Source organism: Tursiops truncatus, chromosome 12 (genome assembly GCF_011762595.2).
Source record: "Tursiops truncatus isolate mTurTru1 chromosome 12, mTurTru1.mat.Y, whole genome shotgun sequence".
NCBI lineage: Eukaryota > Metazoa > Chordata > Mammalia > Artiodactyla > Delphinidae > Tursiops > Tursiops truncatus.
Window position 1 is genome coordinate 88,412,531 of NC_047045.1, and position 71,254 is coordinate 88,483,784.

The 71,254-nt window shown below is 49.9% G+C and overlaps 1 protein-coding gene across 3 annotated transcripts; it reads right to left on the reverse strand.

The window, feature by feature from the left end:
* Nucleotides 1–14,707: 14,707 nt before the first annotated feature.
* Nucleotides 14,708–42,812, reverse strand: THBS2 (thrombospondin 2). 3 transcript variants are annotated; one of them, XM_033836604.2, is made up of 23 exons: nucleotides 42,625–42,812; nucleotides 41,094–41,117; nucleotides 39,875–39,949; nucleotides 37,938–38,494; nucleotides 36,712–36,796; nucleotides 33,950–34,146; nucleotides 32,269–32,409; nucleotides 31,600–31,696; nucleotides 30,119–30,286; nucleotides 29,696–29,872; nucleotides 28,784–28,957; nucleotides 28,173–28,300; nucleotides 27,938–28,090; nucleotides 27,301–27,519; nucleotides 24,827–24,934; nucleotides 23,895–24,054; nucleotides 22,335–22,453; nucleotides 21,502–21,736; nucleotides 19,971–20,198; nucleotides 19,224–19,495; nucleotides 18,584–18,681; nucleotides 17,324–17,463; nucleotides 14,708–16,459 (listed from the first exon to the last, which is right to left on the reverse strand). In XM_033836604.2, exons 3-23 carry the CDS (start codon nucleotides 39,924–39,926, stop codon nucleotides 16,452–16,454), a joined length of 3,516 nt encoding a protein of 1,171 aa, XP_033692495.1. In that variant the 5' UTR covers nucleotides 39,927–39,949; nucleotides 41,094–41,117; nucleotides 42,625–42,812; the 3' UTR covers nucleotides 14,708–16,451. The 3 variants fall into 3 exon arrangements, with proteins under 3 accessions (XP_033692495.1, XP_004323657.3, XP_033692494.1); XM_004323609.4 differs by lacking the exon at nucleotides 41,094–41,117 and having other exon boundaries at nucleotides 30,119–30,283; XM_033836603.2 differs by lacking the exon at nucleotides 41,094–41,117.
* Between the last annotated feature and the right edge of the window lie 28,442 nt (nucleotides 42,813–71,254).

The window sequence follows — 71,254 nt, forward strand, 5'->3', positions numbered from 1 at the left end:
GGGCGGTGAGATGAATTAGGAGATTGGGACTGACGTATATACATATATGCACTAATACGTATAAAACAGATAACTAACGAGAAAAAAATTAAAAGATACGCTTCAAAAAAACACATTAGGAACAAAAGAAGTTGTTAGGCTTATGGGTTCTCACTTTCTACAGTTAGAATATATAAATCCCTTTCCACATATTAGCTAACAATTCTGCCCCTCTCAGAAATGCAAGATTTATTTCTCATTTCTCATGTGGTTTGTGCCTTTTAAAATGTGAAGTCACCTCACTCTGTTTTGAGATGGTCACCTGTCTGAAAGGGGCACACTGTAACTTCAGTGATGATTCTGTGAGTTCCATGTTGGGAGGGCGTCTCCCAAGGTGCCTGTGAAGGTGCGTGTGTGTGCGTGTGTGTGTGTATGTGTGTTTGCAGGGGTGAGGAGATGATTCACATGGGTAAACGTTACTCTCATATCCATAAGGTATGTTACCTACAGATATTTCATAAAGACACTGTCCTTTATTCCAAAGTATATATTCAAAAGAAAAACAAAATGTAATTGTCTCAAATGACTTGTAAAAACGTCTCTATATGTTATTAAACCTATAGTTCTCTGAAAGAAAACACGGCATGTTTAGAATTAAAGTAGACAAAACTTTTGCTTCTGTAAGTTTAGTTTATTTTCAGGAAAACAGTGATGATTACAGTTTAATATAATATAAAGAGAATATGAGCATATTTAGGCAATGTAATGTTTATAAAAAATATACAGTATGTTTGAGGAGAAGTCTTGATAGTTAAAACATGAAGAAATAAGGACTCGAGGTTTTGGGGTTTTGTTTAATACTTGGCTTGTTTTATGTCATGTACTCAGGTTTGTCTATTTTTCACGGAAAGGCTTTACTCTGGTATTTCTGCTGTGCCAGGAGGATTGTCAGGCTTGGGGCTCTGGTGCAGCAGGAAAGTCACCCGGTCCTTCTTCAGCCCATCTTCCCTCAGCTGTAAGAGGAGGGGAATCACCCCACCACCACCACCCCCCATCACCCAGTGCACAACTTACACACAAAGCCCCGATGCAGCTGGGGTCCTGGCAGGGGTCTCCAGGTGCCATGCACAGCCCTGGGCTCCTGGGGGGTTGTGGAAGAGAAGGGTCCCCAGGCCAGGGAGCACAGAGGCCACCCTAAATCACAGGCCAGGTCTTCAGACAATGGAAGGCCATTCAGGGCAGGGCTCAGGTCTCTGCCAGAAACTGCAAGGGAGATAGTAACCTATGAGTTTGCCACTAGGGAAACCCTGTGGTTACCTCGACTGGACACAGGGCTGGGCTCAGTGGGAGACCCTGCCTCCCCAGGACCGGGGTACTGACTAGACACAGGCTGTGGAAGTAACACCCAGTGAGCCAGTTTGGGGAGCTCAGGCCCTGCGTCTGGGTAGGACGGACCTGCAGGCTTGTTGTGGGGATGGAGTCATCTACTGTGAAATGCTCGGTGATCTACAAAGCTTGTCTATTTCTCCTTTACCTTCTGTGCATGAGTGTCCAAATTATTACCGAAGAGGATGGAAATGTGCTCTGGTTCACACAGACCCATGCAGGTGCCCGACGTGACTGCCGTTAACAACAACACCTGCGAGACGGGCCCGTGTGCCCAAGCCCTCCCCGGCGACGGCTCCTGCCCTGTCCTTACAGCTGTCAGTCACGAGTCCTGAAGTTACCTCTGCTCTGCCTGTGCCCTCCTCACTCCCCTGGTCCTAAGAGTGTGAGATCCGTGAGGGCCGTGTCTCTGCCAGCATCATCACAACCACATCCCACACACCTAAGTGTGTCTGAAACATATGATTCCAGGAAACATTGCTGAACGGTGAGTGAATGAATCTTTCCAAGACCACAACTGATCATTCCTCCTCCCGGATTCCTCAATTCCTAACACTGGAACCACTCCCCACCCCCGTGCTCCCACACAGAGAGCATCCCCTCCGACAAGCTGAGCATCTCACAGCCCTGGAGTGCAGAGGGCACATCTCTGGGGGGTCCAGCAGTCCTCGGCCCGCCGGGTCTCATCACGCCCCGGATGTGCCGCAGCCCTGGCCACAGGCATGAGTGTCTCCCCGGTCCGTTCTGACGGGCCAGCGTTCCCTGCCACATCATTAGCCTCACAAAAGGCCCCTGACTGGGGTGCTTGTGGGGACTGCGGCGGTGGAGGCCATCAGCCCCAGGAATCCGGGTTCTTCTTACTTGAATCGTCATAATTGCACTTTTCTGGGAAGCTTGGAATCTTGATGTCTGACAAAATTCATATTATTTATTGAAGGTGAATGTTGCAACTCGCCATTTCATAATAAAGTAAAAGCTGGATATATTCTCCCTAGCCATTAAGAGAACCACAAATTATTTGCTGATTTGTTTTCATAGAAATATTTTTTAAGTCATGTTTTGGCAAGCAGTGTAGTAGCTCTTTCTGGGTTTTGAGCTTTTCTTGAACAAGAATTCTGGACTTAAAATGTTGAAGACCACTTCCATTTAAAAGCTAAGATAACTTACAAAACACTGTGAGAAGATGAACACTGTATAACTTAGTGTCATTAAAAGATGCAGATTCTCAGTTTATTAAGGTGCAAGGGAAACACAAACAAAATAAGCTCAAAATAATGGTTGCAAGAACGGAAGTGGGTCTTGAAAACAAAAGACAGACAAGACTGAAAACAGTCCAATCCCGGCAGCAGGTGGGGTCCTGGGAACCCTGATGTGGCCCCGACAACGGTCTCTGAGTGTGGAGTTTGGGGCTCAGGGAAGGGAGACAGGAAGCAACGGACCACCAGCATGGCTCGGGGCCCATCAGACACCCAGAGGGTCCCTGCAAGCCCGCAGGGGTCTTCCCGTTTCTCAGACGGGAAACTGGATGGTTTAGTCAGAGACACACGGCTCGGAGATGACAACACACCTAGAATTTGTGCCCGAAACCTCTGCTTCCTATTACAACACAATGTCTGCCTTCTACAAACGTTAACTTCTGTTCACGCATGCAAGTTATTTTCTAAGTAAAAGATTATAAAATAATAGCCCAAGAGTCACAGGGTCAAAATCAGAGACCCTGGGTCCCTCACGTGTTTGCTGTATGATCTTACACAGCTCCTTATCACCCTCTTTTAGGGTTTTCGTTTGCAGAAAAGGGCAATTCCACCCTCCTGGACCAGCTCATTCGTTATCAGAACTAAGTGAGAAAATAAGGTATCAAAATGTCTAGTTTATCCTTTTACAAATGAATCGTGTTTCAGATGTTATTTTTCTCCATCGGGAATGTATTTTGACGGCAATTTCTCTTTCATCGTTTTACTGCTGAGCGGGGTGAGCAACGTGGAGCGGGGCTGGCGGACAAGAAGCACAGAAGCTACAGAGACCCCCCAACCACTTGACCCCTGACCTGATGACCCTGACCCACACCCGATGATCCCTGGGGCCGGACTCCTTAGCCATTTGAAAACACACTGGAACCTCCCTCCGCCCTCTGATTAAACTCAGGGTTAGATTCACCCTCCATCCCTCTTACTTGATGCAAAGATCAGATCATGAAGACGCTTCCGGCTGGAAGATGTCACAGGCTGGCCCGCGCCCATCTGCTTGGCGATGCCAGAGTCTGGGAAGGTCCTTGCATCTCCTCCCGCAGTTCTAACAAGTTTTCGTGGCCCCAGGCTCTCTCACCCTCCCTCTCAGAAGAGCAGCCCCACTTCCCCATCGTAACGGATGGCTGAGCCCTCAGTCACACCTCCTGATCAGAGGACAGCACCTCTGCTCTTCCGGTTTCCTGCTGCATTGGACCCTCCTGTACCCAGGCCCTTCACAGGGCCCATCTTCATTTGTTCCGTGGATGCCTTGCTTCTTGCGAACAGGTGGCCTACGCTGACACCCCACTTCTCTCCTCTCCCCTCGGCTCCAGGTCGTGAGTTCCCCTCGGGCTTTTTCCCACGGAGCCCGCGTGCCCATCTCCAGATGTGAGGGCTGCTCTGCTAACTTCTCTCCCTGGGCCTCCCTGCAGGGGAGCCTGGGCCAGCTGCCCTTCTCTGCTCCTCCCCTTGCGGGCCCACCTGACGGGTCCCCAGATGCTGCAGAGGAGGAAACGGGCTACTGGGGGTGGGAGGGGATGGTGGGGGCCACGGGAGCTGATTTCAAATTGTGCCCAGTTTCACTCCGTTTTGCCAAAGGTCTTGAACTCTTTTAAACAAAATCCCTGGTATCCTTATGCTGCAAAGACAGGCATGCCCCGTCAGAGGTTGGCATGAGGAAAGAAGAGAGAAAAATAACACGCCTCTGATGTGGACACGTGGACATTTGTGGCGTCTGTTTTGCGCCTGAAGTCAACTCCTATTCTCTCCATCTGGCCGTCAAACTTCTTCAACAAATGATGCAGGGTCTCTTCCAGGAATTGGGGAATCCTTTCCAGAAGCAGATTCTGTGTGCTCCAGGAAATCCCAGTGCATCACATGAAATGCTGTTTCAAACTCAAAATGGTGAGCCTCTCAGAAGACTCTTCTAAGCTGGGAAGGTTAGACTCCAGCCCTTTGAGGACAGTGGCAGAAACACAGCTTGGACAACCAGAGAACACCGTCAGCCCTGGTCACATCACTGTGGTTCTGTGTCCACTCCATCTCTTTGGTGGCGAATCAGCTGCTTTTGGAGAAGAACAGTGTAAATGCATGGCTTTGCACTGTCCTGCAGGCGGGACGGGGCATCCTGGGCGGTGCTGTCTGCCTTTGCAGGAACATCTACACACTGCCCCAAGGTAGATGTCCCATGTTCCTGAGCTATGCCCATCCCCTCAGACCAGCCCCAGCCTGAGCTGCAGCCAGGTGGACATGGCCGACCCTCTCTGACCCTCCCCACCTCAAGCACTGATGGTCTCCCATTTTCATCCTCACGGCCTCCTTCTTCCTGCTTAGCCCACAGGTGGGTGCAGCCCCAGTCGTGGGATGATTAAAAGCACTAGGGGGTTGGGGTTGGGGGGCAAATGGCCTGGACTCCTTCCTTTCAGAGGGACCTTCTGGTTCCTTAAATGGGCCCGAGGACTACTGAGCTTGAATTGCCCATAGCAGTGACCCCTTGGTGACGGACACGTTAATCCCCTCTGTCACTTTCCGGATCCCACTCCAGCGCCAGGAATCACCTCCAAGATAAGTGAGCTGATCCCAAGCCCATGGCCACGCTCCCCTTTGGGGCAACCGACCTGAGACAAAGCCCAGCGGCAAAGTCTCCTTGGTTACTGGAGAATCGACAGAGAAACGAATCGTATCATCATAAAAGCCATGACCTTCACACTCTGTTAGCATCACATCATGACCGTCCGGCACTCCGGGAATGAAGCCGTCTGGCTGTCCACACGCTTCGCAGGAAGTCCTCGTCCTGCACAGGCTCCCGGGTCTCCCTCTCTGCTGCCCCTTTGTCTGTGCCCCGGGGCTGACTGTCCTTGCTTGGATAGCACAGTCTGCTTTTAGCAAATCAAACTGCAGGGAACACATTCAAGCTTTTAAAAGTGCATTCCTTTGGAAGGTTACACCCAGGATTTGGGTGTTTCTCCTTCAAGGTTAAGGCTTGGGGAGGTTCCCCTCCGTGAGGACGACCTCGCCTGAACCAGGCCGGCTCATCAGGACCGAATTTTCCAAGGGTCCCACCTTCTATTCAGGCTCAGAGGCTCCTCGCAGCGGGACTGCATTTCTCACGCCTCCCCCATGTCTGGCAAGAAGCAGGGCGGCCGTGGGAAAGTGACTTGAGGCCTGCTGAATCTTCTCCAGGCCTCCTTGGCCTGGTTTGTTCCTGCTGAAGGTTTAAGGGAAGTTCCCCCTGTAAGAGTTCACATGAGCAAAGGCTGTTTGCCAAGTCACTTTGTCAGCACGCTGTCCCCCGGGAGGACCTGCCCACACATCCACACAACGGTACACATCGTAGGTGTCGTAGTCTGAGCACGGGCTGGAAGAAGAGCTTCCAGACACCAAGTATTTTAGAAAAGAGTGAGTTTATTGAGCACGAAGAGCAGAGTTAGTGAGGGGCCCTGCGATCACAGCCAGCAGACTTCCTGATAGACCAGGGAGAGCAGGCCCCCTGTGTGGGCTGGTAGCCGACTTTTATAGCCTCAAGACAAAGAAAACTCCTGCTGGCAGGAGCGCTAGGTGATTGGTCAAGACGCTGCAAGGTGACCACATGGTGATGCTTTCGCCTAATATGGAGTCGGGGGCTGTCCGGTTTAGGTCAGGAGAGCCCACGGCAACAGTTGCTATGGGGGCTCGGTTAATTCTGGAATTTTTGTCCTGTGTCCTTGACGTAGTGTGTCCTTGACGTAGGGCTCCACAGTAGGGACACCGGATCTCGAGAGCTTTTTTTCAGACACTCCGAGCTTGTTTTCAGTTCTTTTAGGAGTTTTATCCCAAGATGTTCTGAATTTGAGTCAATAATTTTCCTCCCACGGCGAATAACGGTCCGTGATGGAGACAAAGGTGATGGCTTGCCCTCTGCTACCGAGTTGATTTGGGACAGGACTGACGCGCCTTTCCCCAGCTGTGGCTCCTGAGCAGAGTGCCTTCTGTCCAGAGCCCTCCAGCCGCCTGTGTGCCTTTCTCCTAGAACACGACGCAGGGTTCCTCGACACGCCCTGGGCAGGATCACAGCGGGGTGTCCGGTCACCGCGCACGGGCAGCGATGACCCTCTTCTCCTCCAGCTGAGGGAGCAGGTGTGGGAAACGGCATTCTTGGTTGAGACGGTCTTTGCCTCTCTGACCTCACGGTTGGACCTCGTCCAGCTCTCAGCCGGGCTTTGGCAGGGTGGCCGGGGCCTGGGCTCTGAGCCTGAAGGGCCCGCCTGTGGTTGTGACCACCGGCCTTTATGTCTCTGTCCCTCCAGCCACCGTGAGCACAGGCCTCGTGACCCTGCTCGCCGAGCGCACGGGGCAGGGGGAGGGCAAGGGAGCTGCACCGGGGGTCCGGCCCCCCTGCCTTGTCACGCGGGGGCCTCGGGTCCCCTCCCCCCGGGCCCAGTTCCGAGCCCCACTGTGCTCAGGCCCCGTCTTCTCCACCACCACGCCTGCTGCCTTCCAGCGGCCCCTCCTCTGCTGCCAGCAGCGTCTCTCCTGCCCCGAAGCCCCTTCTGCTGGACTTCCTGATCCTTCAGGCCACTGTCTCCTTTCTGTCTCCTAGCCGCTCCCAAACAGCTCTGATGAGCAGTTTCATTTATTACTGTTACTATTAATTTCATTTCATTCATGCACTGGCCCCTTAAGGACTTTGTCGTTCCTGCCCTACAGCAGACAAGGAAACTGAAGCTCAGAACGGCTAAGTCACTTCCCCAGAGACATACAGTCAGTGCGGGGCTGAGCCCCGCGGGGAGCGCAGAGTCCTCTGCTGCTGGCCTCTCACGATACCCGCCTCCAAAACGTTCCCGTTGCTTCGAGGGCAAACAGAAACTCATAGTGCCTTTCAGTGACTGCTGACTTCCTGTGAGTTCTCCGCTAAGAGCGTCACGTGGACCTGGTGTTTACACATCACAGCGCTCGGGGAGGGTGTTGAAGCGGGTGTCCTCCTGGCACACGTGATAAAACTCAAGTCCCTGGGGTTTAATAACTCAGCCACGCCAAGCGGCCATGCCCTGGAATTTGGGCATTTTCTTCGCTCTTGTAGCACAGCCTCCCAGACGCAGAGCAGTGCGGAACAGCACACACAACATTATTCGCTGATTTTAACCCTTCTCTCGGTCACACGGTGGTTGGATTCAGCTAAGGCCTTGGATACTATGAGATCCTCTGACATTTAGACCAGCTGGGAATCCAGGCGTGGAAGGCCCGTCCCTCCCACAGGCCTGATGCCCTGGCCTTCCCCCTGCCTCTAAAAGCCATTCAGCAGTGGAGGTAAACCCGAGGGTCCGTCTTCCTGTCCTGGGGCCGCCACCCCTTCCTCACGCCCAGCCTGTTCACAGGCCACGTAGGGGTGAGGGCACTCGCCAGCTCTGGACATCGGCCCGTCTCATCTCCTGGGAGCTCGGGAAGGAGCCGATGCTGTTCCCCCACCTTGCAGAGCGCGAGTGAGACTCTGAGCACGTACCACCTGCACGGCCGGCAGCATCAGAGCTAAAGTCAGAACGTGGGTGCCCTGGCTCCAGAGTGTTTCCAGCTCCGAAGTCACCAGGGGTTAGCAGGAAGGGGACACAGGCGGGCCTGGGAGGAAGAGGGACCAGAGGTAAAGTGCAAGACCCCCAGAGAGGGCGGAGGGCGGAGGGCGGCTCGGAGACATCGTGCCAGCTTCGCCCTGTCCTGGTCTATGTGCATCCACCTAAGTTCTCACCCGACCGTTCATTTACCACGTGCTACAGCTATGGCCGTATTCTCACCCGACCAGTTCTCACCTGACCGTTCATTTACTACGTGCTACAGCTATGATCGTGTTCTCACCCGACCGTTCATTTACTATGTGCTACAGCTATGATCGTGTTCTCACCCGACCGTTCATTTACTACGTGCTACAGCTATGATCGTGTTCTCACTTGACCGTTCATTTACGACGTGCTACAGCTATGATCGTGTTCTCACCCGACCGTTCATTTACTACGTGCTACAGCTATGATCGTGTTCTCACCTGACCGCTCATTTATTACGTGCTACAGCTATGATCGTGTTCTCACCCGACCGTTCATTTACTACGTGCTACAGCTATGGCCGTGTTCTCACCTGACCGTTCATTTACCATGTGCTACAGTTATGATCGTGTAGTTCCCATTTTTACATTAAGGTGAGATTCGTGTCACATAAAACTAACCAGGTTCAAGTGTACAATTCAGGGGCATTTAGCGCACCCACAATGTTGTAAGACTATCACCTCTGTTTAGTTCTGGAACGTTTTTATCTCCATGAAAGAAACTCTTGTACCCATTAAACAGTCACCCCCATTCCCTCCTGCCCCAGGCTCCCGTCACCACGAATCTGCTTCATGTCTCTACAGAGTTACCTATTCTGAATATTTCAAATAAATGGAATCATACAATATGTACCCTTTTGCACCTGGCTTCCTCGATATTCAGCATAATATTACTTAGGTCGAACCGTGTCATAGCAGGAGTCAGAGCTTCAAACCTTTAAGGCTGAATAATATTCCTTTGTCTGGAATCCATTCATCTGTGATGGGCATTTGGGCGGCTTCCAGGTTTTGGCTGTTATGAGTAGTGATGCCAAGAGTATGCATGACATGTCCTTGTGTGCGTTCTTGTTTTCAGTCGTCTCGGGTTTATACCCAGGAGAGGACGTGCTGGGTCACCTGACGTCCCTGTGCTTCACTTCTGGAGGAGCCTCCAGCTGTCTCCCACAGCGGCCGACCCGCTTTACAGCCACGGCAGCGACACGCTGGGGCTCCAGCTTCTCCGCATGTCCTCGCCGGCACCTGTCCTTTGCATTATTATAGTGGGTGCGAGGTGGTACCGCGTGGTGGTTCCTCTGGTGACTGATGTTGAGCAACGTTTCGCGTACCTGATGGCCATTTCTGTGTCTTTAGAGAAACATCTCTTCAAAGTCACTGCCCACTTTTTATTGTTTCCTTTTTTTTTTTTTTTTTTTTTTGCCTTTTGTTTTGGGGTTAGAAGAATTCTTTATATATTCTAGACACCAGACCCTTAGCAGATCTATGATTTCTAAATATTTTCTCCCCTTCAGTAGATTGTCTTTTTACTTTCCTCGCAAGGTTCTTTGATACAGAAATGTTTTTAATTTGATGGTCTCCAGTTTATCTGCGACTTTTTTTTTTTCTTGTGGCTCACGCTTTTGGTGTCTTATTTAAGAATCTGTTCCCAAATCCAAGGTCATGATGATTTATACATGTTTTTGTCTGAGACTTTGGTAGTTTTACCTCTTATATTTAGGTTGTTGACCCATTTTAAGTTAAGTTTTGTACATGGAGTGAACTAGGAGTCAACTTTATTCTTTTGCACGTGGAGATCCATTTGTTGAAGAGACTGTTCCTTCCTCACTGACAATCTCAGGACCCTTGTTGAAAACCAACTGGCCGTGAATGTCTGGGTTTATTTCCAGACTCTGTTCCAGTCTATTGGTCTATGTGTCCGGCCCAGTGCAACACCACACTGTTTTGAACACTGTACCTTTGTAGTATGACTGGAAATCAGGAAGTGTGAGTCCTCCAACTTTGTTTTTATTTTTCAATTTTGTGTTGGCAATTCAGAGCCCTTGCAAACCCATAATGAATTTGAGGATCATCTTTTCCACTTCTGCAAATAAAAAATTGTTGGAATTTTGATAGGGATTGAACTGAACCTGTAGTTTGCATTGCATAGTATCACTGTCCTAACAGTGTTAAATCTTGCAGTCTATAAACGTGAGATGTCTTGACATTAATTTAGGTTTTTGTTAATTTTTTCACAATGTTTTGCACTTTTTATTATACAAGTCTTTCACCTTTTGGTTGAATTTAGTTCTAGGTACTTTATTGTTTCAAATGCTATTGCAAATGAAATAGTTTTCTTAATTTTATTTTCATATTACTTCTTGCTGGTGTATAGAAACACAACTGATTTTGTGTGTTGATCTTGTACTCTTCAACTTTGCTGAATTCCCCTTTTTTCCTCCAACTTTATTGAGATATAACTGATACCTTTAAACATTGTTTTAAGTTTAAGTTGTACCCCCATATCCATTAGGGTTTTGTACACCCATATCCATTTTTTAAATCCCCCAACCCATTAAGAAAGAAAGAGCTTGGGAATTAAAAATAGAAATTACCTATGAATGAGATATGATGGCATTCCAGTAACGGATTTTAGAGTAGTCTGATATTGTATTCTTTATCAAACAACATGCAACAGCCCCAAAGGATAATCAGCTACATGAATATGTTTAAGAAACTGCCAGGATGGACCATGTGAACAAGTCTCCTTGCCCAATTATTTAGGACCCGAGATTTGATCAATCTGGGGTTGCATGTCCTATTCCGGAACTGGCTCGGCTCACCACAGCATGGTGAAGGTCACTCCTCCCCAACATAGCAAGAAACTCCAGAGTCTGGTAGAATCCTCCTGACGCTAGTCTCCTAATTCATCCTTCCACAGCAGCTGAAACCTTTAGCTGAAGTGCCAATGATTCTTGTGTGCAAGATGGTAATTTCTAAAGAAACGGCTCCTTACGGAGAGGCTGTATCTTCATGAGGCGTGTGTGTGTGTGTGTGTGTGTGTGTGTGTGTGTGTGTGTGTGTACAATATTAAATATATGTCATTAAATATTTTTAATATATTCATGCATGCTATATTAAGTGTATATGAATATGTTTTGTATATACAGATATATATCTTGTTTAATAAGTGTAATTTATTCCTGAAACCATATTAAAGAAAAATAATTCAAATTTTTTTAATTGAACTATAGTTGATTTACAATGTTGTGTTAGTTTCAGGTGTATAGCAAAGTGATTCAGACCTTTTCAGATTCTTTTCCATTATAAGTTATTATAAGATATTGAATATAACTCCCTGTGTTAACCCTTGTGCTTTATCTGTCTTATATATAGTGGTGTGTGTCTGTTAATCCCATACTCCTAATTTGTCCTCCCACCCCCTTTCCCTTTTGGTAACCATAGTTTTATGTTCTATGTCTGTGAGTCTGTTTCAGTTTTGTAAATAAGTTCATTTGTATTAGTTTTTAGGTTCCACATATAACGGATATCATATGATATTTGTCTTTCTCTGTGTGACTTACTTCACTTTTAGTGTGATTATCTCTAGGTCCATCCATGTTGCTCATCATTTGAAAGTTTAAATGGGAAGAATTACATGCATTCTATCCCAACCCAGGATAACTAAACAATGTTCACAGGTAGAAAAATAAATCCACTGAAAACAAAACACATTTATATAAATAATAAACAACAATTTGAAAGTAAATTACTAGTACACAAAACGAAGTGCGGTCAGGTATTAAGGACTACCCTTTTTTCCTCTCCCTACACTACGTTTTTCAAAAATCAGCCCTCTGGGTGCAGACAGCTGTCTTGCAGTCAGACTATCTTCTTACCATGAGGCTGTAGCCCAGAAGAGGCCCCTCTGGGCAAAAAAGGCTGACCTCCCAAGAGCCTGGGGTCTGGGAACAGAGCCGGTGGCCAGGGTCTGAGATGCTGTGGGTGGGTGTTCCCCACCATCGGGTCCCGTCCGCACTCAGGCGCTTACATAAGCGTGTTCGCTGGGATGGCCTCTGACCGAAGCTGTTGTGTCAATGGTGTGGAGAATGTGTCTTTCCTGGAAATGTCAGAATCCCACTTCTCACGTGTAGTTGGTGTGTTTCGTGTGTTTCGTAGCCACTCTACGAAGAAGTGACGACTGAACGTGGTCCAAGTTTCCAGGCCTCCTTACGGCTGAGGGACCTAAGCTGGAAGGCAGTCGGGGAGGCCAGCCTATAATCTCAGGCCCCCTGCCCTGGTGACCGGGGCCCCGCATGGCCTCCACGGGGCTCAGGGCCTCCTCCATGTCCACCACTCAGGCGGCCACACACAGGGGACCCTGGACGGCAAGGACCCGCGTGGGGCGAGCTCAGCCAGGGTCAGACATGGAGGCGAGGCCCGGATGTCTTGGCAGGAATTCTGCGGCTTCCCCGAAGCTGAGGCCCCTACTGCCCAGCCAGGAGTCTCTGTCACCTCTGCACTCCTGCCCTCTTCCAAGTCACTCCCCTGGGAGCGGGGGCCTGGGCTTGGCCAGGCCCAGACGGCCCCGCTGTTCCCTCCTCTTGCCCCGGGATTCCAGGCCGTGGTCTGTGGGGTCCAGATGAGGATCCTTTAGTCCTTAGCAGAGCCTTGCAGGCATCCGTGATTGCATGACCGGGGCTATGGAGCTGTCGGGTGGCAGCTCCTACAAGTCCCCTAAGCCCACGGACCACTCCGCTCCCGTGGCCAAAACGCCGCTTTGTGAAGCTCAGACTAAGTGAGCAAAACCTGCCTGAGACGTTTCGACCCACAGCGACCCCCGGGCAGTGCGAGAGGCTGGCAGCCGGGGGTGGCGGAGGGGCACTGCCTCCACTCTGGACCCTCAGCCGCTGCAGACTCCACGCTCCCTGGCTGCGGTGCCGTGGGAGGGCGAGCTGGCCTCTGGACCCCTCGGACGCCTGCACCTCGGGCTGGATCCCCCCGTTCAGATCACCCCCAGCTCCCCTAGATAATGGCTCATGGAGCGCGGCCTGAAGGTGCACAGCTGGGGCAGGGCGGGGCTTTTTGTCTCTTCTTTCAGGAACAGTGACTGTGCACAGTTTTACGGCGTGTGTTAGAACCTCACACAGAAGGAAAAGACACTCCACAGAGCTGCCCCACGCGTGGGCCACCTAGTCCCCCGTTAGGCCACAGACACTAAAAATTAGTTCTGGGACTACCAGGACGCTGACAGGGAGTCTGTCAGAAACTTGTATTTTCAATAAACTTCCCCCAAAATCTGAATGTGTGAAAACTGTATCGCGTTTTAATGTCCTGACTTCTCAGCATCGTTGCTAACATATGATACACTTGCTGTTTCACCAGCGAAGTGCACGTTAGGGTCTCCCAGTGGCTCCGTGACCCACAGTCCAACCCTCACCCTTCTCCTTATATCTCCTTGTTTCTAAACTTCTCAAAGGCCTCTTGGGTCACTTCTGCAGGTCTAGTCTCTTACTCTATCTCCATGTCCCCAAGTCCCTCCGTTCTCAACCCCAATCAAGGCCAGGTCCTTCAGCTCCATCCCGCCCCCTCAGGAGGCCTTCCCTAGATCTTGTCGCTTCCCTGGCAGACTCCTTCCAGCCTATTTCAGCCAAACACGCTTGTTTTCCCCTCTGTCTCTCCGCTCCCCCTGCATCTCTCGCTCTCACGTTTCCCCTATAATTGACGCCACCGTAACGCTCAGAAGTCCCGAGAGCAGTGGGGCAGCCAGAGACACCGCGGGCCGCCCTGTGGCTCTCCTCCCATCACTGGGCAGCTGGTTTGTTGTCCACGTGATGTCATGATCTGACACGTGTCCCACCGAGTCCTCTGCTGCTTCTCGCTCCGGCTTGGAACGAGACTGGATCATGGGAAGCACCGCTTGTATTGATGAGGGGCCCCTTGTGTTGCCCCCGTTTTCTGAGTCATCTCAGTGGTGCTGACGCTCTCTGCACTGCTCTGTCCCCTGTCGGACAGCAAGAAGCAGCCGGAGGATGGATTTCCTAAGGTCGTGTCATAGCGCGTGACCCGGGCGGCTCCACAAACCGTGATGAGACCTGCCTTAAACAGCTTCTTTCCGTGAAGACCCCAAACGGCATCTCAGCCTGAAAAGCGCACGAGGAAGAACTGTCACGGAGGAGGCTGTCCCTGGCCCAGGAGGCAAGGCATCAGCCGGGGCCCCTCTCCTCCCCCCCGGCAGGAGCCCTGCTAGCTCTTTAAAAAAGGGAGAGAGATTCATTTATAGAAAACCTTTTTACAGTTTATTTCCTGTGATGAATCTTTAAAGTATAAAAATGAGTCTCTAGCTAAATGCAGGGTTTCAGTGGTGAAATTCTGACCATGTGAACAAATAAATAAATAGTTACAGTCTTTGTCAAAACAGAAGAGTTTCATCCATCTGTACGAGAAGTTTGTTTTTAAAAAAAAAACATAAATAATTTACAAAAAAATATGGTACATTCTAAGTATTCACATCATCATCGTCCCAACGCCACCGTGCTGTTCAGGCAAACACCACCGACACAGGAAGCCTACACGCTCTTCACAATCGTTACATTTAATGAAGTTCCCAACACGTCCTTGTCTTGGGAATACAGTTCCACCAAAAAAAGTAAAAAGTGCAGCAAAATGAAAAGTAAAATCAACCTCAAAGGAAGCAACAAATGCAACTTTATCAGACACACGAGCAAATGAAAACAAAGTCATGGAGCCGCTCCCTACTTGACAGAGGAGTGAAGTCGCTGTTAACAGGAAGAGAACAGTTTGTCCGCATCAGACCAACAAGACAAAGTCTTCTTCCTAAACCCCTATGTGGAGTGAGATTAACGAATAGTTTTTGCAGAAACGTCATGCAACTTAAAGCAAAAAATAAATCAGACCTGTGTGTATTACTATATGACTGATTCAGGGGTATGTCTGCCGAGACAACGCTGGTTTACCCTCGGCATTCCAAGTCTTTAAAATCCTATGTACAGCAGATAACACTAAAAAATACTGAATTAAAGTCACCGGCAACAGTATATATTAAGGTTCCATTATAAACTCTTCATTATTATTTATTTATTCTATTACATTTTGCAGCATGTTTTATGATGACAACATAGTATTATAAAGTCTTGTATTTTGAAGATATTTTGCTGTAACTGTATCTTTATATTATATGCTAGTTATATGTTTACTTTTAGATATTATACTTACATAAGTGCTACTTGTCATATTTAAAATAAGTTATTGGTGAACGGAACTGCATTCTATATTCACTTAATAAATATTAGCACAACATTTATAACTGGAACCTTAATGGAATGTGTTACCAAGTTAGGTAAAAGCAATCGTCCATAGTTTCAAAGCCTAGAATAGGGATTAGATGCCAAAATGCATTTGCTGATTTTTTCGCCTGCTGACTCTTCCCCAGCAGCTTGGAAAGGAGCTCCAGCAGGGATTCTAGGGATCAGACTTCGGAACCAAGTGACCACTGGCCACGAGTTCTCTCAGGTCCACAATGGCTGGAGGGGCGAACCACGGTGACAGCACTTCCCTAGGTTAAACCCTCACATAGACGAGGCTTTGCCAGGCCCACGTCTGCACCCACATTAGAGCCATTTTGCAAGGATATTCCTTCTTTGATGAGACAGCATCAATGAGGGCTTCCATTGTAGGACAAGAGAGTGGGGGAGGGGTATTCATTCATTCCCATAATTATTTTTGATGTTCCAATTAGTTACTTGACATCCCACATATGTGACTGGTATCTCCTGACCTCTTTCCGAAAATGGCATTATTCAGACTTGAGTTGACTCTTCTTTATAATTGACCTAACAGGATTTGGGTGCTCTTGCACCAAACTTAAGGCACTGGAAGTAGTGTAGCAATATTAAGCATAAATGCTTAATTTATGATAATTGCTTATACACAATATTCCCTTCAGCTCCATATACACATAAATAAAATAAGTACTTACATTTCATATGTAAACGTCATTCTTTTTAAACACACAAGAGAAAACAATGTAATACCATGCTCGATTTTCACTCCACATAAAGTCTCATGGATCATCAAACTGTCTTTCCTGTAGTGGGTTGATGTTCATCTTTTGTTTCCATTAATATTCATCCTCTGAAGGCACGTGGGCTTGGGTTGATGACAGGAGGTGAAGAACCACTCAAGGTTGGGGTCAAGGACAGGAGGTCTGCTAGAGAGAAGCTGGGAACACTGGGATGGACTGAGGTGTCTGGGTAACGGCGTCTACAGTACTTTGCTGGAAATACAGCAAATCTTGTTCAGACATCTGCAAAACACAGTGAACAGAATTTGGGAGATTGGACCATGCATTTTGTTTTGCTTTATTTTGTTTAACTATAACATAAAAATCACTATTTCTATTTTTAAAAAAAAGGTTTCCACAATATGGATGGATGTGTGAATGGTTGAATGAATGGATGGATGGTGGATGGATGGATGGATAAATGGAAGGATGGATAGATGGATGGATAGGTGGATAAATGGATGGAAGGATGGATGGATGGATGGATGGGTGGATGGATGGAACGAAGGATAGGGAAAAGAACACTTTACCAGAATCAAGAAGACAAATCAACATTCTTGTGTGATTTTTGAGAAGTATCTCTGAACCTTACTTACCTTATCTGTAGAATAGGGATATTTTCATATCTACATGAAGACACAGGCTTAGACCACATAGAAGCCAAGTTCCCTTCCAGATCTATAATATTTTGATTCAAATATGCTCCTAGAGTGATAACTAAAGAGAACCTTTCCCCCCATCCTTCCTTCCTTCTTTCCTTCCTTCCTTTCTTTCTTTTATTCTAGCAAAGATAGCAATCTAAAATGCCATTAAGAGCCCAGAAGGTGTAGAAAATATAAAAAGCTATGGGATAGAGTAGAGTGGGACACGTAGAGCCTGTGAATAACTTAAAAGTGTTTGTCTTACCAACGACATTCACATTGAATTTAAAACAAACAAACTGACAGACAAAACCAACTCAAGCTGACCAAAACAAGACATCTGCCTGGCAGGCCGCCAGCTTATTTCCCTGATGTGTAGCTTTTGTAAGAAGAAAAGTAAAGTATGTGTTCCTTCCCCATCCCCTGTGCCACTCACGGCCGCAGTGAATAATGTTCTCACACCCACCTCTGCATTCATATTTCAGGTCCGAGAAGTAGACCATTTCTTGAGAGAAGACAAACAGACCCAGCCGCCCACCAGCGTAGGTTTGGTCATAGATGGGTCCTGAGTCCGCCATGACCTGTTTTCCTTCATGCACTAAGACTCTGAAAACAGGAAAAAAGGAGAAAGAAAGAGAATGTCAGCTCTTTGAAGCACATTCACCAGAGGGCAGGAGGTCAGCCTTCTCCTCACGAGGCTGGCCAAGAGTAACACAGCACCACCCCAGAGCCCTCCTTCTTCCCTATGACTCACTGACCATCACCCACCCCAGCATCCAAGTTGTCTCCACCTTCAGGAGCCAGGAAGAGTTTAGTGGAGTCAGGAGGCCCCTCCCTCTGCCTAACCCTAGCTCTAAGCCTCCCCCGTGTCAGCAAGCTCCTGGCCTTCACACTGCACTGAAGCCACGAGCTCACCTGCTTCCGCCCCACAAACTGTGAGCTGTGCGATAGCAAGGACCAGGCTCCACCCTACACGTACAGATGCACTAAAGCTTCCCTGGTAGGAGAGGAGTGAACAAACAAGGACACTCCACAGAAACAGCACACCCCTGGCACCAGCCTGAGCCTCCCCTTCTAAGATGTGCTTATTGGCACTGAGGACGCGCACACACTCCTGGTGAAGAATCGGACTGGCTCATGCTCTTAGTGACTAAGTTTAACTTTGCAAAAACTTTAAATTTAAATCATCCGTGTTTCGTTTTATAAAATTAGAAATTGTCTCAGCTTAAAAAAAAAAAAGTTGATGACAAATGCTGTCATGCCAGGAGAACAAAATGCTGTTGGACTGATTTGTCAAAGTTTTGTTTAAGATGTGTTTTAAATTCAGCCATTCACAATATCAGAAATAAATAGGAACCTGTGCACCAAAGAAATCACATGCTAATTCACAAAGATGCAGTTATTTTAACTGCACCTTCCCTCCCATGCCCATAATGTTCATTAGGAGGAGAGATGCTTATCACTTTCTGGGTTATTTTAACAAGTTTGATTTTTCTTCTCTTCAACAGTTTTGTTTTTGCTTTTTTAAAAAACGTGAAGAAGATGCTGGACAGAAAAGAGAAGGCACTTAAAGTGGAAGAATCCAGGGAACAGCATACAAGTTAGAATCCACTTTGGCTTATTCATCTGTTAATGTTCTAACTTGCCATCCAGTGGAAGGATGTTCTTGGAATGTGAAAATTACTTGGTAGAAATACAGCCGCTACTGAGCTACCCTCTCACCTACCTTATGTAACCTGTCTTAGGTCTGTGGGTCAGATGCCACCTGTAGGCAGTGTAGTCCTTCCAGCCAATATTTTTGGGGTCATGCCATAACGTGCGAACCTGAGGAAAAACATCACTTGTGAGTATAATTGGCACCCTGAGTCTTAACCACAGTTTTATGGCACAAGGGGGGGAGATAAAAACAGTACTCTGCTAAGTAATCCCGATGGCCCCTGCTGCCACATCTACCTCCGATATATTTCATATTATAAATCTCTAGCATGAGCAAAACCCACTGACAGGGAACAACGTAGTTCAGCGCAAAGAGCACAGGCACTTGGGCCGAGTCACAGATTCTCTACTTCCTCAACGTGGGACCTTGGGCAAAACACTTAAACTCTTGAAACCCTGTGTTCCCTTTTTCTATAAGGGAGTACGCCTATGTTTCATGTGCAAGAGGATTACCAATTGTGTTTATAAAACCACCAGGCATGGCATCTTTAATAAGCGAGGTATCCGATAAAAGATTATTCACAGCACCGTGACTTGAGGTAAAATGAACAAAAACCGAGGTGGGGGTACTTTTGCAATGGGGCAGGTACTGCTCTCCTGAAAGCTCACAGCAGCTGCCGGCCTCGGTCAGAAGAGACCGTCCTCCTCACCTGTCCCTCTGTGTTCCCCGTGTGCCACAGGGCATTCCTCAGGTGCTCGCCTGTCCCCGTGGTGGAGTTCACCACCTTGAGGGACACCCCTGAGTAGCCGTACGCCCGGGTGGGCTGGTCTTCCCAGTACGTCTGAGTGACCTGCTTCCACATCACCACGTAGAAGCGGCTGCTGGACTGGTAGCCAAAGACGAAGCCAGCATAGTCGTCATCCCGGTCCGTGTTGACGTAGAATGTGCCGCTGAAGTCGACTGACCCAAATTCATCGAAACCTGGGGGCCAAAGGGAACATTTGGTCACAAAACCAGGTCAGAAACAGCCTTTTAGGAAATTACTGGATGAGCCCTGGGACCACTGGACGCAGGTGGAAAGAGGCTCTCCTCTTCCATCTACCTCAAGGTCTGCTCCTGTGGGATTAAACACTTGTGGAATTTACTCTTTTTCGATCCCACTTACAGAGTCATGGCAGGGCTTCACCACCCTAGGCAATAATTTACAGACCCAGTCCATAAAGTGAAATGGCTTGCTGAATATTAAATCGCGGAGAATCTGGAGAGGCAAATAAGTGCTTCCCCAAGTTCTCCCGTCAAAAATATGTAGGCAGATGGCTTTACAAACCAAGGGAGGATGGGGGCTACCAGAAAGATCCACTGCTGCCGTCCACTCGGTTTTAAAGGGTAGCGCATGTGCTCCGTGGGCACCTTGCAGGCAGGAACCGCCAGGGGTGGTGCGTATTCTAAGGCTCACCAACAGCGATGCCAGGGTCGGAGTTGGCCGTCTGCACCAGCTCTTTGCCTTGATGGCGAATGACCCAGTTGGGATCGATCTGAGTGGTACCCTTGGGGTCCAGGTGGACCATCTGGAAGTTCCGGAAGTCCGTCTCACTGATGGCGTGGTTCTCAGGACACACGTCGTCAATATCGGGGATGTTGTCGTTGTCAAAGTCGTCTTTGCAGGCATCACCACGCCCATCACCTGTCACCAAGGACAAGCAGAGAAACACGCAAAGTAAGGGGTTGCTGTCCGCCTCTCCGTGTCTGAGAAAACTTAGCACATGATTCTCTGAAAATTCAAGGTTAGGTGCTTGGCAAGACCTGGACCTGCCTTCCTGGACCAGTGCCTGTAATCTCTGACATTTCACCCCAGTGCTGTGAGGAGTCTGGTGCTCTTTTCAAAACGTTGCTGTGATAAGCCCTGCAGCAAAGCACGCCCTAATCCAGTTCCTGGAGAGTCACTTCTCACTTCCTTCTGAACTTGAAACTGGGGGTACCAAACCTGAACGCTGCCAAGTGAAGTCAAGCTGAATTTCCAGCTTTTTCTCTGATAGTCTCCAGAACCTCTACTATTACCTAAATCACCCCTGCCTGCAATCTGTTTGGCACTGAAAGCAGAACCCCTTCATGAAAAATGATTTCCCTAGGGAGATGTGGACTTCTGTTTTTTGGAAGCATCTTGTCAAATTTTCTAATGAGGTGGGGATGTGGCCATGGGGCTGCGGACCAGCCTGGCACAGAGAGATGCCTGCTGAGACCTTCACAGCCATGCAGTTCATGGTAATAGTGATGAACCAGATGACCACTTAGCACTGCAATTAGGCCATTGCAGTGCCTACTGCTTGAGAAGGAGGAAAAGATACCAAGTTCAACCGAATTTCCATCACATCCTTCAAACCATCCTTCAGTTCTGTTCAGTAACACACATCCACGCACTGGGTGACAGGCACACAATCACGCAAAAAGGAGCTTCCAAAACCCCTAAGACACCCCTGAGCACGCCAGCCTTGCCTCCGTCCCAACCTCCCTCCTGGTAAAAGGCTGCTCGGTAGCCAGCAGGCGCCCCCTGCCCCACTGTGGGGACTGAAGCCGTCTGTCCTCTTGTCAAGAATGAGCTCTGTGCTGCTCTTGGGATGGGGGTGGGGGTGGTCCTTGGAGCTACCCTTCAGTCAGTGAGTCTCCATGTGCCTCTGGGTCGTGTGGGCTCAAACACCCCACACCCCATCTCATCCACAGTGGATGTGTACCCCCCAGGCAGCACCCGGGTCAGCCGGGATTGCACCCACAGGCTCCAGCAGATGCCAGAGGACAGCCAAGCCACCACCGAGCCCAGCGGTGCACCTGCCACATTACCTGCCACGCTACCCGAGACTCCTGCCCCCTCCGGATCCTGTGCTCATGGACCACTTACTCACGTCAGCAGTCGGGCTACGTACTTCTTTCTCCCGGCATTTCGCGCTCCCGCAACCTCTCTGCCCCTGCGGGGCGGCTGTCACAGGACCTACCGTCTGAGTCCTCCTGGTTGGAGTTGGCCACAAGCCGGCAGTTGTCCCTGTCGTCGGGGATGCCGTCGTTGTCGTCGTCCGAGTCACAGGCGTCCCCCTTGCCGTCGTGGTCATGGTCGGCCTGGTTGGCGTTGGAGATGTAGGGGCAGTTGTCCTGGTTGTTTTGGTGTCCGTCCTCGTCGATGTCCTCATTGTTGTCACACTGGTCACCCACGAGGTCGTTGTCTACGTCGGTCTGGAAGACAGAGTTCGGGGACAGCAGCAGTGAGCATCCAACCGGTGAAGCAGATGCCAGGCTGAAAGTCTCCGAGGGCGCGTGGCCGGTACCACCTTACCCCCGACGTGAGCCGTGACCGCAGAGAGGAAATGGTCTCTCTCCATCCTAACCCACCTCCCTACGGGGATTCACTTTCTTTAAGGAAGACTGGAAAGAATGAGCTGCAACAGAATCAAGTCCTTTCTGACAACCTCTGCTGCAACACGTTCTAGGGACTACATCCGTATGTTACGTTCTCACCGTGTCTTCCAAAGGCACAACTGGAAAAGCAGCCAATTCCTATGTTTGCATCAGGGAAATACGGAGATAATTAGATGAAGACTCTCTCCTTTCAGACAGTGGGACAAAGGCACCCACTCATCTGGCCAGTGGCCACGGAGATACGAGTCATGCTCAGACCTGAGTTCAATGTTTTCAATCACAGTGATTGAAAAGCCTGTGCTGTCGCGTCCTGACAGGTGGATGAAAAGCTGCAAAGCCGCGCCCGTTCTGTGACGGAGAAGCCCCTCCGCCCCCGCTGCTCTTAGCCACACCTGGTCAGTCGCCGGCCAGTTACCTGGTCTGGGTTGTGCACCAGGGGGCAGTTGTCGCAGTGATCGCCCACGCCGTCCCCGTCGGTGTCCCTCTGGTCAGTGTTGTAGACGTAGGGACAGTTGTCTCGCTCATTGAAGACATCTGTAGGATTCAGGGGGAAAACAGAAGCAAACGGAGTTTAGAAAAGGCACGTTGCTTTTCCTATCTCAGTAAGCAACGTACGGCCAAACTTTTGTTTAATAAAAAAATGATAAAATGTAAAGATTACTAGATTCATGGCAGATTTCCCATTAAACTGAAAATTCCCTTAGTTTGAAGCAGAACCAACTCTCGGAGGTTTCTGGATGACAATACACACGGAGGGCTGACGAGTGAGTCATCACAGCGTAAACATCGGAGTCCTCACGCGGACTGTTTGCCCTAACGTCCATTCAGAAAATTGGCATCGCGCTCCTAGGACCTGATCAGCTTCCGGGGCCCCACAGCCTCATCTGTTCCCTACGTTAGCAGGAAAATAACAATGGCAGAGACTGACAGGGGGGTTAGCTATAGTGCCTTACACCCAGAAATCTGAAAATAGATAATGAATTTCATCAACTTTGGGGTTACGAAAACTGAGTTAACAGTAATCAGGCTCGAAGGGCAAAGCAAAACCTCACAAATCAGTGAGTCAGCAGGAAAGCTTGAGCCAGGCTAGGCGGCTGTCTTATCCTGGCAGATGGTGGGAGGCAGGGGGCGAGGCAGTGAGAAAGGACCCCTGAGATATGCAGGGGGTCAGACCTCACAGACGGAGGACCGGAGGAGACGCCCGGCTGCTGGAAAGCCGTAGAAAGCAGCACGGCCGGACGCTGTCTTGGTGCCGGTGGAAGCTGGTCAGTGTGATGTCAAGTTACACCAAGAAAGTAGCCAGGAGACAAACGCAGGTTGGGGTGGGAGGGCGGAGTCAGAGGGAGTGGGTGTGAGTCTGTCCCAGCTGCTCCCTGAGCGTCAGACGCCCAGGGCGAGGCTGTGCTGTGAGGTGTGGAGCTCGTGCCCGCGGCACTGGCATCCAGGGTTAAATAGCCGGGCGGTGTCGCATGTTTCTGAAGTCCGAGGGTACCGGCAACCCCTCGGGGAGGCTTTGCAGTGAATGATTCAATGAATGGCCAGAAATACAGCGTGGAGGGAACAAAGCTGTCCTCAGGCCTTTCTCAGAAGCACGGTTGGGTCAGGACAGGGTACTGGGTTCCTGGGGCTGTGAACGGACGTGGACCTGGGAGAAGACACCAGGACTGGCCACAAGGACATGGGACAAGAGCTCAGGGCCAGGAAAGGAAGATGCCAAACGTGTAGTTTTCCAAAGGGGGAAACTAGGCCGGCGACCTGAGACCAGCGTCCTGAGGCCGGCAACCCCTTCCAGGACCCCACGGGGACAGGGGCCGAAAGAGGCCGGGACCCTATGAGCAAAGCGCCGTGGATCGTGTCGTCTCATGTCAGTGCACAGGGGAAGCTGGGCTTATGCAGTAACAGAATAAAGCACGGAGCCCGGGACCACCGCCGACCGTGAGCCCTGAAGCCCGTCGGGAGGACGCGCGGGACTGACCGTCCCCATCGATGTCCACGGAGCAGGCGTCGCCCTCCCCGTTGCTGTCCGTGTCGATCTGCGCCGGGTTGTGCACGTAGGGGCAGTTGTCACAGCGGTCCCCAACCTCGTCTTTGTCGTAGTCGAACTGACGTGGGTTGAAGACAAGCTGGCAGTTGTCCTAGAGAGAAAGTGAGGGAAGAATTTGAGAAATAGGGGCATTTGTTGAATTGCTTATAGAATGGCTTAGCACTTACAGGCTATGTATTCAGAGTAGATCAAGATGATCAAGGTAGCGATAAAGTACCTTGGCCAAGGTAGCCATTGCTGACACTTTTTTGATATCAAATCATTTGATAATTATTTATGCATCTGCCCCTATGAAAAATTTTGATATTTTCTATAGTAAAGGTGACCTAGCACATATTTCATGGTGAGGATAGAAACATAAACGTCAAGGGAATGAACGAATGAATGAGTTAACGGATCGATCGGTGGAAGCCAGACGCAGTAAGCCTGTGAATAAGAAGTTAGCCTCTGTCTCTGCTAGCGCTGAATTACGGACTAACGTGTCAGAGCACTTACGTCTGCAACACTTCTCTCGGGAAATGGTAACATCTAAATTCTGCCCTAAAGGCAGGGAGTGGCAATATCGCTCATCCCAGGCAGCCCCCATCGCTGCCACCCGCCCCAGAAGCAGGGGGGATAAGTCCCTTTTACGCAACTAAAGGTAAACTAAACCACTGGAAGCGCTTCTGACAGAGCACCCCAGGCGGCTCCATGTTCGGGCTGCCTCGTGTGCTTGTGCGAAGGACAGACGTTCCCTGTCGGTGACTTTCTGTGACTAGCCCAGGAGCGCTAAACCCGGCAGTTCACGGGGACCCCTGGGTGCAGAGCACTGCGCTCCCCCACTCCTCAACCCGAGGGCAGGTGCCCAGGTGGTGCAGACCCACCTTCTCATCGCTGACACCGTCGTTGTCATCGTCATCGTCACAGGCGTCCCCGATGCCGTCCTTGTCAAAGTCTTCTTGCCCAGAGTTAGGCAGGAGGGGGCAGTTGTCCTGCAAGCAGAGAAAGCAGGCTAGTTACAAAAACATTCCCAAGAGCCCGCTTCTTTCAGATGAGATGGTGAGGGCGGAGCCAGCGACATCACGCCAGGCACCTGTCCTCGCGGGAGCAGGACGGAGACGCCGCGGCCCCGCGTTTCCCCTCAGGTGCTGCTCTAGGACCGACATCACCACCGCCAGTGAGCTGAGGCAAAAGGAGCCTGTGTCCTGAGCTCGGGATTCCTGTATGCAGCTGAATGACTGCGGGAACCAGGAGAGAATGAAAATACAGGACAGGGCAGAGCCTCCCGTCCCACTGCTTCCCACAAACTCCAAGCGTCCATCCAAAAGCCAAGGTCATAAACCTTCAACCCTCACTAGCCCACAGGTGGCCTAGAGTCTCTGTTCAGGAACCGCGGCCCAGCTCCCCAAACCATCTCCCTGATTCAGCTCTGCCCAAGAAGTGGAGGATTCCCATAACGGTGGAAAAAAAGTCATTTTGTTTCAGTCCAATGATATAAGGACTCAAACCCGAGCTGTACAGACACTGCAGCCTGAGGGAGCTGGAAACACCAGGAGAGGGTCCACGTGAAGGTGTTTCGATGCCATTAACACAGGTGTCCCAGAAGCCCCAGGGGTTCAAGGGGGTCAGGGGTCTCATCAGAAGCACAGCCCAGGGCCATGTCTGGAGCCAAGCTTCAACTCCAGCCCGTGAAGGAGGAGAGCATATTCCTGTGGTGTGGACACAGGTCCTGACGGAGGGACTCAGCACCTTTGCAGGGATGAGTAAGGGAACCTCTCAGACGGGGTGAGGGGGCTTCCCATGAACTGTCTTACTTTTGCATCTGTTTGTTCCCATAAGTTATATTTAATGCAAATATAATGTGCAACTTTGACGTGCCACCTTTTTAGTTATTAAATTCCTGTCTGAAGTTCCACAAAAATGAAAAACAAAGAGGGTGTCCTTCGCCTCGTGGACACCTTCCATTGTTCCTGCTACGGTACCAGGGCACCCTGGGTCCCTAGTGGAACTCTTCATCAGTAATCGCATCCAATAGGCACCCACTTCCTGCAGGGATTTCCAAGCTTGACACCTGACCTTGTTAGGTCAGGGAATGTGGTCAGGGAGATACAGTGAAGGTTGCAAACTTTGTCTCTGTTATTTCAAAGCAGATTCACTTTTTGTTTCAGTCAACACCTGCCATCTTTAATCAAGAGGGCGAAAGATAAAATGTAAAACTCTCTTTACTCAAAATTCACAAGAACAAATCAATATTAAATAGATTTATATATGTATATTTGCAAGTAATGTCTTTTGTGAGTTTGTAGTATTTATATTTCTGAAGCTTCTAAGGTATAAAACTTCACTGAAACGTTTTGGTACACCTTGTTTAGTGGTGTGAATGGTGTCCCCTAAATATATGCCATGTCTTAACCTCTAGAACCTGTAAATGTTACCTTATATAGCAAGAGTGGCTATCACCTTACATGGTAAAGCTAATATCACCTTATATGCAAAAGATGCGCTTGATATGAGGGTCTTGAAAGGACGAGTTTACCCTGGAGTATCCAGATGGGCCCTAAATACAACCACGCGTGTCCTTATAAGGGCATCAGGGGGAGTTTGAGACAGATGCACAGAGGAGCAGGCAGAAGCAGAGGCTGGGGTGGTGTGTCCACAAGCCACGGACACCTGGAGGGCCCAGAAGCTGGGAGAGGCTGGAAGGACCCTCCCCTGGGGGCTCCAGGCAGCCCAGCCCTGCCACGCCTTGACCTCAGACTCCTGGCTCCGGACGTGAGAGGGTGCAGTCCTGCCTTTTAAAACCACGAGGTTTGTGGTCATTGGCTGCAGTGGCCCCAGGAAAGGACGCCACCCCGTTACAGGCCCTAAGGAAGCCCCACTCACCCGGGGGCCCTGACCGCTTCCTGTGTGCAGCACATGGGGGTCTTTGCAAAGAAAATTGTGTGCTAGGCTCTGTGTGAGCACAGCCCGGCCCACCTGCAGACCTCAGGCCCCCACAGCCTTGGAGGAGGGTGGGGCCTGTTTACATCGCCCCACCCCCAATGAGTCAAGCCTCTTTGTATCAGTTAACAAACATGTACTAGGCTCCGCGTCCTCTCCCAGCTCCCAACAATCAGCTGCTTTTCCAGAGTGGTCCTGGAATTTGCAGAAACCCACTAGGCAGACGCCTTGGAGGGGCTAGTGGGTGGGCAGTGACACCCCAGCTCCCGTCAGCTTCGGGGGTGGGGACCACACAGAGTGCAGGGCCCACACGGAGCCTCTGACTGTTTGGACCCGTAGAGGCACCTCCAGGGCCACAGCTGCCCCGAGCTGGAACCGCTGGGGCCTGAGGAAGGGGGACCCCCTGCCACACTCTCACCTTGATGCAGTGGTAGGTGGCGTTGGTGGCGCAGACCAGGTTCTTGTTGGGCCAGCCATCCAGGTCTGAGTCCTCCCCGCAGATGAGCCCGTCGCCCGCGTAGCCCGTCTGGCACTCGCACTTGTACATGGGGTCGCTGAAGTGGCCCAGGTAGATGCACTCCGCATGCCTGTGGCAGCTGTGGCTCTTGTCCTTGCAGGGGTCCTCAGGCTCACACAGCTGCGGGAGGGCCGAGCGTGTCAGGACGCGTGCTGACCCTGACCCTGACCCTGACGGGAGGGCCGCGTGCAGGGCGCAGGGCTCCCGGCCACCCACGGGATGCTGAGGAGGGACAGCGTCCAGAGACCCAGGGCTCTGCTCCCCTGGAAGGCCCCGAGCAACAGCAAGGTCACGTCGGGCCTCCGGTGGCGCCTGGGGTCACGGGGAGACCACGAGTCCCCACCCTGGCCCTCGGGGATGCTGTGCGAGAAAACTCAGCCCTGTGGTCCCTGCGGGTGGGGTCGCGCTGGCCGGCAGAGTGAGACCGTCTCTCCCCCAGGTCGCCGTCCCCGCTCCTGTCCCGTCCACCCTCCAGTCCCAGCTCCCGCCTGACTGTCCTGCTGTCTCTAACAGGAGCTCGGAAGGCCGAGCAGCTCACCTGCTTCTCCGTCCTGGCCGCCTCCAGGCCGACGCCGAAGGGCTGGCTCCCCTTGTAGCGCGGGGGGCAGGGCAGGCAGTGGAAGCCGGGGTTGGTGTTGACGCAACGGTGCGCCTTGCTGGTCGTGAAGCACACGTCGGTGACCAGAGCGCACTGCGGGGACCAGCGGGCCAGACGTGAGCCCACGCTCCCCACCTCCGAGGCACGCCCCGCCGCCTGGGAAGGGGGCACCTACCTCGTCCAGGTCCTCGCAGTGGGTGCCGTTGCCCAGGAAGCCCAGCGGGCAAGAGCCGCAGGACCAGGACCCGTCGGGGAAGCTGCGGCACTCGGCTCCGGGGAAGCAGGGGTTGGACAAGCAGCCGTCTGCACGGAGGAAGCAGAGCAGAGTCAGCAGCCGCCACCAGGTGGCGCCGTAATGAACCCACACACGAGGCCCGGGTGATGCCCTTCACACACTCCGGGGTTCAGCTGTGGAGAAACTGAGTGAGTTAGGAAGATGCTGGGGACAGCCACCAAAAGTCACCACCTCCAAGAGTAAAGCGTCGGAGATGTAGGGGTGACGGGCCCGCGTGCTCTGTGGCCGCACTACCTACGATGCTCCCTTCTGCGCGCCATGCTTTCTGCCTTCACGTAAAAAGGCCAGAGGAACACGAAGCAGAGCGTAAAGCTTCACGTGTGTAGAACGGATTTTTTTCTCTGTATTTTCCAAGCATTTTTATACATTTAATCAGAATTAAAACCCAACGGTGTCTTCAAAGACGCCTGCGGCTGGAGCGTCCAGGCCCCACAACAGATGCCCGTCGGCCGAAAGGCTGGAGGCTGCGGGCCCGTCCCGTGCACACCCACCTGCGGGGCAGCTCCTCCTGTTACACATCTGATGCTCCGTGACGTCGCCGACGCAGTCCTTCCCTCCGTGCTGGGGCTCCGGGCTGTTACAGATGCGTGTCCGCTCCCGGATCCCTCCGGCACAGGTGACCGTGCAGGCCGACCATGGGGACCAGGGGCTCCACCGACCGTCGACTGGGGGAGAGAGGACAGAGGGGTCACTCTGGGGGCGCGGCCTGCGCTGGGGGCTCAGGACAGAGAGCCTGGGGTAAGGCCACGCCTCCACACGTGGAGGAAGCCTGGTAGGAAAGTCCTCTCAGGACCGTATGGTCAGGGAGGGATGAAGATGATGACAGTTCACTTGTTTCGTTTTGTCTCTGGGAAGGGAAATCACACAATCTTCTGTGCTCAGAACCTGGGACCATTGACCGGGGGCCGCTGGCTATGGGTCCACCCCTGCCACGGGCAAGAGGTGCTCACGTCTGAAAAGCTGTGCGGAGCTGAGTTTCATTTTAAAAGGCTGTCGCTCATCATCAGTACAGATAACTCAGTAGGGAGAAGACTCACAGCACAGCCTTTTCTGGGCGAAGACCCTGCCCACGTCCCAGAGCAGGCCTGGTACAGGGAGCACGTGTCCTCCCAAACCCAGGCCCCAGATGCCCCAGATGCGGGGGGGGGCGCCTCCTGAGCCCCCCTCCTGTGCCTGCTGTCACTTCCCCCTCAGTCCCGGCCTATTTCTGCTCCATCGTGGGTTAACTGGAGTTTGTTCTGGGGAGGTCAGAGCTGAGCACCGCAATGGGCATCCATCCCAAGGCCCAGCTTCCAGAAACGCCGACCGAGAGGATCCCAGTGCCTTGACCTCGCGGGGCCGCGCCGGGCCTGTGTCCTGCTAAAGGCCGGCCGCGAGCCCGGACCCCGCCCTTGTCCACTCACCCGGGCAGGGCGGGCCCTGGCAGGCCTTGGTCTCGCGGCCGCTGCCCTTGCAGCTCCGCCCGCCCATCTGTGGCACTGGTGAGTTGCAGAGCCGGATGCGGGTGACATTGCCGACCCCACAGGTCACGGAACAGGAGGACCACGGCGACCAGTGGCTCCAGCCACCATCCTGCCGGACTAGCACATGGAGGGAACAAGGACATCAGAGGCTCAGGGCGCTGAGTGAGAGGCGGGGCTGACCCGTCCCGGGAGTCTGCCCATCAACCAGGCAGGAGTGGGGAGCCCAGCTGGGGAAGAGCAGGGTGCGTGGGCCACATGGAGCCCCTCCCAGAAAGGGCAGCAGCAGGGGGTCTCTGGACCCCCAAGACCCCAGGGGCTGGGCCCTGTCCCCCACCCCGGGCCGGCCCGGCCTCTGACACTCACTGCGGTGGTCGCACTTGCCCAGGCTGCACGACCGCGTCTGGATGGATGGCCCCAGGCAGGTGTTACTGGTGACATCGCAGGACCGCCCCCTCTGCTGGGTACCAGGCCCGCAGGTGGCAGAGCACTCCGTCCACTCCGCCCATGGGGACCAGCCGTCCTCGCCGTCTGCTGGGGGGAGCACCACTGCCCATCAGACCTCCCCGGGGACTGCCCCACACAGCAGAGCCCAGCCCTGGGCTCCGAGCTGCATGCCCCAGGTGGGTGCTGGCAGCGGGCAGACAGCAGGGCCGCCCCACGTCTGTCCCAGGGTCGGAGCGCAGGGGCCGCCCTCCCAGGAAAGGAAAGCAGGGGGATGCACAAGGAGCTTGGCCAGAAACCCAGGGTCTACTGGCAGGAAAGGGGTCTGTGGTTGCTTCTAACGGCCTCACAAAGGAGAGCGCTGAACCCTGTCTGCACAAGCTTTCGCTGGAGTTGCTAAGATGTAAGCTATTTCCACCTGCACCTCCATGTGCTGATTTATATATGGTGATGAAACTTCAATTTTTGGTTGAAATTACAGACACTAAATTTCATTCCAAATACTTTAAATTGGAACAAGTTAAATAAAAAGGCAATTTCTTGCCAAGAAATTCTTCACAGGAAATTATCAATCTCTGAATAACAGAAAAGTTGTACCTTAATGCAAGAGATCGTTCTGGTAAATAGTAAATGCTACGATTCAACGTCTCAGAAGCAGCAAGAGAAGAATTTGAGGAGACCCTTCCTGGGCTTTTACTCAACAACGTGAAATGGCTCCCTCTGGGCAAAAGTGGGCCCTCGGGCTCCCGCAATCACACTGTTACTCTCTGTAGCAGGTCCGATTTGGTCTCTGTTTAACACCTAATATACGTCAGGCACTTTCGTACATATTGTGCTGTTTATTTTCATCCTAAACTAAGCCTGTGTCATGGGGACACTCATTCTGTATTTTACAGATGAAGAATCTGAACCCTGGAAAAGCCACATTTTGCTCAGATTCATGGAGGGGCAGAGCCTGTGCTCATGTCCGTGGGCTCCCCGAACACGGAAGCTGCCCAGCCCCGCCCGGGTCACCAGACTCAAGGACCCCCAGACCAGGATGAGGGCCAGACAGTGAAAGACAAACAGGACACGCAGAGCAGCAACCGATTCAGTCAAGGCTGCCGGTGACACCACGAGGAAGGGGGTGGGGAGCCGGTGTGAAGGAGGCTCAGTTGCTCTAGGGTCAGCTGGGGAGGGCGATGGGGGACTCAAAACAGAGGCGGGGGCTGTGGCTTTGGATCAGCACAGGAGGGGAGGCTGAGGAGGACCAGGGCCACTGCGACCCCAGAGCCACGAGCATCTGGGCGCTTCAGGAAGACCTCGGAGCCCTGGCCCCTGCGAGACCGTCCGACACAGACCCGCATGGTCCCACAGCCGGGGCCGCTAGTGCCGAGGCCGCCGCCCGCCCGCCGGGCACTCACCGTGGAAGCAGGAGGGACAGCACTCGCCGTCCACAAACGATGGGTCGGCGCACGTGGCGGGAGGGCAGCTGATCTGGTGGCAAACGGTTTTAAATTTCTGCAAGGAAAAGAGGCATTTATGTCACTCATTTAGGAACATGAACACTGACCCAGGGCTGGACTGGAAGGGTTGGCAGGAAGGCTGGAGGTCTCTGCCCACAGACCCCGCCGGTTACAGGGACGCGAGCGCATCTCTCGCCGCGCGCACGCTCCTTTCTCCGTCCGCGGAGCCGCGGGCACGGGGCCTTCCGCGCGCTGCGGGCGGGGGGACGCACAAGGTCGCAGCGGCGTCTGGTGTCCAGGCCCTCAGCAGTGGAGACCAGGTGCCAGGACATAAGGAAACTAAGCATCATGTTGTGTCGTGGGCAGTGACCCCATCCCCAGCGGCTTGTGCCGAACCCGAGGCCCTTGCAGGACCGAGTGGCCTCAAACACAAAGATGTGGGGGACCGGCCAGCCGTCGGGTGACACTGGCTGCACCCTCCCCGGCTCTCTGGGCGCAGAACCACGGGGGCACTCGGGCCTCATTGGAGGTGGCCCCCTTCCCCACGCCCCACACGCGGCGCGGGGAACAGAGAGCAGGAAGCCTCCAGCCCGGGGCCGCCGCCAGGAGACCACGTGCCCGTCTCACCTTGCAGGTGCACTTGGTGCAGCTGTCCACCACCCAGGTTTCATTCTCCGCAAAGAACCTGCCGTCCTGCAAGCAGGCGGACATGTTCCTGGTCTTGGCGGGTCCTCCAATGAGCTCCCAGAGAAACCGGTTGTCATTTGACTGGAAAGTGGAGGGAAGGAGGTCAGCACAGCCACAGCAGGCTCTGCAGCCATCGCACACGGGCGGATGCAGGACGTGCAGTCGTGAAGGAGCCTCAGGCTGGACCAGGGGGGACGGGGTCCCTCCCACCACCCGCAGCTGAAAACTGAGGTTCAATTCTTGAATTCACCCATTCTCCCAAGTGTGACAGACACAGCTGTGGTAGCACAACGGCAAAGGCAAACAGACATAAGCCCTGCTGTCGTGGGGGTTACAGACTGCAGGAAACAATGCAAAGTTTAAAAGAAAATCAACTAGTGAAAGTTACACCATTTGTCCCCTGAGCACGTGTGTTGTCACCTCCCTCCTTCTAGGCACCCTGCTCCCGCTAACATCTCTGATGTGGGGATAATGGGCGCTTTGAGAATCACCCAAAAGATATGCCCCCCCCTCTGGCGCAAAATGGACAGAAACACACCATCCAGATGTTTTTGTGTGATTCAGGGAGCTGGCGAATTTCCTTAATCCCCAACTCCAATGTAGGTAAACTTCTCCAGAAGCTCTTTTCAGCTGAAAGCGAGACGCGTCAGGGGCAAAGGCTCCCCCGCTCCTGTCTCGGCCTCCCTTCTGCAGCCCCTCCCCCGCCGGGACCCCCCGGACGCCACCGGCACCAGCAGGGCTGAGGCTCTGTGTCCTGAAGCAGCCAGTTAGAGGTCACACGCCACGTGCAGCTCGTGGGAAGGTCCTCCACGTTTACGAAGATGCCCGCCCAGCAGGGCCCCCGCCTGCGGGTGACCCTGGTCTCAGCGCCCCCAGCCCTGAAGGCTCCCTGAAGTGGCGAGCGCTGGGCGGGGAGGGTGCTCTCCCCCGCCCGCCCCACCCCTGCCCCCACCCAGCACGTGGTAGGACATCCCAGAAGCCACACTCGTCGTGGGTACTGCCCAGCCAGCACCCTAGCTGGAGCAGAAGTGCCCCATCCAGGGCCCTTGGGTGGAGCAGAGCCTCAGGGGCCTGGCGACCCCTCCCCTCTGTATTCTTTCCCTCGGAGCCGCCCCGGGGCACAAGCTTCCTTCAGCTGAGCTCAGCCTGAGGTCTACATGGCGGGAGGATGGGCCCACGAGGCTGCTTACTGCCAGCAACCTGCTCTGAGCCCTGAGGCGCGCTTGCTAAGACTTGAGGCACGTGTTCTGCCCCTTGACGAGCTGCGGAGAGGAGACCAATCTGCCTGTTACGGCCTCGAGGCTTCAGGGACGGGCTCCGCTCTGAACGCCATCCTTAGGTGAATGCACCTCCCTCGGGTGCAGGCTTCCTGTTTCCTGGGAGACGAGCCCCCAGGGTTGAAGGACTGAGAGGGAGGCTTGTGGCCGTGAGCACACTTTCCATAAGCACCCCTCCCCCGCCCTCCAGCCACACGTCCGGAACCAGCAGCCTGGTCGTCAGGGAGCCAGGTGGTTACTCGAGGCTGGCAGTGGCTAGTCGGGGGTAGTGGTGGAGAGAGTGCTGGTTAACGGTGGACAGCCGAGGTTACTCGTGGTTAGAGGAGGGTCCCCGGGGCACCCACCACTTTGCGCAGGTTCTCGTGGAGCTGGTTCACAATGACATGCAGCCCCGACAGCTCCCTGATCAGGCTGCCCAGCTCCTCGCAGGAGTGCTCGCACACCTCCGGGCCCTTGGCCTCGCTCCGGCCCACGTGCTCCACGGAGACTGGGGGGCTCAGGTGCAGCGTCTCCGTGTTCTCGCTGATGGCGTTGGCTTCGGCTGTGGGGAAGACACGGAACGGTGAGCCCGCTGGCCTCCGGCCACAGCCTGGCCGGGCCCGCGGGGCGCTACCCAAAGCACTGGAGCTACACGGGCGCCAAGAGCCCGAGAGCTGGCGGAGGTGTTTCCCGTTGCGGCCCTGCTTGTACCAGAGGCGCTGCTAACCTCGCAGCACCGTGGGGACTGAACCCCAGACACCACCCACGAGCAGAGCGAGCGGTCAGCTCAGGGATGGAGAGACGCAAAAAGCCAGAGACCTACAGCTGCATCACGCATCGTGCTCAAACTCACTAGAGGCAACAGTTTCCTGTTTTTCTTGTTTTTATATAAATATTTATATCATTTATTATCTAAGATAAGTTCCTTCTTTTTGTCCCCCACCCTAAACCTGTTTCCAGCCCCATATTCTCCATGAATTCCAACAACTCCTTTCACTCCTCATTTATCCCCTTTTTCCATCCCAAATGCCTTTTCGTTTGGCTACTGCATGAAGGCAAATTCAGTTCTTTTCTTGCTAAATGAGTCATTTCATCATTTCCCTGCTGGCCTCATGAGACCCCGAGAAAGGCAGAATCCCAACCATGGGCTCAGAGCTCACTACCCCAGAAATAGTACAAGCGCCTGGAAGTCCCTGAACATGGGACACACACGCGGCTATGCCACTAGTTACAAAAGTGATCTGGGCAAGTGCCGAGACGGGTGTCGCCCTCAGGGGAGCCTGGCCAGCTGGGATGTGGCCGGCAAGCCAGCCCCAGCGTCCTCTTTGCAGTGATGCTCAACTGTCTCGTCCGATACATTCCATTACTGAGTTATGACCTGTCAATGTCATAATTCTGTCAGACAGTCTATGATCGAGTTTTGTTGTTTGTAAATCCTTGTTGCAACTCACACTGATACCTCAGACTCACCAGACCTAAAACCATATATAACCATACAGACATAAGCATATTAATCACTACATGTATGTAGAAGAATAAAAATACGGCAATAATAAAAGTGCCTGGAAGTCCCACGACCGTCTCATGGAAGATGGGCAGAGCCCTTCCTCAAGATAGGACACCCCCATTCGTGGCATGCAGGGCAGGGACCGGGGTGAGGGCCACATCCACTCTCCCCCCCATCAAGGGTCAAGTGCCCCCTTTCCTTTTCTCTGTCACAGAGACGTGCCCACCCCACCGGGTGACCGCTTCCAAGGATGCTAAGCTCTTATCTAGAGACAAGCAAGTCTCCCTCTATCAGGGCCCCCAGGACCATCTTCTCTTTCTCTGTGTCCTGTGGGATGTCAGTTAGTACTGTCTTAGCCTTTTTAGAACTTTTGCTTTTTTATGACCTCAGCTCCCCGCAAAAAATGTCTATGACCTAATCCGAAGGGGCTGATATTGGCATTTCAGCCGGAGCTGGTGGTTTGGGATGGGATGTGGTCCAGAGCTTCAGAGGCTGTGGTGCTCAGGGAGTTTGGAGCTGAGGGTGTGTGACGGGAGGCCTTATAAGGTCCTCTCACTGCACAGGCCACCAAAAGTCACAGTTTCATTTCTTTCCTTTCCTGAACTCAACTGGCCGACTGTGGAAAGACGCACAGACTGAAAGGTGGGCGGCCTCGGATGGAGAGACCCGGATGATGCCTGCAGTGCCGGCGCTCGGGGCTTCCGGCTCTGAGCCGTCAAGCCAGCCCTCCGGGCGCTCCGGGGGCAAGGGCTGGGTCACCAGCCGCGACTGCGCATTACAGACATCAGATCCTACGCGTCCTCACGCGCGGATCCACACGAGTACAGTTTATGTTTCCTTACAGCTGACACGAAGAAGCTTCTTAATGGAAGTAAGTCGGAAAATGGGATCACGTGGCAGATAAGAGCCTCCTGTGTGGGACGCGGCCTGGGGGCGGGAGGTGCGCTGCTCTGATGCTCACAGGCCACTCCCCCGACAATTAGCGGCCCTCCTGGCACCCCGCTTCTTTATTTGTAAAGTGAGGGAAGTGGATAAGCCCAACTCAAGGGGTTTTGAAGATGAAATGACACAATGCATTCAGAAAGCCCCAGCATAGTGACCTTCAAATACCAAATGCTCAAGACAATGTTGACAAATTATGGTTGAATGTAAATTCAAAATGCAATTAACAGACAGCGTGGGATTACCTGTCAATGATGCCAGTGGCGTCCATTTTCATAATAAGGCTGTACCAACAGTTGTGAATAGTATAAAAAACTTCCATAAACCAAATTGGACAAACGTCTCTGGTTTATCTTACTAAGTTGATCTTCCCACATCAGTAGACTGGAATAGTCGCATGTATTTAAAATCATGTTAAAATGCCAGGGGTTTATTTTTTGGCATGTAAAATGGATTCTATTGGATAATTAAAATATATTCATAATGAATCCTTCAAGCAATGTGTTGTTTCAGAGGCCAACACATCCCAGCTGACCAGCGAGCTCATTCACGGCCATGGCAGCGCTTGAAACATATTCCAACATGTTTACTTATGTCCCACCGGCCCCTCCCCACACACCAGAGGAGGAACCCGTCAGAGGTGGGACATGGGGCACCACACGCAGCCCAGACACCTACCTCCCTGGCTTTGCTGACAACCTTTCTTGCTCAGAAGATCTTCCACAGAGTTTTCAAACACTAAGTAGACGTTCTGCAGCAAACCCTGAAATATGTACAAGGAAAGAAACAGAGATGGATAAACAGCAAATGTTCGACGCCACGTTAAACGATATTTCAAAAATACAGGATGTAACCTTACAGCAGCGAGAACATTTTCGTCTGTGCTTTTGCCCTCAGCAGGTCTGAAATCTCATTAATGGGTTATCTGTGTGTTACTTTGAAGCTTCGTTTGAGGCAAGAGGCAGACAGTGGGGTTGACCCGAGGAGAAGGAAGAGTGTCTTAGAGAAGGGGCAGTGGCCCCCAGAGGGATGGCAAGGGTTGTCTTCTGAACACGCTCAGGGGACAGCGGGGGCCACACTCTCTCCGCAGGGGACTCTGCGGGTGCCTGGTGTTCCCGCACGCGGCCATGGGTCTCGGGAACGTGCACTGTTCCAACCACAGAACAGACGGTACAGCTATGAGACCAGGCCGTCCTCCCGGTGACAGTGAGGGGCTTGTCCCAGTGGGGCCAGTCGGCCACGTGGGCCTGGGGGGCTTCCTGACAATGGCCAGAGACCACGACCAGCATCTCTAGGCCTTTACTGAAATAACTGAGTCTAATCATACATTTATTTCCAAAGAATACACACACACCTGGAGGAGAACAGTTACTAACCCTCCACTGCCGGTTCTAAACACTTGCATTTAGAGAGATCCTCTTGTAAAAACTATTATAACTGAGGTGAACATGGAACTAACTATTCCCTCATAAATCAATAGCCCCTTCCTTAGAAAACATAGTTTCTCTCCTGTCTTCCTGCCATGTCAGTACTGAACTGGAATCTGGACACATTTGCATGGGGCTGCGTCCTCAATCATCAAATGAGTCTTCACTCAGGAAATCGCTGACCATTTGTGCAGCTGAGAAAGGGCACCTATGCCAGCGTGCTCTGCTCCTTCCTGGTTCAGAAAGCCGTGTGTGCCGTGTGTGCACGTAAGAGCGTCTACGAGTGTGTGTGCAAGCATGTGTACACGTGTATAGTCCGTGCACGTGTACAGGATTGCATGTGCCGGTGGGTGTGCATGGTGCACGTGGAGCTTGTGTGGGTAGGTGCACGTGTGTCTGCTCCTCCAAGGCCACACCCGACCCCTGCACGAGGCAGCGCGCTAAGCGGGGCCCTCGGCGGCGTCCCGCACAACCTACCCGGAAGTGACTCTCTCGGGCGGGGCCCTTGGCCACGTACATCCTGCTCTTCTCCGTCTTCAGCTGCTCGTAGAAGGGCTCGTCCAGCGTGAAGCTGTCCATCAGGTCGCAGCCCACGTAGAGGCTGTAGGTCTCTCCGGTCACCTGCACAGTGATGTTCTTCCAGTGGGAATCAGCCAGGCCCACGTCCTCCAGGGAGATGACGTGCTGGGTGCCGTCCACCCAGTACGTGAGGTCCAGGGTGTCGGCGGGGCCGTTGGACACGATCTCGAACTGCCTGTGTGTGGCGCCTGGGCCCTCCAGCGCCAGCAGGGTGCCCCTGGACTTGCGGTCCTGCTTCAGGCTGGCCGTCAGGAAAAAGCCCTCCTTCCGCCGCATGGCCTCGGCGATCCGCCCCAGGTGCTCCGCGCTCACCGGAGGGATGTAGTCAAAGCGCACAAAGCGGTAGGCGGGCACGCTGGGGTCCGGGCCCCGGAACTGCTTGACCCCGATGGTCTTGCGGTTGATGCTGCTGATTCTGAAGAGGTCAAAGGCGGTGTCCTCGTCCTGGTCGCCGGCTGCCGGGGAGCAGAACAAGGTGGTCACGGGGAGCAGCAGGCACAGGCACCCTCATCTCGGGGCCCCAAGTCCCCCCTTCCTCGCCTGGGTGCTCGGGCTTTATTCCTCGAAAACCACCGCTACCTCCCCCCTCAGACATCTGCTTCCACAGAACCAGCTCCGCCCTTGACCGTCAGGGGCGCTCTGCTCAGACCAGCTGACCCTTTGCCCAGCAAGCCTTCCTCCAGGACGGATGCAGCGTTCGGGTCATACTCGGTCCCACCTGCTCCCGGACCAGGACCCTGGCCGCCTGCTCTTTCCTGCTCTTCCACCCAGAGCTGAAGCTCGAAGGCAACCTTCTTTCTAGCCTCTGATTGCCCAGAAAGGCATCCCGCAGGGAAGTGCACCTCCAGTCTTGCCACTGGCGCATCATTAGAAAGCAGTTACATTTCATGTCGCTTTCTTAGATCAGCGGACTTGAGCTTGTCACGTGGGAATCCCTTATTTTGTAGAAAGACGTGCTCCCACTCAGGGCTCACCCTGCGGGGGAGCATCTGAGAGATGATGAGCCGTAAGGCCACAAATGAATGGTTTTAAGTCACCGTCTAAACTACTGGAAAGAGTTGTTGTCGGACCTCCCCAAATCCTAACACTTTAAGTCATTCACAATAATTTTCTGAACAGAAAGTTTAAACAGAGAAAAACTTTTCATCTAATACTTGGCAAATTAAAGCATTATAATACACAGTGTTGCTGATAGAAGTGTCATTTTACTACCTGCAATAGAGCTATTTGCCCATATCTCAAAAATCCTTAAAATAATTAAAACCTTTGACTCAGCAATTTTACGTTGGGAAGCTATCCTAAATATATAACCACAAACTCTAGGATATATGTATCCACAGCAGTATTCCATGAGGCATCATTTATACTAGTGTAGATGGGATGTGTAAAGTAAACGGGAATTGACCTAAAAATACTGGGTGTTACCTTCTAATGGAATATGATACAGTCGTGAAAAATCATGTTGTAAGAAAAGAAACACATGGAAAAATATTTTTGATACATTTTTAAGAGCAGAATAAAAAGTGGGAAGGAAATAAGTTATAAAACACCAAAAAGTTTAGTATGCTGTGAATATCACATATGAAAAAAGGCAAAAAGTGCCCCAGCCAAAGACTGCATCTCCAGGTCAGACGGTCTCTTTCTCTACCACCTGGATTTTCCAAAAATAAATGATTTCCTGGTGTATGGACTCAAAGGTAATTGGGGATTCATCTTAAACTAAGTTAAGGAGGTTCCATCCGGGCCTCCACTTTGCCCATCCCTCCTCCCACAGGCGAGGCTGTTGCTCTGGGAGCCCAGGTCACTGGGCGGGGGGGGGGAGGGTCCACACTCACCCCAAGCACCGTACCAGGGCCATACGGCCAGCAGCAGCAGCGGCCACAGCATCCTGCCTCTGCCGGGCTGAACCCCTGCGAATAAATCAGACCCGTTACTTCTGAATACATGACCTCAACGTCTAATGTAGACTGGGATTTTTACTCATATGACCATTTAAAAAGAATTTGTGCAGGAAAATCAGAACTGCCCACATGGATTTGTGGGCAGTTAAAGCTAGATAGGAAATGTGCTTTTCAAATGGATTCTTCTAACTGTAGCTGGTATTCCCTGGTCTAGCATTTGCTGACAAGCACTATGCTAATGACGTCCTAAGTATTCATATTATTTAACCCTCATAATGACCTAGGAGGCAACAACTATTATTATCGTCTCCCTTTTACTGACGGGTAAGTGGAGTTCAGAGAAGTTAAGTGCTTGCCCAGAGCAGTGATGCTACTGAAAGGTGTGGCCAGGATGTAAACCCAGGAAGTTTGAATTCAGAAAAATGTCAGCTTGGGGAAAATGACCTATGAAGACATTTTGTGTAAAGAGCCAAGAAAAAAGCTGCACATGACTTAATTAATAGAGTAAATATTAACTGTATATGCGTTAGAAGTAAACTTAGTCTGGTGGATCATAATTACAAAAACAAAAATAGCCTTCTACTGAGTAATCACTTTTACTTTGCTCTTCTGTTTTCCTGAGGCCTGTTTTTCCATTCTTGAGGATTCTCAGTTGGCAGGCTCAGCAGACACTGGCCTAGAAGTCAGAGACTGGCCGGGAGCCCATCCACCGTTAACCCCTGCTCAGCCTCCTGGTCTCCGTGCTGAGCAGCTCACGGCCCCAACGCCCCTCCGGCGATACACTGCATCCCGCTGAGGCGAAGCCAAGCTGAGACCCTCACCCCTCCCTGTTTAGGGCTTCAAACATCCTGAGCTTCTCAGTGACGAAGAAATCCAAGGAGTCCCCTCTACAGAAGGATTTGGAAACCTAGAACTACCCATTCCCCCCAAGATGGGGACCATCCCCTGGGCAAGCGGGGTCCATGCAGAACCCTCAGGTTTCCCCCTGGGATCCAGACACTTGCTTTCAGTCTGCCCACAGCAAGTCCAGAATTTCGCTGAGTTCCACCTGCACATCGAGGAGCCAGCTGTGTGCCCAGGCAAGCCCCCGCCGGGCCAGGCTCAGGGCTGCCTTGTCAGGCACCCTCTGTGCAACCTGGGGAAACTTACTTACCCTCTCTGGTCTCAGTCTCCTCTCCTGTAGAATGAAGAATGGGCATTTAAATTTTCTACTCATGGGGTTATTGTGAGAGAATAAATCAAGCAAGTTAGTGTCTGTAAAGGCTTAGGTAGCCCAGCAAGCACAGGGCGCATGGCTGTTCATTGGAATGCGCTGTCCCATGACCACCCAGTGCAGTAGGAGTGAGGGTGTTGATAGGACTCCAGAGGGCTGAGTTACACGAGTGAAGCCTCGTAAGGGACTTGGACTAGCACTTGGCACTCAGTGAACACTACGCAAGTGTTTCAGAGTAAACGGTGGGCAGGCACGTCTGCAAAGCTCAGGTCTTTTCCCCATTCAGCCTCACGTGCACCTCTGTCCCCTGCAGACAGCAGTGACCACTGCCTCTGGCAATGACAAGCTCCATCCAAAATGTAAATTTCCAAATTCTGGAGGCTCAGCTTCCTATCAAGGGAGTATGCTGAACTCTGTTGCTAACAAAATCAAATCCTCTGACTCTAAAGCAGAAGTATCAGCCCTCTGCCATCTGTCCCATCTTATCTCAGGGGATCGCGACAGCAGAAAAGAACGCAGCAGGGTCGGAGTCACGGGTATGGCTGGTACAGCCTTATCAAGTCCTGTGTTCTTAGAAGGCAACACGTGTGATATCCTACGACACACGCCATAGGGACGGGGACACACGCTCCCATATCCTACGCCTCACTTCACACATTTACTGCTTATTTAAGGTCATATTTTTTTTCCAAAGGAAAGGTTTCCAAAGCCTTCTGCAACAGAATACCATTAGAACTTGTAAAGATCTTTTAAAATTCTTTTTATATCAACAATCAAAGCAAACATAACTTCACTGAGAAACACTCCTTCCCTCGGCCGAGAGCGCCGTGATTTCCCCAAAGGAGCCCAACTCGGATTGACAGAAGTAACGCTATTTCCCCTCTGCCTTTTCATCTGCAAATTATTCCCCAGACTTTCAAGAACAGCTGGAGTCCACGGGCAGCCGGAACACTCTGCAAGGCTCACTAAATACTATTCATTAAGAACGTTCAAAAGCACTTGTCAGCTGTGAAAAATGTTTAGAATTTGTCTCTATAACCTCTCCGCTTGTTTTTCACATGCTCAGGAACAATTTTTTCTAGTTTCTTTCTCATGGCCACACCTTGATAATAAACCTTATGTGGAAATGTCTTATTTTGTAGCTGAAAACAGAAGCATCTGCCCAAGTTTCCAGGCAGGTACATTCACGAAAGTAACAAGAATCCTCAGGTGATGCGAAAGCCCAGGAGATCACAACATTATCCCTGCAAATAAAGTGCTGAAAATGAGTTTACTCGCCTCAGTTCTCCAACTGGGCGGCACAAATACAAGGTGAAGACGTGTTTGCTGTTGAGGTACTAATAGGCATGCCCCCTCCTTACTTTAAACCTCTTCTGCACTTTCTCCTTCTCCCCTCTTAGAATCAAAAAGAGCCTTTTCTGAAAATTAAACTACAATGAAATGTTTTGGTAAATTTAAAAAAAGCTCTTACCTGGTATGTGGAAAACCTGCAGGGATGACTTCTCTCAGAGTTGGGAATGGGGTCCAGGAGGTATGAGGGTCAGGGAGGAGACCCAGCCCCACTCAGCAGAGGAGCTGGGCTCAGAGCTCGGTACCCGCCGGGCAGCAGGCGCTCCTTATATGCGCTGGGTCCTGTGTGGGGCTGTCAGTCAGACACACGCGGAAGCAAGCTGAACTCACTCCTTCGGAGAAATGACATAATTCCTCCTCTGATCTCGCATTTGCTGGAGTACCGGGCACCGGTCTGGTCCAGCCTCCCCCCAACCCCGTGGCCCCACCCCTGCTCCGACCCGCAGCTGGGGGACCACAGAGGAGAAGCCAGATGAGTGAGGGGAAGACTAACTTTTCCTGTCTTCTCTCAGGAAATAAAATGCTATAAATAAAACCAGCAAGATTGGCTGGAACTCCCCTTTTTGCTTAGGAGAAAGAATGCAAGCTGTAGGCTTCAGATCTGGTTCACATTACCCAAAGTGAGAATGGTCTTTCTAAACCAAATAAGTAACAATCAATAAAACGCAAAAGGGTAAGTGTGTGGAAATGATCAGTCCACCTACTGATGAAGTTATACGGGCCAATTCATTTATCATGTGCGGAAAGTACGATATTTAATCTAAAAGGAAGTCAACACATCACCTAGATGACAGAGAAACAGGATGGGGAATTATTTTCATCCAAATTCTACTTCATGAGCTCAGCCCGGACCCCATAGGATGGCCTCTCCCTGGGGACGCCCAGTGTGCGGCCAAGAACCTCTGGCACAGACTTTCCCCGCGGCATGAACAAGCCGTAGTCAGCTTCCAAGGCTCGCTTACCAGGACAGCCCGATGAGCGGGTCGTGCAAGAGGAAGCCTCGAGAAGTAAGAATAGCAACAGCCAGACTCCCTGCCACTTCCCAGAGCTCACACATCCCCTGAGGCCAGGCTGCGCCCTGGACGGAGGCAGGAGATGGATGGGAGAGGGGGCGGATGAGGGGCAGGTGGATGGAGGGAGGAGGCGAGACATCCCCAAGACCAGGCTGGACCGCAGACAGAAGAGGAGGTGTGGTCGGCTGCATGGGCTGACGACCCCCGAGGTACCGGGCAGCGGTGTGGTCAGCAGTCGACAGGTCAAGTCTCAGCTAAAGGGTGTTAGAGGGAGTTTGCTCTAAGCCACCTTGAAATCTGATGGGGGTAACGTTGCTGAGGAACCTGCATCCTCTACACCTGGGTCCCTGCCAGGTGGGGGCCACGAGGGACAGCAGGTGCACACAGAGCCAGTCACACTGCAGCCCAGCCAGGGTGTCCCTGGGGGTTTGGAGGATGAAGTGGGACAGGGAGAGGGCTTGTCACCGAGCAGAACAATGACCTTGGCCCACTGTTTGCATTTTCTGAAAGCCTTTGTTTATGGTGACTGTATATTTATTACCGGGTACACAATATCAATTTCTGAGCTACAGAGGAAGAAGAAACTTGACTCAAAGAATATATAGTATATGTCTTGTTCAAGGTAAGATATCTTGCTTTTGGTCAACTAATTGGTGACACAGTCATCATTTAAATTAAAAAAGCTGGACTCTATGTAACTCAGTTGTTGTCTCAGACTCCAAAGAAGAATGTATAACCCCGTTTCCCTTAAAGCCTTTTCAGTGGAGCTTGTTGATATGCTAGTTGACCTGACTTTGCTGACAGGTTGGCTGTTCCTTTGTCCAGAAAACGGTGGTTAAACCCTCATGCCCCACCTGCCAGCAGACGGAGCTGTCAGTGCCTTTCTTTATCTACCCACCCGTCTGACGGCCACTCACCCAACGAGCTTGAAGACAGGAAGTCCTGCTGTGCTGAGCATCTCAGGAGCACACGGGGTGAGGAAGGGTCCCACCACCTTCGCAGCTGAGGAGAACAGACCACAAGCAGCACCAGGTCAGAGGAGCGCTTGGCCAGAGGGATTACCTTGCTGGGGCTCCAGAGAAGAGGTTTCTTCCAAAGGGGAAGCTGGACTTGGCAGTTCCGCTGCACAGGGGGCATTGGAGGCTGGAGCAGGTCCTGGGCGGCCACCACGGGACAGAGGGACATGTGACCACGAACCACAAGGCAAGGTCGGTCACAGCAGGCAAACGGGAATTCTGAAGAGTTAACAGACGCTTGAGCAGAATATCAGTTTTCGGGGATGAGGAGAGTGTGTGCATCTAACAGAAGAGGGGAAAGAAGGGCCAAAGCAGGCTGGGTCACATCCCCCAGTGTGTGGCCACCTGGAGCCTGTGACCTGACACTGTTTGGAGACACGGTCTCTGCAGGTGAGGTCGTACTGGAGGAGGGTGACCTACGTCCAGTGACTGGTGTCCTTATAACAAGAAGGTCATTGGGATACAGGACACCGTGTGAGGACAGAAGCAGAGATGGGAGGGATGAGGCCACAAGCCAAGGAACCTGAGGATCACGCAGCCCCAGAAGCAGTAGGACCTCCCCAGAGCCTCTGGAGGGAGCACAGGCCTGCCTGCACCTGGACCTCAGAGGTCCAGCCTCCAGATGGTGAGAGAATTCGCCAGTGTTGTTTCAAGCCGCCCAGTTTGTGGCACTTTGTTACAGCAGCCCCAGGAGACCAACGCAGATGCACTGCCAGGTTCCAGAAACTCATTTGCACAGTCATTGTGGGAGGCCCGGGTGGAGTGGAGTGGGGCAAGCTACCTCAGGACTGCAGGACCAGCTACCGACTGGGCCAGGGACCGTCCGCGGCTGGGGTTGGGCTCAGCCTGGCTATGACTCCGAGTCTGATCGGGAATCAGGGGCTCTGGGATGAGGAGGACAGATGGGGGTCCAGGCAGGTTCCTGCAACGGGATCAAACATCACCCTGTTTAGGGCATCCGACACAGAGGGTGGGGTATGGGGTGCAGCTCTCACCCCAGGTGCCTAGGCTGGGCTGTGTTCCCACATAAGTGCCCAGTGCACGTATGATCTGCCCCTTCCAGCCCCACCGGGCAGGTGCCCAGTTCCAGACACTGGACTTTAGATGGACGTGGTCCCTGGGGCAGGAGGGGGAAGGATGGGTGGGATGGAGAGGGGACCAGAGCAAATGCCTAGGGGGCCACGCCACTGACTCCAGATGCCTGGAGAAGCCTCTGGAAAAGGTGTCTTCGTGTCTCTGGAGCAAAATTAGAATTTACGTACCAAGGAAACAGGGTGAGATTCCCGCTCATTCCTGGCAGCTCCCTGTTTGTCAGCGACTTCCAGTCACAATGAACACCTGAGCATCAACTGATGGCCATGGACCCTGAAGGAGATGTGGCAGGGGATTCACCAGAAACACGGGGCGGTCCTGGCACACGCGGGGCCGTTGGCCGGAGAACGGGGTCTGCTCTGTACCACGTGCTACAGATGCTCCGTAAGTACCTTTTGAGTTAGAGAATGAGCCAGTGGGTTCACAAAGAGACAAACAAAATGAACTCTCTGCTCTTCTTACGAGAAAACTCTGAGCAGCTGAGGTTTGGGTGGAATCGAAGGAGGGTCAGCCCAGCGCGGCTCCCTGGGGCGTTCCGAGCGCCCCTCACTCCGGGATCTCGGTCTCTGCGGGAACCGAGGGGGTCTGGAGGGGAGGGCGGGGGGCCGGGACCATCTGACCCTCGCAGTGCTGAGCCGGTGGGGCTGCAGGGGCGGAGCCGTCGAGGGCGCAGGACCGGAGCCGGGAGCAGGGAGCTGGGCGCCCTGGATGGAGACACCGCAGCGGCAGGCATCTGTTTCCTCTTAGGTTCTCCTGGCCCTGAGTCAGCAAAGGGCTTTCTCACCCTCCTTTGGGCGGAGGGTTCCTGGAACTCGCTCTGCCCTGCCCGACAGCAGAGGAGAAACAACCGTGTGTGACTCCGACGTGAGGGTGCAGGGGGCCGGGGGCAGGAGAGGATTCCTGAACAGAGGGTCCTGTGAATGGAGGCCAGGCAGGACGAGGTCGCGGGTTACTTGTAGTCCCGGTGGGAAGGGAGCAGCCGCCCAGAAATGCTAGGGGGTGAGGAGGTGGCCAGCGGCCTCGGCCCGCATGCGGCCGGGCAGAAGCTGGGGAGGCCGTGAAACCGGGCTGTGAGAGTGGAAGCCTGGATCCAGCCCCAGGCCGTCTGTGGCACTGCCACAGCCCCGCCCTGGGCCTCGGCTTCCTGCCGGGGAGACAGGCGCACCCCCAAACCCACCGGGTCGGAGCCCGGTCTGAGCCAGCCCAGGGCCCTTCTGGCAGCGTCAGCAGGTGGAACGAGGTCCCCCTCCAGGGTCCCCAGCATGCGGTGGGGATGCTTACCAAGCAGGGACACCAGTGTATGGCTCCAGGCCAGAGGGCAGAGAGGCCAAAGTGACCCCCGAAACTCTAGTCCCACAGCACAGCCGGCAGGGAGCCGGGGCTGCTCTCAGGCCCAGGGCTCTGCTCTGTCCTCCCATCAGTGCTTCTGAGCTACGACGCCAAATCTCTTCACTTTCCCCTTGTTTGCTGCTTTACAAAACCTCCGAGACACTGTGAAAAGACAAATGTTGCAGGTTCTTGATCCAGTGGGGGACCCCGGGGGTCACGGCGACCTGGCTGCAGCAGCGTGGGGCCCGGGTGAGGCCAGGCGGTGCTCTCCCAGGGTGCTGGACTCCTTCCCTCGGCTGTGTCCTGCACTCCCACACCTGACGCTCAGCTGCCGGCGTCAGGTCTCCTCCTGGCCGGCCTCCTGGCCTCCGGGCTCACTCATCCGGTCGTCCTGTCGGGTTTCGGGCCTCACCCCAGCCAGGCCCAGCTCCGTCTGGCCGCAGACTCACCTGTCCTACTTCTGTTCAAACGCGCCGTCAGATGTAAACCCACGTCCACAGAAGCGGCACTGGTGTCCTCGCCTTCCTTAGCCGCCCTCCACAGGGGACGTGGCTCTTCAAGCCAGGGCCGATGAGCTATCCTGATCTTACCTCTCCCTGGAACTCCGGATCCCACATCTGCAAGGCTGGGAGCAGCCCTCCCCCAGCCTGGGCCGAGACGTCACTCTCCCCATCTGTCCCTCCCACTCCAGAAACCCCAGACTCCGCTGCAGCCGAGGGACAGGCCGGCCAGCCGCTGGGATGTGGACTCCGGGGCCCCACACCTCGCTCAGCTCTCAGGAGGCAGCCCTTCTGTACTGACTAAATGACAGCGGAATGGGAGCCCCAGTACCTCTCCAGGGACCCGTGAGCCCACAGAGGGCTGGGGAAGTGCCTGGTGCCCCGCAAGCCCTCAGCCACCTGCAGGGGCAAGAGAGCCTCAACCGCTGTGCCTGCCCCCTGCAGTCACCCCCCAGAGTAACTGGAGGGACACTGCAGGCATGACACCCTTGGTGCCCTGCTGACCCCCCCCAGTGACCTCCCTCCCCAACTTCCGTGGTCGCCCCTCCCCCTCCCCCTCTCCTGTCTCCTTTGGGCTCCCCTCCCCCGCCCCGTCACCTTTCTGGGACCTTGACCTTGCTACCCCTTCTGCCCAAAACACTTACCCGACAGCTGTCAGACAGCTGGTTCTTTCTACTAAGGCAGCTCAGGTGTCAGCTTCGAAGTGTCCTCCAGGCCCAGCCAACCAAGACCCCCCCCTGCACCCGCCACTCCCCACTGTCCTCTCATCTCTCAGGACCCCATTTACGCTGAGCTTCTCTGCGGATTCCTGGAGGGGGTGCCTCACTCTCACTGGCCCGTGACCTCCAGGAGAACAGAGGGTCCATGACGGCAGGGGCTCACCCACCCCCCTGCCAGGGCTATGGCCCGAGCCTCGGGGACATGCCCCAGGGGTGTGGGCACAGACGCCCACTCTCGGCGTCACTGAGGGAGGGATGGGGCTCCCCTGGTGACTCCATCCTGAACCCCGTTTATCCTTGCCTTGTGCATCAGAGGAGGACTTCCGATTACCCAGCAGAAGTTCATTGATTAACATCTTTTTTCTTTTGCTAAGTCAATCAGTATAAAGTCGATATATACCATGTGCCTGGACCAGGCTGGTCCCTGGGAATATTGTAGGTGTGAGGCTGAGGCCTGAAGGGGTTGACAGGCTCCACGGGGCTACTTCCTACAGAATTCCTTGCTGAGCCTGGTGGAGAGGAGGATTGCAAGTCTGAAAGCCAAGTCTCAGCCGCTGCTTCTGCGGATCAGGAAGAATCTAAAGCGATGTGAGGGCTGCTTCTGCCCCAGAACTACGCCGTCAACACCGTTTTCTCAGCCCAGGCTCCAAAGCAGTCCACAGTCAGCACCAGAAAGCTGCTTAACCAGGAAGCAATGTTCAAGCAAGATCCTGGGGGACAGTCAGCAGGGGCATAACTGGATTGTGATAAAGCAGGGAATGTGTAGCGGGAGAAAGGAAAGGGAGCGGAAGACAGTCTGGGGGCATTTCCTCGGTCGGACCAGGACACCCGGCATCAGCAAGGAGGATCCTCTCCCTCAGGGAGGCGGAAGCTGGGCCACCCAAGGCCCCCTGGGAGCAATGTCACTGTTCCCACACGGGACACCGAGGCGTCTGCCAAGGAACCCTCCAGAAGGTGGTGCAGCTGTCTCTGTTCCGCCCAGAACCTCCAATGAAAGCTGCCCCAGATCCATGTGTCAGGTCCCCCGTTCTTGATGCTGAAGAAGAACCCCCGCCCTCAGTAGGGCGGTGAGGACAAAGCATCCACTTAGTTCCTTTTGATAAGGATCTTATCACGCACATTGATGTCGAGGAACTCCATACAGACAACCCTAAAGATGGCCAAACTCTGATACACAATACACAGGAAACCAGGGTCTCCCAGCCGCACCAGGACCCCAAACGGACATGACCACCCCAGACACCCGGGCCATCTACACACAGGGTCAGTGAAGGGCGTGTGTCAACATGGTGTTTCTGCAGAGTTTTCCCTGAATTTGCTCCACTTCTTCAGGGTTTTGCTCAATGTCTTTCAGGGGAAAGGACTTGTGCCGAAGCAGTCTGCACTGTGTCCTGGGAGAAGGCACACGTGGCGATGGGTCTCCACAGACAGATTCATGTGAATGACATTTGCACAATGTTTTTGTAATTAGGGAGCAGGAATCTGAGCAAAGAGACAGACTGGGAAGATTTTCAGGCCAACCGGCGCTGTGCTCGCCGCTCGCTTGGTGTGTGCACGTGTGCATGCGTTGTTACTGTGGAATTCAGTCAGGAAGGGCAGAAGAATCCCAGTGATTATAAAGTATCCCAGTGAGCACCACAGATGTAAATATGGTTCCCAGGATTGAGCAACAGTAACCTTTTGCAAAGTGCAATCACAGAAAAGAGTTTCGAAGTATCTCCTTTCTTTTCAATGCCCTTGCAAGTTAGTGAAAAGGCCAGATTTTGCAAGATGTCCTGAGCTGCATGACCTCATAAGAAGGGTCAGGGTCTTCATTTTCTACTCAATTTTGGATCTTTTCAAAAAGTATTTGGCAAACTTTATGTGTTAGTCAGGGCTCTCCAGAGAAACAGGACAAATAGGAGGTACATACATACAGAAAGATTGATTGTAAGGAATTGAGTCACACCATTCTGGAGGCTGACAAGTTCCTGATCGGCAGTCATCAAGCTTGAGGCCCAGGAGAGCTGGTCTGTTAAGTTCAGTCCTTGTCTGGAGTCCTGGCCCCAGGACAACTGAGGGTGCATTTCCAGTCAGGGCACTCAGGAAGAGCTGATGTTTCACTCGAGTCCAAAAGGAGGAAAAAGCCGATGTCCCACTTCAAAGACACTCAGGAGAGGAGAGTACCCTCGTATTCAAGGGAGGGTCAGAATTTCTGTTCTGTTCAGGCCTTCAGCTGATTGGATAAGGCCTACCCACGTCAGAGAGGGCAATCTGCTTTACTTAGTCTACAGATTCAAATGTTAATCACATCCAAAAACACATTCACAGAATAAAGCTTGGCCAAATGTCTGGGCTCCCCATGGCCCAGTCAAGATGGCACAAAAAATTAACTATCACAACTTATATGGACAAAAATTAAAAACTGAAAGAAGAGAAAGCCAAAGGATTCCTCTGATGAAGGGAATTTCTCATTGGGTGTGGGTTAGTAATGAGCTGTCTAACAATACTCACACCGACAATGAATTTATTCCTCAATGACTATCTTGACCCTTCAGTGAATAGGATGAATCAAAAGTGAGCTGAAATTATTAAGGCAGAGTATAAAATGAAACGCTTTTAATTCAAACATCTGATCCTGAAAGTGTTTCTTATCTTATGAATTTCATTCTTTCAATTTTTGAAGCTATTGAACAATGGAAAAAAATAGAAATTTTCTTTGCTTGTAAATTTGTATAAAATATTTTATTTTCCCCATTCAGAAGAGCAGTAAAAAGAGTCCACATAAGACGTTCTTAATTAATTGATTTAATTTAAAATTCTATTAATTTGATAAAGCACCTAGCATGGTGAAAAGAATCTAGAAGTACAGTAACGTACATATTTTAAACTGAAATTGTCAATTCAAAAGTAAAGCTGGTGATCCAAAACCTAAGTAAAATTGGGTAAAACAAGATCAGTTCTGGACTCCCCAACACCCAAAGCAAGCCTATGGTACAAGAGCATCATAAGACAATAATACAATTTAACTCAGATTTCAATGTTTTCTTCGTACTTCTCCTCATACCTAGTACACATATCTATGCTGTCTCTAGGGATCTTTAAAATATGCTCATATTCTTATCTCTACAATTTCATTTTTATTATTTTTATTTTTGAGTCTATTGTATGTAGGACTGTTTTCCTAATTTCTTTATCAAGTAATTTATTTGGTGTATAAGAACACAACTGCTTTTTGTATGTTGATTTTGTATCCTGCAACTATGCTGAATTTGTTTATTAGTTTCAACAGGTGTGTGTGTGTGTGGAATCTTTAGGGTTTTTTACAGGTAAGATCATGTCATCTCCTGAGATAATTTTACTTCTTCCTCTTGGATTTGGATGACGTGTATTTCTTTTTCTTGCCTAATCTCTCTGGCTAGGACTTAAAAGTGCCATACTGAGTCGAATTGCTGGATCATATGGTAATTCTGTTTTTAATTTCAAGGAGTTGCCATCCTGGTTTTATATAGTGTCTGTACCATTGTACATTCCCACCAAGAGCGCACAGGGTGGCAATTTCTCCACATCCTCACTAACACTTGTTACTTTCTAGTTGTTTGTTTATAATAGTCACTCTACAGTGACCAGGTATGTGTGTGTATATATACATATAGATGCATATATATACTGTGAGCAGGAGGTGCTAGGTCGTTATAGTTTTCTTTGTGTTTCGTGGTATGTTGAGTACAATGATCAGAAGGCTCTGGCCTTCAGAAGCCTTAAGCTAAGTGCTGCTGTCATTCCACCTCATGAATCTTACAAGCAGAGCCTGAGAAGATTGAACTGTCCTCAAGCAACTTAACTGAATCCCAAACTAGAATAGAATATAAGAATATATAGGGATATCCAGCATGCCACAAAGTAAAATTCACATCTGGTATATAATCAAAGAGTGCTGTATACGCAATAATGAAAACAAATAGAACCTACAATAAGAAGAAAATTCGATCCAGTACAACTGCCCCACGACGGATGCAGATGTTAGAAAATAGCAGAAAACGGCAGAAAAACTGTTTTTATAACTGTACTCCACATGTTCAAAAAGTTAAGTAGATACGATGAAGGTATAAAATGCATCCAAATAGAACTTTTAGACATGAAAACTATGTGTGAGATGAAAATACATGTGTGCTTATTCGGGGGAAAAAACAAGAGATTAGTGAACTTGAAGTCCTAGCAAAGCTACTATCCATAAGAAAACACACAGAGACCAAAGGATTTAGAAAACTTAACAGAGCACAGTGAATTACAAGGCACCTGAAGTGACTCACATACTTGTAACTGGAGTCCCAAAGGAAGAGAGAAAAACAATTATAATGCCCCAAACTTCCCAATGTGTTGGGTAAGAAGCCACATATTGATGAAGCCCAATGAACCCCAGTCATAAGTAAAGTGAAAAAATCTATACCAATGCACATAGTAGTCAAATTGTCTAAATCAGAGATAGAGAGAAAAATGTAAACAGAGCCAAAGAAAAACAACACATTACATATCGAGGAACAAAGCGAATAATGACAGGAGATTTCTCATAAGAAACAATCAATGTAATTGAGAAGAAAATGGAGTCCAATATTTCAAGTGCTGAAATTAAATATATATATTTAATTTATATTATATATATCAGCCTAGACTTCTATACCTAGACAAAATACCTTTCAAAAACAAAAGTAAAACAAAACCTTTTTCAGGCATACAAAATTGGGAAGAATTCATCACCAATGGGCCTGCAATACACAAAATGTTAAAAGAAGTCTATCAGGCAGAAAGAAAATAGAAATGCAAGAGGGGAATAAGAATATAAGGACACTTCCTCAACCTGATAAAGGGCATCTATAAAAATCTATAGCTAACAACATACTTAATGATAAAAGACTGAATACTTCCCCCTAAGTATGGTTGAAAAGATGCCCAGCTCTGTCAGTCACCAGGTCAATGGAAATTAAAATCTCAATAAGATTCTACTATGTACCTATCAGAATAGTTAAAAAGCTTGACCCTACCAAGTATTGGCAAGGTGTGGAAGAAATGACCTGGAACTTTCATACACAACTGTTGGGAAGATAAAGTCTCACTTTGGAAAACAGTTTGTCCATTTCTTCAAATGTTAAACATACACCTGTCACACTATCCGACCATTTCATGCCTGGGTATTTACTCAAGATAAATGAAAGCAAATTTCCACTTGGCTTGTACAAGAATGTTCATAACAGCTCTAGGTAATAGTCCCAAACTGAAAACAATCCAATGTCTATCAACAGATGAGTGGTTAAATAAAGAGGTGGTATATCCGTTTAGTGGGATTCTACTCATTCATAAAAATAAATGAATTAATAATATATGCAACAACATGGATGAATCTCAGTATAGTCATGCTGAGTGAAAAAAATCCAGACAAAAAAGTTCATAATCTATTTACATAAACTCTAGACGTGCCAACTAATCAATAGTGACAGAAGGAAGGTCCACAGTGGCCTTGGGAGGGGAAAGTGGATGGAGGGGTAGAGACGGTTGGGTTTACAAAGAGGCAGGAGGAGGAGTCTGGGGAGAAGGACATGTCAGGGATATTGTGTGCGTGTGACGATGGCCTCATGGCTGTACAAATGCCACAGACGATCAGATCTTACAGTTTAGGTACGTGAAATTTATTATATGTAATTATAACTCACTGAAGTCTAAAAAGTATCAGAAACTGAATACCATGCTAGAATTGGCTAGTTCCAGCTGTAAAATTTTCATAATATCATGAACCAGTTAGTGCCAAACTGGCAGGTTGTAGTTCTCCACACTGGGAGCGGCTGCGTCATGGAAATCAGCGTGTGTGTTTGTGTCTACTTCTCTTGAAAGCTGGTTGACAAACATTTACCAGTACATCGCTGGACTGAGAGTATGAGTATGGTCAGAGAATGGAGGTACCTGTAGAAACATTTTCCCTATTGATGTTTAAGAACATATAGGTATTCCACTAACACATTTGTTTATATATTTGAATAATATTAATTAATTAAATGGTGATAATTCACTAAATCATCAAACGTTGAACTTTAATCTTCTATCAGGTTAAATTTGGTAAAATACTAATGGAAAAGGTCATGGAGTGCTTGCCTTTTTTTGCTCTCTCTTGAAAAGTGGTCCTGAAGACAGTGACCCTAGGCCACCTCTTACTCATTCCAGCAGTTCAAAGCCAAGTCCTGAAGCACCCTGCGGTCATCTGACATCCTGTCTCTCTGCCTGGAAAGTTCTCCATCCATATTCTCGTCCCTCCAGTCACCTGAACCCACGCCTGGCTGACCTGGGTCTCAGGTTAGATGATACTCTTTCTTACAAGCCTCTCCAGACCACTTGGACTGTTAGAACCACTTTCTCATGATCCCACGTCACCTGTGGTCACCCTTTCACCTGATTTATCCTTCTGAATCACCCACTACACTGGTCTGTAAGTTTCATGAGGGTAGAAGTCATGCTTCTTCTCCAGGGGAGGTCAGCATCCCCCCAGGTGCCTGCCATGTGGCGATGATTTAATATATTCTTACAGAACCATAGATGAATGAATGATTTAATATTCATCCAAGAAAAGGGAACTCTCCTACATTGTTAGTGGGAATGTAAACTGGTGCAGCCACTATGGAAAACAGTATGGAGGTTCCTCAAAAAACTGAATATAGAGTTGCCATATGATGCAGCAATCCCACTCCTGGGCACACACTATAATTCAATGGACAAAACTATAATTCAAAAAGATCCATGCACCCCAGTGTTCATAGCAGCACTATTCACAATAGCCAAGACATGGAAGCAACCTAAATGTCCATTGACAGATGAATGGATAAAGAAGATGTGGTACATATGTACAATGGAATACACTAAAAAAGAAAAAAAGAAAAAAGAATGAAATAATGCCATTTGCAGCAACGTGGAGAGACCTAGAGATGATCATACTAAGTGAAATTAGTCAGACAGAGAAAGACAAATATCATGTGATATCACTTATATGTGGAATCTAAATTATGACACAAATGAACCTATCTACAAAACAGAAACAGACTCACATAGAGAACAGACTTGTGGTTGCCAAGGGGAGGTGGTGGGGAGGGATGGGACGGAGTGGGAGTTTGGAGTCAGCAGATGCAAAAAACTCTTGTGTAGAGAATGGATAAACAACAAGGTCCTACTGCACAGCACAGGGAGCTATGTACAATATCCTGTGATAAACCATAACGGAAAAGAATATGAATGAGTATACACATATGTATAATTGAATCACTCTGCTATACAGCAGAAATTAACACAACATTGTAAACTGAATATACTTCAATAAAGTAAATTTTAAAAAAATATTCATCCAAGAGTCTGGTTGGCTTAAAATGACAAAACATAGTCAAAAGTCTTTGATAACTATTAAGCTCTTTAGGGAAAGATATAATTATTTTTAATTATTTTTAAATTATAGAAATTACTTATATGCTAAGTATATAAATGTATTTTTCTACATAGAAAAACCTCAAAAAATTCTTAACACTTGTCTACCTAAACTACTTTCTTACTTTATGATAAAATTTAACATGTTTAATAGCAGTGCAGGTTCTGCTATTGCTTTATACATGCCAAATAAGTAAGAAAAAGATCAGTTAAAAAAAAAGAAAACTACTTCTTTGTGCAGGATTTGGATAGAATATTTTTAATTTTGATGTTTAAATTTATTTTTGTTAACATTGGTGGCACATGCATTAAGTAAAAGTGATTTGTTGAGTTGACGGTAGATTAATGATTGAAAACACCAAAGCAGCATCTGTAAAAGCAACCACATTTTCTATAGTTTTAAACGAATCCTTTTCTATGAAACAGCACAGTAAAGTATGTATAAATGTGTAATATTAGAATTTTGTCAGATGCAATGTTCCATAGTGTTTCTGCACATTTTTTAATGTAGTTCATTTTCTGTAGGTATGTTTTTAATGTTATAGCTTATGTTATTATTTCTTTTCGTTATAATCAATCCTTATTAGATACTCATGCACATTTCAAGCTTAAAATTATGTTTCCCTTTTGGTTTTATTGAGATATAATTGACATACTTCTCTGTGTAGGTTTAAGGTTTGCAGCATAATTGAAAAGGAGCAGGGCCCTATGGCCTCTCCCCCGACATCCTGTCCCTGCCTTTTGTCTGTGGAAAAACTTTAGCCAAAGAATAAGTTTAATCAGAGAAGTGTGAAAATGCAAAGACAAAAGTAAACAGTCGAATGAGACCAAATAACAGTAGTTTAGTCATTAAGCAAAGTCAAGGACCTTTAGTTCCTCCTCAAGGGCTAGAGATCATACTCTGGACCATGTCCTCTGAGCCATCTTGTAGATAACGAAATCCCCACCAGGTGGAAGAAGTTAACTACACGATGACCAGGCCATAGCCATGACATAAGCTGCCACAATTCCAAGAACTGACCTCAAGGAAATGGGAACAAACCGACCCTGGAACTGAAGACTAACTGTGCTGAAAACAATCAAGATGATGCTGATCAGGGCACCACACGACCAGTTTCAAGACGACGTCAGAGCTGGCTGTGCTCTGTCTGCATGGAGCCCCCTCCCTCCGTCTATAAAGCTCTTGCCCCCGGATTGTCAGTGGGGGGGTGGGGAGTGGGCCCTTGGACAGGGGTCCACCCTCCCCCCACACCCCCAGTTGCAGGCATCCGAAATAAGGCAAATTTTTCTTTCCACCAACCTTATCTTTTTATTGGCTTTTGAGTGGCGAGCAGCCAGACCCCACCTTCGGTAACATAATGAGTTGACTTGCGTGTATTGGGAAACGATTACCACCACGAGGTTAGTTAGTACCCATCACCTCACATAAATACAAAAAAAATTTCTTCCCTTGTAAAGAGAACTTTTAGAATCTACTCTCTTTAACAACTTTCAAATATACCAGACATAGTATACCAGTGTACCAGTAGACTGGTTTCAAGTATAACACTGTTTTCAAGTATACCTGTGTTAACATAGACATCATGCTATACATTAAGTCCCTGGTACTTATTTATATTATAAAGGGAAGCTTTTGCCTTTTGACCACCTTCATCCGATCTCCCACCCCTCACCCCCGCCTCTGTGACCACAAATACTGTGATCTCTTATTCTATTTTTTTAAGATTCCACATATAAGTGAGATCCTACAGGATTTGCCTTTCTCTGTCTGACTTACTTCGCTCAGCGTGATGCCCTCGAGGTCATTATATAACACACATTGCCGTAAATTAGCATCCTGCACATTTAAACATCTGTTTCAGCATGATTATAAAAAGGCTCATAACCATTGGCATGTGACTAGAAATCCGTTCAAGACGCCTACTCACCAACAGTAAAATGCACTGAGTGCATTGCAAAAGAACAAGTCTGTGTGCCTAATTTGTAGGAGAATTTTAGGAGTCCACAAATATGTTCTTAGCTTTAAACAGAGTACAAATATCCCTGAAACTATGGCAACTCAATATGCATAGAGTTAAGCCTGCAAACGTCTAATACACGGATGGGGAAATTATGAATACAGTATGTGAGGACATTTACCATCTTAAATATGCACCAACCTGTCTACCCCATTGCCACCTGGGGAGGATCAGCCCAGAGCGGAGGAGAAAGAGTAGGAGACCTGCTTTTGTGTTCAGGTTGACGTTCTTGCGTGAAATATTAACCTCTCAAAGCCTTTACCATCTCATCTGTGAAATAGCCATGACTGTAGTGTTAGCTCATTGGGTCATTCTGAGGAGTGATGAGATAGTACATCTAATGCTGAATTCTGGGCTAGAGTGATCCCATGATAACCATTAGCGAGGATGATGATGGTGACGGTGATCTCGTCGTCATCGGATCCGGGGCCAGTGGAGACATCACTGTTGGGATGGTCTTGGAATTTGCCACCTCTTTGAGATAGCATTTATCTAAAACGCTTACCTGTGTATGAACTCTTAGGTGTACAAATTCCTTTTTGAAGCCTTCTCCATTCTCTAGGGGCTTTCACACCGCTTGTTGCCAAACTCCCGCAAGGGACGGGAGCTGCTAAGTGAGCAGGGAAGATGGGGTTTGCAGACATTTGCATCACCACACTGGCCATGATCCAGCAGCTCCATCTAGAATGCGGCCACGGTTTCCTTGGGGAAACATGAATTCTGTAATCAGTCAAGTGAATTGTATTCGCTGGTTGAATGAAGCTTTCCGCTAGTAGGTTAATCTTTCCTTTAACCATAGCAACGCCCTCCCAGCTCACTCCTACAAGCCAATCACCTTCTAGCATTCTCTCCGACACCTAGTTATCAAGGCTCTAGTTGGCTTAGGCTAACCTACACATCAAACGTCCATAGATGTATGGGTGCAGGGCCACATATGGGGAGAAATCGGCAGGATGAGGACAGCGAGGCGTGTCACTGGATAATTATGGAAGTCACTCAAACTCCGGTGCCTGATGCCTCTTTACTAAAATGAAATCAGTGGCAGGTGACCTCCCGCTTCTCTTCTAGCTCCAAATTTCTCTGGGTGTTGAGCGGCAGTGCTGTATTTCACAGATTTTAAGCCCAAGTCTGTGCACTTATCCAGAATTTTACAATAAAATACAACAGGAAGTAATAGAAAGAGAGAACGCCAATGTTTTCTTCCGCCTTACCAGCACTACCCCTAGCTTTCTGCTCAATGTGTTTAGGTTAAAAGCAGCTGTTGTTCCACAATTAGCTGACTTTTCTCCTAGTAACAGCGTGCATCCACCTCACCTCTGCGTTGACCAACAGATCCAACCAGTGGACAGGCTGGATGATAGTGACCATATATCACTGACACAGAAATTAGGAGAGGTAATTAACATTAGTGCAATTCATAGAACCAATGGAGACTGTCATGTCTATTTCTTAATTCAAGGAGCTTTCATTTTAATTGCATTATATAGGTGCAATGTCACTTTTGGTGTTTGAACCAACACTGCCACTTAACAGGCAACGTCTGCCTGTGTTCTCATATTTCCTGCACCAGAGGACTGTTTAAGAAAACTGGATTCTAGAACAGCCATGCTTTCCTTGGGGAAACATGAATTTTGTAAGGCCTGTCAAAGAAACTGCATTGTTGTCTTCTAATACCCCATTTAAGTTTACTCCAAAAAAATCATTATAACAAGATAGGGTTGTTACTCATAACCCTAGGGTAGATATGTTCTCATCAGTTACATAAAATGTGTTTTGAGCTGTTACTAGATACTCTGCAGAGAAAAATGTTGCTGGTAAAATTTTCCTTCTAAAATGTACTCATTAAACATGGTAGACACATGTATCATCATCCCTATTATTGCACGATATTTTCCCTTGAGGGAAACAAGAGGTCCAGGAAAGAACCCGGTGCTGAACGCATGGTGAGGGCCAGGTGCCCTTATCTGGGCAGTATTTATGGACTGTACATTCTCCAGAAATGAGTACAACTGAGCCAGCCAGATTCTTGCCTTGATATCTTATCGATAAGGAATGTCAAACTATCTCCAGAGATGTAAAGGGATGCAGAAAATAGCATGTTTGAAAGATTTATTTGATGAACTCTTTGGAGTTGGCCAGGAGAGCCAAGGGATCTCCTTGAATGACAGAGATGGTCCTGAAAGTGCCTTTTAAGAAGAATAGGACTGGTTAAATCATTATTATTTTTAGCTGAGTGGGGCATGGGAGAAGGGGACTGCTTGTCAACCTCAAAACCCCAGTGACTTTACAGCCACAGCACAGATCCTCCTTGGGGTCTCAGGTGGGCTCACCCGAGCCAGCTGACTTTGGCACCAGGAAGGAGCTTGGGTTTGGATCTGCTCCACTCACATCCCCAGTCTCCTGGGACCCACACCTGCCAGAGGGTTCCCTACACATGAGAGAGTGAGTAGGGACACACCATCCCCCTGAGCCTGGCCTGAACTCTCCACTGTCACTTCTGCTCACGTTCTGTGACAAAAGCAAGTCCCATGGCCAAGCTGGGTCAGCGGGGACGGGAACGAACCCCTCCCTCTTCACGGGCATTGTTACAAACACACCAGTAGAGGTGGACTCATATTTCTAATCCGGAGGAGGGAGAATGGTGGACAGCAGCCACTCCACCACAGGACCTTCGCAGACCGCAGGGCCTCGCTGGCCCCTGTCCACACCGCCTCCTCATCCCATATGGACATTGGGCAAAACCGTGAAGGATTTTGATCTGAACTGCCAGTCAAATGACACAAACCAATCAGATGTGCTGGGTATGAATTCCTTAGATAAACTGCCGGTATTACTGACTAAATATTACAAGACACCTTGGTGTACAAGACCTGTTAAATCACCCTTCTTTAAAAGATTAGGGCAAATGCATACAAACCCTTGAACAATGTCTCAGTTATTTGGTTTTAAGTTGTTTTTCCATCACACAGTTGCCACCGTTCAGAGCTAAACTTCGTTGTCTCTTTACTCCAGAGATTTGCGAACATCTCTTCTTGGTTGTTCTGCTGTGCATATTTTTCTATGTAACTCTAACCATATTTTGAAAATAATTTTAATAGCCAACATTGACTGAAAGCTGTTCGGGTTAACATTTATTTATTCTGAACTAATTTTCCCCAAATCATAGTTAATCTCTGGACATAGTCAGGTCTTTGCAGAGACAGTGTGTTATTTTTATAAAAGAAAATACAATAACATAAAATGATAATACAAAGTAAGCAGGTGAAGCCCATCAATGATATTTTAGATCGTCAACATCTTTTCTGAAATGTTCACAGCCTTCTCTACACAGGTAATGCCTACAGCGGGCGACCTTCATGCTGTGGGAATGGCCCGATCGAGTCCTCCGTGCTGCGTTCTGTGTACTGGGTATAACTTTCCTATTGCAAGTCCCACGAAGCAGCAACGTCTACATCTCCCATATAGGTCTAAAGCTTCCCCACTTCTAGTCCATATATTCAATTCCCTGAAGACAAAAACCTAAAATTGGATTCATTGACTGGTTATGAACACCTACTATGTGCATGACATGCTGTATTAGAAATTGAGAATTTCTATTTCTTTAATTTACATTTTTAAATATATTACTAAGAATCCTGTTGTAAAAGAGTTATGTAGGAAAATGGCTAAGAATTAGACAAGGGAGAAACACTGATTTTTTGCGGGTTAGGTCAGGATGGCTCCAAAGACAACACAACCGGAAACAGTCCTTAAAGAATGCCCAGGCCTCCAGGTGAACTATTAAGAAGAGAGCCTTCCAAGAGGAGAAAGTACATGAGCAAAGAGAAAAGACACAGATGCACAGGACACACCTAGGCAAAGGAAATACTCCTGAGTTCCTGGAACACAGACGAACAGGAAGGAGTGAGGGGAGTTGGGGCTGCAGAAGTCTGTCCGTCCAGACATCCAAGGACTCGTATTCCCAGGAGCTTAGCCTCAGTTATGTCAACATCGGGGTTCTGGGTTTTGCTTGTCTGTTTTAATTGTCTGCAGTTTTTTTTTTTTCAAATGCATAACAATTGCATACAGTACAAAATTAAAAACAAATCCCAAGCCACACTTTAATGAACAGTGGGCTCTCTCCTCACGCCCACCTCCGCCTCCTAAGCCCCCATCCGTCACCCTCTTGTCTTCCTCTTCCACGTCTTGTGTGTGTCCCAGAGGTGATGTAACAAGCACACACAAGCACACATTTGCACAGCACACAAGGACACATAAGTGCTCCAGGGTTGGTCAGGTTGCCCAGAAGCAGACCTTATCAAGTCGTGATGTGCTGAGTGCACCCTACGGAAACAGTAGGGCGGGGGTCCTGGTCCGGGATGGGCCACGGCCAGCCACGGCACATTGTAACGCAACACTCTCAGAGCCAGGCTTGGCTACACAAATTGCAAAGCCCGGTGCAAAATAAAAAGGAAAAACCATCAAGATAGGGACAGCCGGGCTTTAAATCAAGTATGAGGGCTCCGATTGAGGGGCCCTGTCTGACCACACGGGTGGCAGCCCGTGAAGCTGGCCCTGTCCAATTCTGACTCTGCAGGGACCCCAGGATGTAAGGGATACCTCCAAGTTTCTCCTGAACTTGGGTCCAGGAGCTTGGTTCTCCCCACCTTTCTGTCGGCGGCCCGGGGCCAGCCTGGGGGACACCCTCTCCTACACCCCCGGCCCTGTGCCCACAGGTGAATCTGCCTAGTGGCCTGGAGGACCCCCCTCAGCAGGAGTAGCAGGTGCTGGCGGTGGGTGGGTGGGGGGAACTGTCAGAGCTGGTGACAGGGAGTGCAGGGCCCGAGGGGCTCTGGGCGGGGCTGCCGGGGCGCAACCCTGAGACCTTCCTGAACCAGCTCAGAGGAGCTGCCTCGTCCCCTGCGATGACTGTGCACACCTCACTGGGTGAGTTCTTCGTTTTGCCGGTGTCCCTGCCAGTGGGCATTTGGGGCGTTCCCAGGCCCGTGCTGATGTACCACCCCCAGCGATTATCCTTATTTGTGTGCCTTTGCGCACATGTGACAGGATGGCCTCAGGACAGTGCATCAAAGGGTGGGTGAATTTTTAACTTCGAAACATTGGCCAAATTCCCCTCCGCAGAATGTCCTCCAGCCAAGTGTGAGAGTCGCCAGTGGCTTTTAACCAGAGCGGTCACTTGAGCAGTTCTGCATTTTAGACAGGTCGTCCAGGCTACCATGAGAGCACTGACTGGTCGGGGAGAACACCGGGAGACACGGGGAGAAGGTCCAGACCCTGACTCAGTCCAGGCAGGAGGCTGTGAAGGCTTCCTGAAGATGAGCAGACGTGCCAGGAGGCTGGGATGCAGAGGCCTGGGGGAGTGGAAGCTGTGTGTGGTGACGGATATGGCGGGCAGGGTCTGACAACAGGAGAAGGTCAAGACCTTCACCGTGGGAGATATTAGATGGGCTCGTGATAATCTGGTCAAGAAATAAATAGAGACGGGGCGCTTGTTGGTGAACGTGTGGGTTAGACGTTCCCCCGGAGGGGCGCAGGCCCGGGGACGTGCGAGCTGGAGCTCAGAAAAGAGGCCGGCGGTGCAGATGCGGCTTTGGGAGATGCCTGGCTTCAGAGGGCATTGCTCTCAGCTCCTCCATAGAGAGGACGGAAGACCAAAAACTGGGGGCCCCAGCAGCCAGTGGGTGGGAGGAGTTGGAACCAGGGAAGGGAACTGGAAAGGAACAACAGGAGAACAGGAGGCCAAGTGCAGAGGAGGAAAGGAGCCGGCGGCGGACAGTCCCTCAGCCAACTGAATGCAGAGTGACGCGGCAGTGTCCTTATTTGGGATCAAAGCATCACCTTTGGCCCCATGCTGGAATGGAAAGCATCCCTGGGGGACTCCCTGAGAGGGTGCTGATGGGAGGCTTTGAGGACCAACAACAGGCAGACCTCCAGGACTCACTTCATCCTGCCGCTTCGAGGAGCTACACCCACGGAGTTTGAAGATTCCGGGAACACAGCTGTGAATTCACTCCATCCACCAGCTCAGAAGGACAGACTGCAAATCTTTGGGTGGGTATCCCCCAGGATGCTGGGAAGCCAGCCTCTCTCCCTGCCAGGCCACTCCCCGTGGGAGGAGAGGACAGAGGATGTCTGTCAGCAGAAGTTAACTCCCACCCTTAGGGACACAGCAGTGGGGCCTGGTTCCACTGGGGTCAAGTCAGCCTTTAAATTCTGCAGGGGCAAGTGCACTTGTGTCCTTGAAGTTCTTAACAAACAGCAAAAAGGGAAGAGTATGATTCAATAGCATTTAACCCCATGCCCCTTACCCATCACAGAGCTTTGGAAACACTCTCTATAAGATAAGCCCTGGATGATCCTGCCTCCTTGACTTTTCACCTCTGCATCCCTTCTGTGAATGGTGCCTTCCCACCTTTGACCCCATTCTCTAGCCAGTCTGAAGTGATACCCTCCAGGCTTCCATTCACTCAAGAGGCTACAAAAAAATAGGGTTTGATTTTTTTATCTAAGCTTCTTAATTTTGCAACTTCCTATGTGACCTCAAAACTGATGCTAAATCAGAACATAGTGACATGACTCACCAATTCCCAGGAGCCAGATCTCTAGAAATAAGTTTCATGAGACATCTAAACCCCCTGCAATGACATCACTTATTTTGCATAATTGTTTCCCAAAAGATACTCCTTGGCAACGTTTATGTTGTTTATGCTAAGAATAAATTTTTCGTGCCAGATAAACAGTCAGAGTCCCAAACAATTTTTTTTCTTTCTTTATTTCCTTTTCTTCTTTTTTAAATTGAGGTATAGTTGACTTACAATATTATATGCTTTAGGTGTACAATAGAGTGACTCACAATGTTTAAAGATTGTCCCCCATTTATAGTTAGTGTAAAATAGTGTTTATATTTCCTTGCCGCACAATATATCCTTGTAGCTTCTTTATTTTATACGTAGCAGTTTGTATCTCTTAACCTCTACCCTTATCACACCCCTCCCCTCTTCCCTCTCCCCACTGGTGACCATTAGTTTATTCTCTCCATCTGTGAGTCTGCTTCTTTTCTGTTATATTCACTAGAGTGTTTTATTTTTCTGATTCCACATATAAGTGATATCATACAGTGTTTGTCTTTCTCTGTCTGGTTTATTTCACTTAGCATAATGTCCTCCAAGTCCATCTGTGTTGCAGCAAATGACAAAATTGTCATTTTTATTGTCATTCTTTATTTCTTGATTAATAAGCAGGGAGGGGTGTCATTGGGAAGTGTAAGATTTGTGCAGCCCCGGGACCAGGGATTCACCCAGACCTCTGTACCAGCAGTGTGACCTCGGGCAAGTTACACCACCTCTCAGATGTATTTAAATAAAATGATACATATAAAGTAACAACTTGAGCTCACAGATTTATTTTGAGGATTTTATAAAATAATTTATATAAAACCGAAGTCACCAGGCATATAATAAGATTTTTCAGTTAACGGCACTGCTGTCATCATTATGTTTCATTACATTACACTGCATGTGGTGTAGTTACGGTGGAACATGGGATTTGAACGTGACTTTAGCAACCTCCAAATAAGCACATGCTGACGGCTGTGGGCCTGCGTAACTGAGGCCTAACCTCCCCTAGGCAGGCGTCTTCTGTGACTTCATTAACCACTAGACTTTCTCTTGTTAATACCGTGCTGAGTCCTGTGTGTTTGTTCCCTTGCATGGTCTGCATCCACAAGAAAATCTTCACCATTAATTCCTGTCAAATGGACCTCGTGGAAATGTAGGTCCGCGATAAAGACACAGGGAAGGAGACTGGGCAGTTCAGACATCTTATAAGTTGGGAATTTAATAGGCAGAAAAGAGGACTTGTTTTCTTTGCTCATTTCTTCTAATTAACATGTTAGAGACCTCCACCGGGTCCCCTAAAATTGGAAAAGGAGGACTCGGTCATGTCCAGGACAAAAGCCAGGTGCAGCTGTGTCCTGCCCGTTGAGGAAGGGGCATCAGGCAGCCCCTTCTTAACAGAATAACCTGAAGCATATCGTATGCACTCCAAGATAAGGAGATTATTTGGATCCCCTCGTTTTAACCACTGTGGAGAATGGTATTTTCAATAATAAGGAATAATTAACAGTAAAAGTTAACAGTAAATGCTGGTCTGAGTCAACTTTACGTTTATCTTGTCACTGATCCTTGAGGTATGTAACAGTGTGAGAGACAAGACAGCCACCCCACTTTCCATCTTGTGTGACCCCAAAAGGTCTAGGACAGGGCAGCTCTGAGCCAGGTGACAGAGAAGCAAAGTATGAACATGGTTGGAAATGCAATCACCTATCAACCCCCTATGGTAGGGAAAGGGAACGTCCTTCTCCTCGACTCTTTCCTTATCCCCCTGGAGAGGATGGAACAGTCAGATTCCAGGACTCTTCATCTGTCATGTCCTCTCAGCAGGACCCCAGTGGTTGGGATACTTGAGAAACCCAGGTCCTCTGTGTGCCTTTCTTTTCCATTCCATGGAACACTTTCGGACATTCATCTCACTCTGGACCCCTTCCCTGTTTCCTCTCTTCCTGAAACACACTTTAAGCGTGTTGGCCACACTCCTCTGGTCTCCTGTAAAGTGTAACCAGTTGGAGGTCATAAAATCCTGAATATTGGGTGTGGGGTGTAGGATCCACGGAGAGATGTCCTTTTAGGTGTTGGACGAGGGAACTCACTGAAGCCTCATGCCAACCAGAAAGCCCTGCGTTGGCTGACATCCATTCCATTGATGCAATAAAGTGGCATTTGTCTCCTCTCTTGTCATTTCTGTGGGTTTACAGCCCCCTCATCATTCTCAGAGCAGAAGAATTAGCAATACAGGACTTGAGCCTCCATCACTCGGAGGTTCTGCCCACCTGCCAAGATCCAGCTCCAGGAGCACTTGCTGCTTCTCTCAACAGGCATTTATTCCTTTCCTTTAAATTCTCACGTTTGTACTTCCATGTCCCACTTAAGTGAGAATAGTTCATTCATTCATTCACACACACAAAAAATTGAGTATTCTCTGTGTTTTGAAGTCATGCATTCACATCTCAGGTAGCACAAGCCATTATTTACCCCGATTTATTTGCCAAGAGCACAGTTGTTATTTTGCAGCTAGAATTGGCATGGCTGGATGGCTTTTTCTCTATTTAAAATGAAAAAGGAAGTCTCAGAACCCTTGCAAAGTAAACACATGTGCTTAATATACCTCAAGTTAGAAATTACATTTATTATTGGAAACTGAGTGTCCTTTGAAACGACACAAAGCCACACTGCAGGAGTCTCAGGGGTGTGACACAATGCCAGGGAATGTCCTGTCATGCTCTTGGGCCCACTGTCAAAGGCTTCAGTGCAGAAGACATTCTAAAGCAGGCTACTGTCAATTTTTGTCAGTGACTGTTCACGATAATGAATCATTCAGTAGCATGAATACTTCTTCACGTCTCTGTATAAATCCTCTGCCCCCAGATCCCTGAAGGATGAAATAGCCTCTACCGCTGAGAACACTGATTAGATCTCCACTTACCTGTCCATTACATGTCCAACAGCAATGAGCTCTCAGTCTCTGACTCAGAAACTTCCAGATGGCTCAACCCAACGAAGCAATGCACGCAGGCCAAGGGGACAGACAGGCTGCCTTGAGGCTCCAGGACAGGATGACCAGTGGAGAGTCACCCGGAGACCCTCAGGGGGTAACTTGCATCCTCGTCCACTCCAGGGCCTGATCTGGAACAAATCTGGATGGACACCAGATTCATCATCGACCGAGTACCCACACACAAACCAAGTGCTATGAGGTTTTATGTAACCAATATGTATAAAACGGATAACTAATAAGAATCTGCTGTATAAAAAAATAAATAAAATAAAATACAAAAATAAATTGAATATTTCTTACTTAGCCTTTTGACATTTACAATGAGAAGGCCCTTGTTCAACACTCGACTTTTGAAAACCTAATCTTCCTATTAAAACATCCAGCTTCCCGAGCATCTCTGGACTCCAGTCCATGTGTTCATATGAACAGTTCATAGGACATACTCCCAACAATAACCCTGTGCAGTCTTTAAAGATTCATTTAAAATTTCTTTCAGAGATACAGAATCTCAGAAGACTAGTATTCATTTTAAACATCTAAATAATTTCAATCCATTGAAAACTCAACTATCAAATCTGATTAGGAAACACTGATCCCCTTCAACCTGTTTCTGAGAGATCTTATTGAGTTGGCTGTAGGGTTCCATTGATGTGGAAATGCCCTCCTCTGGGGGCTACATGACCTTCTGAGGGACAACAATACAGTCGTCCTTCTGCAAGGCAGCGATGAAACCTGCTGAAACTGCTCTGATGTAAAGATTGGAGGTGGACATTCATTTCCAAGTTCAAGCCAGCCCACTGTGTGGTATTAAACATACTGGTTTTTCAAATAGCTATTCTCAATCAGTGCTCTCTGCACTTCTAGATTTTGGCTGGAATGGGAACTGACATTGCCAAGAAGCTGAGAAAAGGGGAAAAGATATGTCTTTTCCTGGCCTAGTTAAAGGCAGGAAGGTACAAAACCAGGCTGCAAGAATCTGTTTTCACAAACATCTCAAGAGCTTTATTCCACATACAGTGATGAGCTGTACATAATTAAATGTTGCTTTTATTGTCGATGCATTTCCCAAAGACTTTCCATCGCAGCAGCATCGAAGGGCCAGCTTTCATCTTCTTTCACTATAGGCAAGAAGGACAGGTGTTGGGTCACTGGGCAGACACCAGCATTGTAACGCCATCCCCACTGCTTCACAAAGAGAGAGTATTTGGGAACTAACTCATAAAATCAATTGAAAGCTTTGTTCCATAAACAGAAGGGAAAATATGATTCAATGATCTTAGACTTTATGAATCTTACTACTGTTATGTTTTTAAGATGCTCACGTGAAGGACAGTCAAACCACTGCATTTGCTTCCATAAAATATTGTGCTGACAGCAACATTAGGATGCTTCAACGTAGACCTAAAGAGAAAACTCCTGTCTTCTATGAGTTAGAGAAAAGAAAATAAGAGGGAACATGAAAATAAATAGCAATTACAAACATCGAAAAAAAGAAAAAAGAAATATTGATCTGCAGCTCCAAACTTTCAACCACTGTGGAAACTCCAAAGATGGAGAGGGTCCACAGGGGTGAAGCCTGGTTCTTTTCTCCTTCTATTTTATCCTAAATGGGAAATGTACAGCCTGGGAGGGGCATTTGATTTAAAACGTGCTTATTCTTCAAATGTAAACTTCGAGAAACTTCTTGGTCAACCACACCTTATTGTAAATTAATCTAATCAGAGTTTCTTCCTATTTATAAATTTATGATACTGCTATGCTAAAAGTTTTAGAGGGCAAGAAACAGAGGGCTACATCGATACACAGGGCCCTTCGGAGGAGATGGATAAGAAGGTGTGTGGCTCGATGAGGATTTGTTCCTCCTACCTGAGACCTGGAGGTTTGCTGCCGTGCTTATCTCATCTTGCTGACCCACCGTGTGCAGTCTTCATTCCCAAATTTGTCTCATGGTCCCAGACGGCGGCTGGCGTCCAGAGAACGTGTCAGCGTAGTTGGCAGGAAGAAGAACAGAGAAGTCGGACCCCTTCTTTAAGCAGACTTTCCAGGATGGTTGGCACCACGCTTGCAGGTGTGTCTCACCATCCGAACCCAGCACGATGACCAAGAGCTACAAGAGGGGCTGAGAACCATCGCCTTTGCTCTTGGCCGACACTTGGTCCCTGTATGAACTCCCAGCGCTGCTGTAACAAACGACCACGGACTGGGCGGCTTCAGACAACGCGTATTCAATCTTGTGTCGTTCTGGAGGTTGGAGTCTACAACCAGAGGTACTGGACCAAAACTATGCCCTCCCTCCTGGACTGTGGGAAACCCACTCCTTCTTATTCTAACTTCTCGGGCTGCCGGGCTCCAGCCCCTCCCCCTCCCCGCATCCAGCAGCCCAGTGGTCACCCCCCTTCTGCTTCCGTGCCGTCAAACATCCCTCTGCCTCCCCCTTAAGGACACTGCAGGGGCATTTAGGGCCCATGTGGACAATCCAGGGTAATCTCCATCTCAAGACCCTTAATTCACTTACCTGCAAAGTCTCTTTGCCAAATCAGGGAATAGTCACAGGTTCTAAGGGATTTGAATCTGCACATCTTTGGGGCTGTACGTAGCCTATCACATCTGACAAAATTATCTGGGGACTATATTTCCGAAGAACAGAAGGCATGAACTCTGCAGGACCAGGGCGTTGGCCACAGAGAGGGAGGCGGGCCAGGCCAGGGTCCTTGAATTTCCTTCTAGAGGGAGAGACTCAAGTATGAAGGTCCTGGTGGGTGAGTGCGGGGAATGGAACTGGATCAACATAAGCTTTGACAGATTCCCTGTATTTTCTTGAGGGCAAAGCTGTGTCCTACCATCTGCCACATCTTTTCCAAAAGGCCACTGATAAAGATTGATGTTTCATGCATGTCTTCGTAGCGGCCAGAATCAGAGCAACTCTGCCTGGGTCTCTGGTTCTTCAAAGTGCAGCGAGAGAGACATTTCAGGCCAACGGGAGGCAACCGCCAGCCAGGCTCTGCTGTCCTTTCATCCCCGTCCAATCCAGCAGGTCCTGCTGAGCGAGTTCCTCTGCGGCCAGGCAGCCCCAAGCCTGGCCCCTCCTCGTGGGAGGTGGAGGCTCCAGAGAACGTGTCCAACAGCCCGAGGCAAGTTCAGTGGGAACAAACATTGGAACGCTTCGCAGAGAGAACATGTTCTGACCACTTTCCTCCCGTGGGGCGGAGACGCTGGGCCTTGGGCATCGATCAGCCGGTCGTGCTCCATTAGCATCTTTAAAGCCAGTTACAACTTCTGACTTCCTGAGGCAGAGACAGCTAAGGTTCTCCCTGTTCCTTCCTAGAAAAACGTAGGGAGCAATCAGCCCAGAGAGTGGAGACTGAGGTTCAGCTACAGCCTTCGTGGTCGGTCTCCTGGGAAAGGATGCAGAGATGACGTATGTCCACTGTGATTCCACCTGCTTTTCAAGAAGAGAAGCACGATCACCTGCTAAGTGTCTGGAGCCCTAAGCCTCATGTGGCGGATCTGATGGAAGCCTTGCTACACAAAGGGAGTATTTTTTCCAGGTTTACTGAAGTATAAGTGGGAAATAAAACCGTGAGATATTTAAAGTGTACCATGTGGTGATTTGATATATGTATACATGTCACAAAATAAGTTAATCCTACTTTGTAAAATGAACATTTCCATTGCACATCACCACTAAAACCTAGTGCTGTCAAAAATGTCACTGATGCCACTAGTAAGGACGTGACCCGGGGTTTTCTAGACACTCATCCACTTGTGACTTCCTGGCCTCACGTCCCACTGCTGGCCCACTGCACGCCCAGCACCGCGTGGGCCTGAGGGCACACAGGGACAGACAGATGCGACCCCCGCCGAGCAGCGCATCACAGGGCAGAAGCCGCTGGGAAGGAGGACGCAGAAGGTGCTAAGGGACGCGAACTCGGTTTGCAAAACTAGTCGGACGATGCCTGTTCATAACATTGTGACTCATCCGAGCTCTGACACAGCTGTGACTCAGGGCACCACC

What these genes read in the sequence shown, in the direction of transcription:
- THBS2 (XM_033836603.2), bottom strand. Translation starts at nt 39,926, where the DNA reads ATGCTGTGGCCGCTGCTGCTGCTGGCCGTATGGCCCTGGTACGGTGCT. An exon ending in CAACCAGGAGGACTCAGACG is followed by an intron (nt 20,199 to 21,501) that starts GTAGGTCCTGTG and finishes CCTTGGTGACAG; the next exon opens with GTGATGGGCGTGGTGATGCC. An exon ending in CCTAAGACAGGTTACATAAG is followed by an intron (nt 17,464 to 18,583) that starts GTAGGTGAGAGG and finishes TCCTGTTTTCAG; the next exon opens with AGTCTTAGTGCATGAAGGAA.